We start from the raw sequence: 72,089 nt of genomic DNA on the forward strand, positions 1-72,089 counted from the left end.
TCAGTCAAGCGGGTCAAAGTTACAAAGCACTTCACATCTTATTAACCGGCCTAATTTTACCTTACCAGTGCAGTAATAAAGTAATCTGTAGAAAAGCATCGTATTTAAGTTAGCCTTCATAGTAAGTCTACATTAAATGTTATAATATTCATTGTGTCCTTTCTACTGACATATATTCCTGTCTATTGCTTTCATTTGTATTTAATGTTATTGTGTTTATACTTGTTTCCACACATTTCACAATTTGGGATGAATGAAGTATCTATATGATATCCATCTATCTATCTGTCTATCTATCTATCTGTCTGTCTGTCTGTCTGTCTGTCTGTCTGTATGTATGTCTGTCTGTCTGTCTGTTTGACTGTCTAATTGCCTGCCTGCCTGCCTACCTACCTACCTACTAGTTGTTTTGTTTGGAAAGGTTTTGTCATTGTATTGCTCTTTACCGGCACATTACATTGCATTTAGCTGACGCTTTTATCCAAAGCGACTTACAATAAGTGCGTTCGACCAACAAAATACAAACTTGAAGAAAACAGAATCATATAAGTACATCAGGTTTCATAGAGCAAAAGCATTTCAAGTGCTACTCAACTGGCTTTATATAAGCCAGTGCTTTATTAGTATATAAGTGCTTTGTTAATAGTTCTATTGCTCGAAGTGGAGTCGAAAGAGATGAGTTTTCAGTCTGCGCCGGAAGGTGTGTAAGCTATCTGCTGTCCTGATGTCAATGGGGAGCTCATTCCACCATTTTGGAGCCAGGATAGCAAACCCACGTGTTTTTGCAGATGGGAACTTGGGTCCCCTTCGCAGTGAGGGTGCAGCGAGCCGTTTGGTTGATGCAGAGCGGAGTGCACGTGCTGGGGTGTACGGTTTAACCATGTCCTGGATGTAGGAAGGGCCAGATCCATTCGCAGCATGGTACGCAAGTACCATTGTCTTGAAGTGGATTCTAGCAATTACCGGAAGCCAGTGAAGGCAGTGAAGGCAGCGGAGGAGCGGCGTGGTGTGGGAGAATTTAGGAAGGTTGAAGACCAGACGAGCCGCTGCATTCTGGATGAGCTGCAAAGGTCGGATGGCACATGCAGGTAGACCAGCCAGGAGGGAGTTGCAGTAGTCTAGGCGTGAGATGACGAGAGCCTGGACCAGAAGCTGCGTCGCTTTCTGGGTCAGCTGGGGACGTATCCTCCTGATGTTGTAAAGCGTGTATCTGCAGCAGCGGGTTGTAGCAGCTATGTTTGCAGTGAAGGACAGTTTGTTATCTAGGGTCACACCCAGATTCCTTGCAGTCTGAGTCGGGGAAACAACAGAGGTGCCGATGTTGATTGTTAGGTCAAGAGTGGGACAATCTTTTCCCGGAAGGAAAAGCAGTTCAGTCTTGTCAAGGTTGAGCTTGAGGTGATGAGCAGACATCCACTGAGAGATGTTAGCTAGACAAGCAGAGATGCGTGCGACGACCTGGGTCTCTGAGCGGAGAAAGGACAGGATTAATTGGGTGTCGTCAGCATAGCAGTGGTATGAAAAACCATGCGGGCAAATGACAGATCCGAGCGAGTTTGTGTACAAGGAGAAGAGGAGGGGACCAAGAACAGAGCCCTGAGGGACCCCTGTAGTTTATTGACAAGGGTCGGACTCCGACCCTCTCCAAGTAACCCTGTAGGTGCGGTCTTTGAGGTATGAGGTGAAGAGGGAAACTGCACCTGCAGAGCACAGGACTTTACATTGTACTTACAATTTTACATTGTAACTTTGACCCGCTTGACTGAATACACAACAAACAATTAAGAAAGAGTTTTATCTGGGCTGCTTCGCTGCCAGCTGCTCCCCCCGGGATCCGAAAGCGGCGTATAGCCTGTAGGCTACTTCAACATCAACGAAAGTGCTCGATATATGCTGTATTGAACCAATAAACTAACACAAACTAACTGTATCACTATAACATGATGATGATGATGATGATGATGATGATGATGATGATGATGATGATGGTGATGATGATGATGATGATGATGATGGTGATGATGATGATGATGATGATGATGATGATGATGATGATGATGATGATGATGATGATGATGATGATGATGATGATGATGATGATGATGATGGTGGTGATAAAGAATGTATCTAACGTTCCGCTGTTCATTATAATAACAAAACAGAGCATTAAACAAACCATCATGCTCTTACTTTGAAATCATGCGGAAATGTCTTCATCAGCAGGCCATCACGTGGTTTCCGAAAATAACCGAGTGACACGAGTATATTTTAGCCGAGACCGGCGGAAAATGTGTCTCAAAATTCCGTGTGTGTTAAAAGACGATCCACAAGCAGAAATGTGAGATCCATGTGCAGAGATTTGAGATCCGCAAGCGCATTTTTGGTCGACAAATACAAAATGGGTTCACAAATGCCTGATCGAAAGTTGTAAATGTTAAAGAGATATTCACAGAACTTTTTTTTATTTGTGAAAATATTTTGCGTATTTGCAGATCCGTTTTACACTTGCACATTTATTTGTGAGTTTGAAAATCTTTTAAATACATTTGTGGATGGTGTTTTACATTTACAAATCACATATTTACACACAAATTATGTTTATGTCCACCCAAAAAATTACGAGACATATCTATGCCCATACTGGTGGTAGTTGGAAAGTATTGGAACATAACAGTATTGGGAGTGATCATTTTCCGATTATAATCAAATTTGATGTAAGTAATGTGGTTGAGCTAGATGGTAATGAGATGGAATTGTTCTAAAACAAATTGGGAGATGTTTGTTAAATTGTGTGATAATGAAATTGATAAGATTGATATGGCAGGAAGTATTGATGAAGTGTATGTAATATAATAGAATATGATATTTACAAGAACAGAATATGAAATTAAATAATGCAAATTAAGAACAAAATTCAATATGGTGTATTGCGTGGATTATAGACCCAATCACAGTGAATGTTCCAAACTACATTTGATACATTTTTCTTTTTCATCTCACAGTGCACATATTTTTTTTAAGTGGACCTATCATGCTATATTTGAATAATATATTGTAGGGCCATACCTATATAAGGTATATTTATACGTTTTATTTTTCAAAATACCAAACAGATCATGCATTTTATCCATTCCTCATTTCGCTCAATTTAACACTGCCTCTCATGCTCGGATTCAGTGAGAACATGTACTACAGCGCTTTCGAACGGCAATGTCCGTGGCTGTCTCCTCCTGATTGGTGGAGTTGGCCCAATAGCCGTAGCACCACCGTCCTGACGTCAGAAAAATGTTCAAATCTGGATCAGTATGTTTCAGATCCGTTGCAGCCCCTTTTTAAGAGATTTGGGTATGGAGGAAAAGAGAGAGGATTGTGTTTTCTGACTCTTGGTGAGTTCCCTGACACACCGGTGACACATATGCATGTATAAAAAACGTACAAAGGTGCATTTTGCATGATAGGTCCCCTTTAAGTAATCATAACACAAAGCTAAAAGTTCATCTGTTTTTCCTTTCTCTTTTCAAGAGTGCTTCAGAGGATGGCTGGATTCACAAAACGTGGAGAAGACCGAGAGGGGGAAGTTAGCCGGTTACTACATTTCACAAAAAATACAGGACCTTGTGAAAAGCGGAAAGAAACAGTTGAAGGAAATTACATAAAAATATGAAGCAATGGGCCTTTTGAAAATGTTTTCAAATGTGTGTTAATGTTCATCGTGTGTTATAAATTATTTTCCTGCTTCTAATCATTTGATGTATAAGTATGTATTTACAGACAATACATTCTATACATTCTGGTACCTTTCTGGTAAGGTGGTGCTCTGATCTGAAATGATATATGTTCATTGAGCTACTGCAATTGGGTGAGAGTGTTTCATCATATGACCAGCTTAACCATCAAGTAATCCCAGATAAAGTTCTACTCAAGATCATACCAGTCTGACTAGCTAATGGTGACCAGCTAGACCAATGTGACCACCAGCTTTTACCAGCTAAACCATCTATCCCGACCAGAGCTGGTGACCATGAGACCACTGTGACCAAACCAGCTATCCTGGCCAGCTAGACCACTGTGACCACCAGCTTTTACCAGCTAAACCAGCTGTCCCGACCAGCTAATGGTGACCAGCTAGACCACTGTGACCAAACCAGCTATCCTGACCAGCTAAAGTGTCCAAAACCCCTCTAACACAAGTGTTCTTAATGCACAAGAGAAACAAGGTGTTCAGACAAACAAACTAAAATATAGTATAAAATAGCAGAAAATATTCATGATACCCTAGAATTCTGTTTACTGTAAGTACAGTAAAAGTACTTAGTTATAATTCAGTACACAAATGACATCACCCATCTCGTAAGAGAGCTAAAGGTGACCTGTGCAGCAACACATTTCAAGAAGTATCTGTATCTGTCAATACTAAGAGCCGCTAGATTGTGCTGCTATATTGGAATATGTATGCAAGGAGAATAAAAACATACCATGTGGTCCAGCTGGAGTTTCATCTGCCTCCTGATCCCTGCCTCTGTCCCTCTTTCTGACACTACAAAACAAAGTTTCTATATTCTATATTCTCTTCAAAAGATTTTCCCAAACTCCCACAGGCAAAGAAAAGCTCCACAATATGTTCACATAAATGTGTCATAGGAGATGATGCATTGATTGTTAATAAACACCATTTTGTGGCCTTCATTGGAAAAGTGGTGAATGTTGCTTTGCAGCAAGCAAAAAAGAGGTCAAGACTGAAAACAATAGTGGAAGCAGCAGGTGCATTTTTTGGGGTAAAGGATATAAATGTTGAAATGCTACATGATATGCTAGCCCCCAACAATGACGATTCACAGATTAGTGAGTAGATAAATGTTTTTTTCTTATTCTGCAGTGGAATAAGCCTTATTGCGAATTCAAGACCTATATCAGTTAAACGAGAAACCAGACGTTATTTGCATTCAAGAAACATGGCTTAAGACTTATTTGGACTTCATTATTAGGGGATACAGTGCAATAAGACGAGATCGAAATGATGGTCAGGGAGGGGGATGTGCAATCTTTATCAGAGAAGTAATATCTTATAGTAGGTTAACATTTAAGAACAGTCTTGATTTAAAAATAGTGGGTGTAGAACTTTGGGTTAATAAAAGGAAAATGAGTGTCCTGAATTTTTACAATTCATGTAATAAACTCATAATAGAGGAATTAGACAGATTTGTCAAGGAAATTAAATAATATGGTGTGCTCATAATACAATGTGGGGAGGGAGATCAACAGATTACAACGGACAGGTAGTGGGGGACTTAATGGAGGCAAAGGAATTAGTTTGTTTAAATAATGGGCAAGGTACAAGACTCAATTTTAGAGATGGAAGAGAGTCTGCGATAGATCTAACTCTGGTATCAAGTGAATTTGCTTCAGGTGGTAGTTGGGAAGTATTGGCAAATAACAGTATTGGGAGTGATCATTTTCCGATTATAATCAAATGTGATGTAAGTAATGTGGTTGAGCTAGATGGTAATGAGATGGAATTTTTCTAAAACAAATTGGGAGATGTTTGTTAAATTGTGTGATAATGAAATTGATAAGATTGATATGGCAGGAAGTATTGATGAAATAAATGAGCAATTTCCTTCAAATGTAATTAAAAGCGCAAATCAAACTATTGGGTGTGAGGGAAACTTCTGAAGCATTTGGAAACAGGACTCAGAGAGACACGAGGAGAACTGGAACATTTTTGATGGCAAACACTGACGGTTTATTTGGAGCTTCGGCCGGAGAATTCACAAGACATGTCATGAGCCTCGAGTTGACACAGGTTGAGATGCCAAGTAAATTCTGAAGAACTCTTCTGTAGTTCGAGGTTTTAACTAGTTCGGAGTGTAATAATCAACATTCTTCATCATCGAGACTAAACAAATATGGACCCTGAATCTAACTAGAGCTGTCGTCCATATAAAAGAATGTGCGCCAGGGAACCTACGTTCCAGAAAAAAAGGGCCTCTAGATGTCCCTGAACAATAAACTATCTCATGTCAGCTTGTCATAAGATGGCAACAACAACATGGCCGTGGTAAGTAGGGGTGCTGAGGGTGCTGCAGCACCCCCTGATGGAGGACAGGGAATCTGCACGTCCACAAGATTAAATGGAAATATAATACAAATATAATACAAAAAAAACTAATTTCCGGCCTTGATGTTCACATTCATAATTAAGTAAAGATAACACCCTTTTCATCCCGGTTACATTTTCCATTTGCCCTGAGAGGCTCAGTGAGGTAAAGGACTCTGAGTGTTTAGATAGTTCACTTTAGTATAAGTTATCTCAGTGTGTCTCAAACGGTTTTATCACAATTTATGTAAACAAATATTTCCAAGGCACACCTTTAAAATTATTAGGATAAATAAAAACAGGTTTGAAATCATTTCAATGTATACTATAGGACAGTAACCCAACAATATCCTTTAAAACGGGAGAGATTAAAAAATATGGATAAATAAATAAATGTTAACTGGTCAAATAAGATGTAAATGAACCAGCAAAAATCTTGCCTAAGGCAGCAAATTGGTCACAACCGGCCCTGGTGTCATCCCCAGAGCACCCCCCATTTGAAACATGTTCCCACGGCTATGAACAACAATACGCCCAAGCTGCCCTCTTTATTAATCCTAGTAGATTTTGAGTCATCACTAGGCAAGGCGAGGCAAGTTTATTTATATAGCATATTTCAACACAAGGCAATTCAAAGTGATGCCTGATCATACAAGATTTAAAAAGGTTGACTGTGAAACACACCCACACACACACCCACACCCACACCCACACACACACACACACCCACACACACACACACACACACACACACACACACACACACACACACACACACACACACACACACACACACACACACACACACACACACACACACACACACACACACACACACACACACACACACACACACACACACACCAACCAGATGGGTCAACAACATATGTCCTGAAAAGTCTTGTATCCACAAGTGATATCAATGAAAAACTGAAATATTAAACCCTTATTTATACATACCTCATTGAAATCAAATTGGGCTCTTGCCACAATGTAAAATGCGTACTGTAAATAAAGAAATAGTATATTATGTTAGGTTGTTGTGATGCTATGGTGTTCATTGACAAATAATATTCCTCCGTGAATGTTGTTTTGGATATAAATCACAGCATGTCTCAAACTATGAGCAATAATGGAGTGCATAGCATGCTGAAAGCATTATACATTTGTATACATTATTATAAACAGAAAAATAGGACTACTATATGTATACTGTATATCCAGTATCTTACCATCAAAACAAACACCCCACAGTTGTTCGAAAACCCTGAAGTGTGAAAAAGTCAAAAGTGTCAAAAATGACAATTACATCATACTTTTCAGTAGAATAATTTTAACAAATCTAACCTGGACATCATCCACACCAAGACTTGCCCAAGGCCCAGGGCACAAGATCTGAGCAAGGTTTCTGTGAACACAATGCATGTGAAAGTTAAGAATAAGTACAATTTAATTCAACTTTATAAGTACTCGAAAGTCATGCAGAAAATCTTTGAACACTGTTGGAACAGGAACAAACTTGAACTTCTAAAAAAAAGTCATTAAGGGGTCAAACAGAACAGCCCCGCTGTCAAGTAGCATCTATGGTTCTGTTCAATGCCTTTTATTTAATACAATGTATCCCATGTTAGTTCAAATAAAACAGAGCCATAGATTAAAAAAAGATAGACAAGTGGTCTAAAACAGAACTACCACTGTCCGGATCTGATGTAACTGTGCGCCAAAAAACCTGAATGGTTTGGTGCGACTATCATCTCTCCAGCCAGTGCCACGGAGGGGATCTAGAAAGAAAATCTCCCTAGCTTGTGGCCTCAGTATCTGTTAATATCACACGTTCCATATCAACAGGTATACTTTGACATACAAACGTTATATTATAAAGTTGTAGGATCTGTATTATACAACTCAATTAAGCGTTGAATTTAAAGATAGAAACACTATTTTCGGCATGGCAAACTTCATTGTACAGTAAACAAACAATAGCAAAGACTGTACATGTACATACACAGAGTGTCCAGTGTCCAGGTTCCCACACTGGAAGGAGAAGCCATTGGAGATTTGCTGCATTTTCCTGAAAAAGCAAAACAACAGTTGTGTTGATGTGACTATAGTAATGAGTTGGTACAAGAATATGGAGCAGCAACATGGATAATCATGATAAAAATACCGGCAGGTGTTGCATCGGATTCAGCGAAGATGGTGGAAACCAGGCAGCTATAACATGGCTGTTGGCAGCAAACACGTCATCTACTCTCTGTAACAGATGTAGTTTCATACTGTAATGTAATATCTTATAATTGTTTGGTATAATATAGTATGTTTTATACATATATTTACATATTTTAGAACAGCTTCAATACCTTCTCAATAACTGTAAGACAGCTGTTCAGGATCAGGCAGAATACAAACACACAGTCAGTAAAATACAGAGTACATGAAACATGCCAACAAAAACAAAATCAGTTAGAAAAAGTACAAGAAACAAAGAGCGTGATCACTCTGATTACCATCCTATCCATGTCCAGTGGCGACTGGTCATTAGGGGCACAGCCCCACCTAGTGTCAGCAGAAAGTATTACAAATAATGATTACCAAAAAATGCAAAAAATAAATTTAAATATATATAAAATATATTTTAAGATCATGTTTAATCATCTGATTCGTCTGTACATTGCTGTTTTAGTCTGTGCTCTTCTAATTAGTGTCTACAGTGTGTGCCTATTGAGCTGTTTAGAGCCATGTGGGACAAAACCCGATCCTGCCCCTCCCTCTCCCTGTTTAAGTCAATGGTGACTGTAAAAACTACACTGCGCATGCTCAGAGTATTGTCCTATTTAATGTGTGTAGCAAAAAAATAATGACCATAGTGCCATAGTGCTGCCATCCCCACCATACGTCATCTCACATAATTCAGAGCTGATTGGCTGTAAGTACGTGTGTCGCGAAAAGTGTGGTGTGTGAAGAGGAGACGAGAGAGCTGCAGTGACGCGTCCTAAAACCCAGAAGTAAACTGCGCATGGCTTCCCTCGACAAAAAAGCAATGAGTTCTCATTCATAACACTCCGTTCGATGTCTCACTATGGGATGCGCCTCATCGCGGAGCAAACAGAAGTATCAATCTCATTACGCCAATCCTGATTGGCTGGTGATCTTGACGTCAACGTCAGGGGAAATCACCCCCTATAAGTAGCCTGCGCCACGACGCATGCGTCATTCAAACACCTCTTCTCGCTTCAGAGCACATCTCTAACGGTAGCCGGGCTAGCTCAACAGTCCACAGACTGAACCAAAAGCTAATTTCGGTCGACGGGCGTTAGCCGGCTACCCTATTCTCTCACAGAGGAGTATTATAGTCAACCTCGCCGTTCTTCCTCTGGAGTAAGGTAAGGTTTTGACTTCAAGTTAGCAACACACCAGTCGCTAACTTGTGTTTTTTCCCCTCACTGCCGACACCACGGTAGCGAGGACACTTTTTTCTTCTCTCTTCCACGGAGGAGAAAAGGATTACAGGAATATTACCATACCAGGTAATATCCTTGAGAGAAAAAGACCCACGCTGTCCTTTTTTCCCCCGGATTAAAGACAGATCGGTAAACACTTTTTTCTCGAACGTACCTGTCATGAGCGGACCCTCTCCACGCCTCACGGCGAACGAGATGGATTCCTCTCTCCCTCACACCAGAGGAGTCAGGAACTCGGAGGCTCGGCGCTGCGGTTGCGGGTTGAAAGTGTCAGGCACAGACTCACACCAGATCTGTTCGTCCTGCCTCGGGCTGGAACACGCCCAGGAGGCCATCGACAACCCCGGCTCGTGCGGACATTGTGCCCGCCTCACCGTGAAGAGCCTCCACCGAAGGTTAGCGCAACAAGCTAGCCTGTCGGGACAGGATCCCCTCATGTCCACTGATTGGCCGGCTGGCAATCAAGACACGGGGGCGTCCGCCGCAGAGACTGAGTCCCTCACCTTCACGGCCTGGGGCTCATCAACTGCGGGAATGGGACCCCACGCTATACCAAGCTGGGGCTCCCGGCTGGACCTCACCATGGTTTCACCCGCGGAGGATGTCCTAGAATTGGATTACATGGAGGACGAAGAGGATGCCTCTGAGTTCCTCCTGTCTGATTCGGACGAGCAAGAAGACGACGTCTTCGTGTCACCAGCTCAGGCTGCAAAGCCGGGAGCGATGGCTGCTCTCTCAGCGATAGCACACCAGCTTCGCCCTGTCTCAGTATGGACCTACAAGCCGTGTGTCAGCGCGCTGCGGCCAGACTAGACAAGTTGGCCGGTTCCGGCTGCAGCTCAGGCTCAGCCAACCCAGAATTTCGGCCAGCAGTCGAGGAAGAAGAAGCGAGCGGCGTGACAGCCCCTCCTTCTCCCCTCCGTGAATGTGTTCCCGCCGCCTCGAGAGATGCCTCAACGTCATCCTCAAGTCCGCATAAAACACATGTCACATCTTTCTTGTCTGAATAAACCATTTTCCGCTGACGCATCCAGGCTCCGGCCAAGGGCGCAGCTCAAATAAATGAAAAGAAAGACAATAAACAGTCCGTTAACTATAAATCCCCTTCTGAGAGCAGCTACGGCTGTGAAGGCACCACCGCCACGCGCATGTGCAGTGCTGGTTGGGGCTTTAAGGGCACTACCGTCACGCACATGCGCAGTGCCGGCCAGAGCTGTAATGGACAGCCCGCCAATTCTTCCCCTTTTGAGAGCAGCTACGGCACCTCTCAAAGGACGGATTATTGACGGGTCCGTGAAGCCACCGCCACACACATGCGCAGTGCCGGCCAGGGCTTTAAGGGCACCACCGGCACGCGCAGGCGCAGTGCCGACTGGAGCCGTGAGGGCACCACCGGCACACCGAGCGGAGTCAGATTACGGAGGAAAATGTCCTCGTAAAGCACCCGCTCAACATGGGCCTCATAATAAAACTAAACCCCGAACGCCACGGCTTACGGAGAGTTTTGGTGATTATGAAATGCGTAGTGGCACTACACCCGACTTTTCCAGTGCGGGACGCGCCTACGGGTGCAGTCCTTTCACGGAAGGTGGTCACCACGGACGCAGGTCAGACGGGCTGACAGGGGACTTACGAAGGTCGCCCGGTGAGAGGTCTCTAGAACAGAGACTTCCAGCGGGCACGCGTAAACTACCCGGAGCTTTTAGCGGTGTTCCCCACCCAAAAATGCTTCCTGCCTTCTCTCAGAGGACTTCATGTCCCCGTGAGGACAGACAACACGATATCGTGTATGAACCGCCAGGGGAGATTGCGTTGTCTCCAGTCACACACACTGGCACACAAACTGATCCCTTGGAGCGGCAGACGTCTCCTCTCTCTGAGAACGACACAAGTACCGGGTGTTATGCACCTAGGGACAGAATTACTGTCCAGAGGTGCACCACTCTATGCAGACTGGACTCCTCATCCAAGGATCGGGAGTCCGCTGTGGGTGCGTTACGGTGGAGCCGCGTTAAGTCTGTTCGCAAAGGGAGAAAATGCTCAATGACAGCTGTTCTCTTTAATGCACGATTTAAACGCACCGTTAGGCGGGGACACACTCGTACACGATTGACCTCCGGGTCTTCTGTACACGTTCCCACCCCTGGTTCTGTTACCCTTAACTCCGGCCAGAGTGAAAGAGCAACGCCACACACTTACTCTGATGTTTCCACCCTAGCCCGCAATGTACGGGCTGGCGGGGATATATCAGCTGTTGTGCGGGCAGCCATGGCAGCCCCCACCACGCAGGGACAGATTGTCTCAGGCGGGGAGGGCGATCCTTCACCCACGCTCAGAGCGCGGGGCACTATGGGCCTGACCCGTGAGTGGTACAATCTGAATACAGTGGGACTCCCTCAGAAGGTGATAAACACTATTCAGAGTGCGAGAGCTTCCTCCACCAGGTCTCTTTATGACTGTAAGTGGAGGGTGTTTGAGGAGTGGTGCCTTCAAGAAGGACACATCTCTTTTCAATGTCCTGTCGGGGTGATTTTATCATTCCTACAGGACTTGATCGATAAACACAGAGCTCTCTCCACGATCAAGGTGTACCTGGCTGCTATTGCTGCATGCCATGTGGGCTTTGAGGGTAAGACGGCTAGCCAACATCCTTTGGTTTGCCGTTTTATGAAGGGAGCGCGCAGGCTCCTCCCTGTCTCCAGGTCGCTGGTGCCCTTATGGGACCTGGCAGTGGTTTTAAATGGGCTAAAAATGACCCCATTTGAACCCCTGGAAGGAGCTGACATGAAACATCTGTCACTCAAGACAGTGCTGTTACTGGCCCTGGCATCCGCTAAACGGGTCAGTGATATCCATGCACTGTCTGTACATCCCTCATGCACTCAGTTCGCCCCAGGGCAAACGAGAGTGTTGTTGGAACCCAACCCTGCCTTTACACCAAAGGTGATTGGTTCGTGTACCCCGATTGACATTGAGGCATTTCCTCCGCAGCTGGTTTCCTCCGGGGAGCAGCAGCAGGATCTGTTGTGTCCAGTCCGGGCTTTACACATATATATGGACAGATCAAAAGAGCTTCGTCTTAATGACCAACTCTTTGTGTCCTGGGCTAAACCTCACAAGGGTAAGCCTGTTACTAAGCAACGACTATCCCACTGGATCGTGGAGGCGATTGCTTTGGCCTATACGAGTCAGAATCTGCAAGCACCTTCGGGTCTGCGGGCTCACTCGACTCGGGGCCTGGCTACATCCTGGGCTTTGTTCAAGGGTGTTTCCATCCAGGATATCTGTGCAGCGGCAAGCTGGTCTTCGCCGCTCACTTTTGTCCGCTTTTACAGGCTAGACGTCTCCGCTCCAAGCGTGGCCCGAGCAGTGCTGGGCACTTTGTTGAGTCGGGACTCCACCTGTTAAATTCTGGTTGATCGGTGATCTTCGAGATAAGCTCGTCTGGCAATACGGGAGCTACAATATCCCATAGTGAGACATCGAACGGAGTGTTATGAATGAGAACTATAGGTTACTTATGTAACCCCAGTCCTCAGAGTAACATGAAGTGAGATGTCTCACCAGACGGCCCTCCTTGCTATGGTGAAGCGAGAAGAGGTGCTTATTTTGAATGACGCATGCGTCGTGGCGCAGGCTACTTATAGGGGGTGATTTCCCCTGACGTTGACGTCAAGATCACCAGCCAATTGGCGTAATGAGATTGATGCTTCTGTTTGCTCCGCGATGAGGCGCATCCCATAGTGAGACATCTCACTTCATGTTACTCTGAAAACTGGGGTTACGTAAGTAACCTATAGATTTCTCCATAGGATTTTAGAAAATAGCTCAAAATAAGATCTGTGGGAAACAAACCTGTTAGATAAATGCACGTTTTGATCAGCCGGATAATATCCACATGTCTACCCTACTTTTATAATTTTCGAATCATAAATCTATTGATTAGATTAGATTTATGATAGACTTTTGAAACTACAAGAAGATAAGGAGGACTTTTACAAAAAAGTAATAGAGATTTTTGTCCAGAAGGATAGGCAAATGGACTTCATCTTCAAGTCAAGGTAAGACTGCAATTTTATTGAAAATGGGATCTTACTAAGAGAGAACAATTCAATATTTAAATGATAAAATAAAAAAATGTGGGTATCCTTTTGTTGAACTGTCTGTTTAAAATTAATTGAAGCATCAGACCAAAAAAGCTTTTGAAAATAATATTATATTTTGATTTAGGTCAAAATATAATATTTGTAAACCTGAAGAGTCAGTGCCAGTGCCTCACTAGCCATGAACCTCACTGCACGTCACTGCAGAAGCTTATATATAGACATCTAAGTTTTTTGTGCCCCACCACTTTTGTACATATAAAAACGCCACTGTCCATGTCATTAGCCAAACCCAAACTCCAAAAATCTGACCGCGTGAGAACCATCTTGCTCACAAAGGCTAGATGTGTGTTTGGACGTTGGGTCTTGTCCAGAACCTGTGCCAGCTAAAGGAAGAAAAAATAAAATGAAAACCGGCATTTTAAGTAATATTTAGCATACATACAATATGTTGAACTGCTGACTAGTTCACTTTACTTTTTTTTTTTAACCTCCTGAAGCTCCTGTCCCCAGCTACCTTTGCTTGCCATAATTGTGTTGATAAAGTCTCCCTGGTCCTTGGCATCATTCACTTGATAAAAGATTAACAACACAAAATGTATGTCTTTATACAGTATGACTTGTATGAATACAAGTTGTCAATATCAAGCAGATAACTTACACTCCTGTTGCTCCTGACCATCTCTGTGGTGTTCTGAAAATGCAGTGTCCATCCCAACTTGTGAAGGAGGAGCTGTTGAAATTAAATAATATTAGTTTTTAGTAGATATCTCCAGATAACTACATAAAAGAACAAGAACATAATGATTCTAAGAAATGCTTCACCTAATGATATCCTCCCATTGACATCAAGCTGTATTTCCATATCTGCTGGGATGATTTTTCTGTATTTCTCTTTAGCTTTGTTGTTTTTTGTCACATTGTAGTGGTGTAGTATATTTCTTTGCAGAAATATGTGTGTTAAGGCCGTTGTCATGTTCAAAAAGTAATTGTTTTTCCTCATTCCTGAGAACAGTTGTTCCGCACATTGACTGTTTATGCGCCCCGCCAGCTCTGGTACAAGCTCTATCCTTCTGAGAACATCCCTTTCATCAGTGTGTGATGTGTTTCTGGTCAAAGAAAATAAACACAAACAAAATAGTTAGGCAATAGGCAGGAATAAAATAAGCTGCATATACATTTAGTTTGTAAAAATCGAATTGAAATATAGGTTATGCATAGTATAATTATTAGTATTTCTCAAGTAGTGCAACAATAATATAAAGACTTTCCTAAAGTTTTCAGGACTTTGCTTATACAGCAATCCTACTATTTTGAAGCAACACAAATGTAGTTTGTAGTTATAAATAATAGTTATTAAATGTAGTTAGTTTCTGCATCACTAGGACATGCACATCCTAGTAGCGACAGCGCACATTTGACAGCAAATAAGTGAGACTTAAAATCAACACATTTTAAACCGCAGCAAAAACAAATAGTTAATTTATTCAGGGATTACTTATCTCCATCTTACTCTAACACTATGATTAACAGAACAGAACTGCTACCCCGGAAACAGGATGCAACGTCTGTGAAGCTCGTCACGTGCCTCAAAGGTTGAGAAGGAGGGGCCGTCCCGTCACGTGCCTCAAAGGTTGAGAAGGAGGGGCGTTGAGGCTCCGCCCATGTTGAGCTCCGCCCGTCTTGAGGTCCCATGGACCGGAAGTAGATGGGCGTGACTTCGCCACTCTATAGAGTCACACGAAGTCACGCCCATCTACTTCCGGTCCATGGGACCTTATTTCGGAAAAATAATGTATTGAAGTCAATGGAGAGAGAAAACTTATCTTTCGATCCCGTTTGAATTGTGCCATGAATTACACATATGTGACCTGCTCTATCGAAATCAGTCGCATTGACCTGAAGACACATTTTGAGTTGTATACACTGCTGAAAAGAGGATATTCCTAGCTTTCTGATGATATCCGGATTGTTTTTGTACTCCAAATATTAAGCGAAATATGTCACATTATATAATGACTGTCACCGAGTCATCATTTTGAGAAAAAGGCCTTCAAAGTTTCCTCTTCTCTGGAATCCATCGATCTGATTGATTATTAGCGGAGCAAATTATCAAAATACTACGGAGGGAAGATATTTTCGTTTGGATTACTGGTCTGGGGGAAGCTCGCGAGTGTAATTGTGAGTGTCTGTGTATACGTGTGTGTGTTTGTGTAATTTTCCGTTTGTGTGTATTGCGTTTGTTTCCCGGGGAAAACACTCACGAGAAACACCGGCTGTTGTTATGCCTGTAGTGACGTTAGGTTACTCCGTTCTCCGCTTGTAATTATGCCGTTAAAAGCTTCAAAGCTGTATTTATCATCTGAATTTGCCGAAAAAAGTTTAATATTCTGAAAGCCAAGACTTTGTTTAATTGAAATCAGATGAAAACAAACTGTAACGGACCCTGCTGTGTTATTTATGATTACTCTACGCTTACATTCATAATGTCAGCCGGAGGGAGGGGGCGCGGCGCTACGGAAGAGCAGATTGAGATTGACAGGCGAATGAGAGGTGCCTGTCATCTTCCCTTTACAAGCTTAAAGAATGTATTTATCGTGTGAGTTTGGAAATAAAAGTTTCATATTCTGAAAGCCAAGACTTTGTTTGTTTAAAATCAAACAAAACACCCAAACCCCGAAAAAATAGTTTTTTTTATTTTTAAATGAGCCGTTGCGACCTCCGACTGATTTCGATAGAGCGGGTCACATATGATGTTTGTCAATCTTAAAAAATAATTTCCATGTCAAAAAAGTCACAGTTTGTCGTAAAACTGTTGAAATATAAGACTATGAAAAATACGCAACTAGAAAGACTACAAATCCCAGAGTCGCGTAAGTGATGTCATAATTGTTTTCCTCCACTAAGAGATAGCTAAGATCAGCGCCATAGATAGAATATATCTATATGGCGCTGGTTAAGATAAGATAACTTTAACAAGATGCCTGTGTGCTTAGTACCAGGTTGTTATCATACCAGCAATGGGTCTTGCTCGTTCTTTCGTTTCCCGTCTGATGAAAGGACCAGGAGTGGCTGGGTCAAGTTAGCTACCTAGCTAGTAGCTAGCATGTTAGTTAGCATTACATCCTTGTCATTTTTATTAGCCTTAATATGAAGTAACATTAAGTAACCCAAAATGTTAAACAGTAAGAGTAGTAGTCATATTTCGTGAACCATTTGAAGAGTACTGTCACCGGTGTGATCATTCTATAATACACAATTTAAGCCCGGGGGAGAAATGCTAACGCTAGCATCGGCGATCGCCGATCTTTTCTACTTCATGCTATCAGCACAAATGGTTGACATTAAACATTAGAAAGACCAGACAGTTCAGAGAGAATCAAAGGAAGGCAGGCAGGCAGCTTTGCATGACATTCTTCAGGACGTGTTTCATTCAATCAATCAATCAATGTTTATTTATATAGCCCAATATCACAAATGTTACATTTGTCTCAGTGGTCTTCACAGTGTGTACAGAATATCAGTATGACAATACGACACCCTCTGTCCTTAGACCCTCACATCGTACAAGGAAAAACTTCCAAAGAAAACCCAGTTTAAAGGGAAAAATGGGAGAAACCTCAGGGAGAGCAACAGAGGAGGGATCCCTCTCCCAGGACGGACAGACGTGCAATAGATGCCGTGTGTAAATTGAAAAGATAATACATTTGCAACATAGGTAGTCCAAATGTTTGGAAATGCATGTGTGTATAATAGGAAGATGAATCCACGAGGATATCCATCCAGGACCTATGATCCAGGACCACAGCCACGACTCAAGATCCAGCGCTCGCGATCCAGGACACAGGACCGCAGGATCATCCATGACTCCGGATCCCAGCGTATATAGACACCAAAAAGAAAGACATTTGGGGAAGCTGGGTTAATCGGAACATGAGTGTACACGGGTATAGACAGAGAGAAGGAAGAAGTAAGATGTCCCCCGACAAACTAAGCCTATATCAGCAAAACTAGGGGCTGAATCTAATCAGCCCTAACTATAAGCTTTATCAAAAAGGAAGGTCTTAAGCGCACTCTTAAAAACGGATAGGGTGTCTGCCGCCCGAACACAAACTGGAAGCTGATTCCACAAATGTGGAGCTTGATAAGAAAAGGCTCTGGCTCCCATTGTACTTTTAAAGATTCTAGGAACAACCAACAACCCTGCATTCTTGGAACGCAATGCCCTAGTAGGACAGTAGGGTATAATGAGTTCTTTAAGGTAAGATGGCGCCTGCCCATTAAGGGCTTTGTAGGCGAGAAGAAGAATTTTAAATTCTATCCTGTGTTCTATAGGGAGCCAGTGTAAGGCAGCCAGAACAGGAGTAATGTGGTCCCTTTTCCTAACTCTGGTTAGTACACGAGCCGCAGCATTTTGAATCAGCTGAAGCGACTTGATTGACTTCTTGGTACTCCCTGATAATAAAGAGTTACAATAATCCAGCCTAGAAGTAACAAATGCATGGACTAGTTTCTCTGCATCGTTTTGAGGCAAGATATGCCTGATTTTTGCAATGTTACGTAGATGGAAGTAGGCGGTCCTTGAAATTGATTTTATGTGGGCGTTAAAGGATAAATCCTGATCAAATATAACACCAAGATTCCTTACAGTCTCACTGGAGGCCAAATTAATGCCATCCATAGTTAGTATGTCTTTAGATAATTTGTTTCGTAGATTCTTCGGGCCAAGTACAATAACTTCAGTTTTGGTCGTGTTTAACATCAAAAAGTTTAAGGTCATCCACGTTTTTAAGTCCTTAAGGCAGTCTTGAATTTTATTTAGATGATTAATTTCATCAGGCTTGATTGATAAATATAGTTGAGTATCATCCGCATAACAATGAAAGTTTACAGAATGATTCCTTATAATATTGCCTAACGGAAGCATATATAATGTGAACAAAATAGGTCCGAGCACTGAGCCCTGTGGCACTCCATGGCTAACTTTGGTTTGCGTGGAAGATTCATCGTTAACACGTACAAACTGAGAGCGTTCAGATAGATAGGACCTAAACCAGCCTAAAGCAGTTCCCTGTATGCCAACTAAGTGCTCTAGTCTTTGCAATAGGATATCATGGTCGATAGTATCAAATGCAGCACTAAGATCGAGCAAAACAAGAATAGAGACAAGTCCCTTGTCTGAGGCTATTAGAATATCATTTGTGACTTTAACCAGAGCTGTCTCTGTGCTATGATGTGTTCTAAAGCCAGACTGAAAATCTTCAAATAAATCATTGTTTTTTAAGTAATCACACAACTGTTTTGCGACCGCTTTCTCAAGAATTTTTGAGAGGAACGGAAGATTAGAAATAGGTCTATAGTTGGCTAAAACCTCTGGATCGAGGTTGTGCTTTTTAAGAAGCGGTTTTATCACTGCTACTTTGAATGATTGTGGAACATAGCCTGATAATAAAGACATATTCATAATATTTAATAAAGAAGTGCTAATTAATGGAAAAACTTCCTTCAACAGCTTAGTTGGAATTGGGTCTAACATACACGTTGATGGTTTAGAAGAGAGAATCATTGAATGTAATTGTTCAAGGTTAATGGCTGAAAAGCATTCTAGTTTACTATCTAGTGTAATATTAGAACGTACGATTTCGGGAGCTGTTGATAACACTATACTGGTCGAAGGCAAGAGGTCATTAATTTTGTTTCTAAGAGTAACAATTTTATCGTTAAAAAAGCACATAAAATCATTACTACTGAGTGCTAAGGGAATAGAAGGCTCAATCGAGCTGTGGCTCTCTGTCAGCCTGGCTTACAGTGCTGAAAAGAAATCTTGCATTATTCTTATTCTCATCTATTAATGAAGAGTAGTAGGCTGCTCTCGCTTTACGCAGTGCTTTCTTATATTCATTGAGAGTAATATGCCAAATTAAACGAGATTCTTCAAGTTTAGTGGAACGCCATATCCTTTCAAGTTGTCTAGACTTTTGCTTTATTTTGCGGGTTTCGGCATTATGCCATGGAGCTAATCTATGTTGTTTTTATTTTCTTCTTTTTCAAGGAGCAACATAATCTAATTTTATTCGCAGCGCATCTATAGCACTATCAACAACATGATCAATTTGGGGTGGTGTACATTTTGTATAAGTTTCCTCCCCTACATGCAGACATGCTATCGAGTTAAGTATTGGTTGAATCTCTTCCTTAAATGTGGCTATAGCACTAACAGATAGGTTTCTGCTGCAAGAGCTTTTGACTAATGCTTTGTAGTCTAGTAACAGTACTTCAAAAGTTACTAAGAAATGGTCGGATATAAAGCAGGATTATGCGGTTCGACTAATAGTTGCTCAATTTCAATACCATAAATCAGAACAAGGTCGAGAGTGTGATTATAACAGTGGGTTGGTTTATTTACACTCTGACAGAAACCAACAGAATCTAATATAGAGTTAAATGCAACAGTAAGGCTATTTTTATCATCGTCAACATGAATATTAAAGTCACCTACGATAATTACTTTGTCTGTTTTAAGAACCAAAGTTGATAAAAACTCAGAGAATTCTGATAAGAATTCTGAATAAGGACCTGGTGCACGATACACTGTAACAAATAAGATTGGCTGCAAAGTTTTCCAGGTCGGATGCGTAAGACTAAAAACGAGGCTTTCAAAAGAGGTATAATTACATTTTGGTTTAGTATTGATAAGTAAATTTGAGTCAAAGATTGCTGCAACTCCACCTCCTCGGCCCGTGCCTCGAGCAATATGAGTATTGATATGGCTGGGTGGAGTGGCCTCATTTATGCTGACATATTCTTCATGTCTCAACCAAGTTTCAGTGAGACAGCATACATATCAATATTATAATCTGATATTAAATCATTTACCAATATGCTTTAGATGCTAGAGATCTTATGTTTAAGAGACCACATTTAATCTTCCTGTTTTGTTGCACTGTAGTAGTTGTTACATTTACTTTTATTAGGTTATTAGGTATGACACCTCTATTAGGTTTTACATTAAATTGTCCTTGGGCAGACACACACACCGCTAATATTGGGTATTTTATTGGGTTCGGGATTCCTATGGTGACTGCCTAGGAGAGAGCGCAGAGAAGCGTGTAAGACTGCGACTCTGCCTCCTGGTCTCAACTCCAGTTTTGTCATGGATTACGTCCACAAAGCCCTGAAATGTTTGCCGAAATGAGATCTGCACCTTTCAAAGTAGGGTGAATGCCGTCTCTCTTAATCAGACCAGGTTTTCCCCAGAAGGCTGTCCAATTATTTACGAAGCCCACATTGTTTGCTGGGCACCACCAAGACAACCAGCGCTGAAATGATGACATGCGGCTATACATGTCATCATTGATCAGATTGGGGAGGGGACCAGAGAAGATTACGGTGTCCGACATTGTTTAGCATAACTACACACCGACTCCACATTAAGTTTTGTGCATTCTGATTGGCGTTGTGGTGATAGTGAGGGTAATCAATCGTTTTGTTGACAAGACAGTAGTGACGGCCATCTTTGTGACGTGTGTTGTTCTGCAAGACCAGAGTTGTAGTTCATTGAGCGTTTCACACAAACAAATGTGTTGCTTCACAGTTTTACGACACATTTTTTTTTTTTTTGGCTTGCAAATTATCTTTTAAATTGACAAACATCATATGTGTAATTCGTGGCACAAGTCAAACGGGATCGAAGATAATCTTTCTCTCTCCATTGACTTCAATACATAATTTTTTCGAAATAAGGTCCCATGGAGCTCCCCCGGAAGGGACTTTTCTTGCCAACCTTTGCTGGTGATTGAGAATTACACTATATGTTTGCCTTATTTGCAAAGGTTTAGCATTAGCAAAAGCGGTGCAGTCTTCTTTTGAATTTGTCCCTGATTATTCCAAAAGTAAAGTTTGTTAAAACAGAGCTGAATGCTACTATTGTAGTTGAAGCACATGCTTGTTTCTGTTGTCTATATCGCTTTACATTGCCTCTTCAGTATTGTACTATTCTATAAGATACAATTCCTAGAATTTTGTTTAGAGTGAGTGCCAAGGACCTCATGTCTGTCATTAATGTTACATCACCCATTATAACAGTTTTCTTTCCTTTTTCTCTTCTCTTAACTGAATAGTCCTGTCATTTTTCGATTACAAGCCTAAAGGCCAATATCCGCTCGACAGCACGAAGACATTGAAAAATGAAATAAGAAGAAAGGCTTCCACTTATGTCCTGGATGGTGAGTTTTGGATTGATTGTATAAGTAATCATAGACACCCCCCAGTCAATATGCGGATTGTATAAGTTTCGTTTATTTGATGTCAACGAATATTACAATTTATGTTAAAGATGGAGCACTGTATTACATGAAGGGTCCTGGTGATGCCACCAAGACCAAAGTGGTCAGAGGTGTGGAGGAGGCAAACACAATCTTTAAAGATTTCCACGATAGCGCCACAGGTGCTCATACAGGCCAACTAAGGAACAGAGACGCCGTCTCGAAAATATTTTTTTGGCCGGGATGTCTTCTGACATACATAAATGGGTAAGCACTGCAACTGCTGAAAAGTAAGCTCTTCACTTTTTATAGCTTCAGCTCATCGCAGATAGTTAAATACCCTACTTGCATTTAAGTTTTATGTATTATTTCCTTAAATTACAGAAATGTAAGAACCTGTTCTACTTGGTCGGGTCCTGTGTGAACTGACAGAAAAAGGTGTTCAGATAGTTAACCTGTGTATGTGTTTTGAACAGGTGTCAGAATGTGCAGTGTGCCAGGCAGCTGCTCATTCTATCAAACAGGAGGTGGAATATACCCCAATAAAGGTAATAGTTTGAACTACATTCACAAAATCAATGTATGTTGTTGTATCACAAAACACTTTTACGTCACAGATATCACATCCATCTCAGCAGAGAATGTAGAAAGGAAGAAAGCTCTGACTGATTTAAGCAGAATTAAAATGTATAATTATTTGTCCTTTTTTTCAAGGTTGAACATCCATTTGAGCTCATTGGCATGGACTTGATTGTAAAATTAAAAACTACCAATAGTGGGCATGTTATATAGTGTTATGGTAGACTACCTCACCAAATGGCCACAAGCCTATCCTCTGAAAACAAAGACAGCAACTGAGGAGACATAATGTATTGTCAAGTTTTTCCATTAGTTTGAGGTGCCACAAAGAATACTGACTGACCAAGGAAGAGAATTTGTCAATGCGGTAATTTTGAAAATGGTTTAAACAATTTTTGCAAAAATATTGCACTTGTGTTTTCATCTATATAAAAACGTTATACAATGTTCTTTATGTTTACAGATCAACAAGAATGTATGTGCCAAGCTGGGGATTCAGAGAAGTCTCTGTTCGCCCTATCACCTCAAACCAATGGGCTGATAGAGATGATGAACGGCACCATACATGGCAAATGCCAGTCGGACTATATATATATATATAATAATACAGTATAATGCCTATTATCAGTTGTTTTTTTTAGAGCTCTCAGGAAGCTGGTGACAAACAAACCAGTCATGTTTGGTTGAGGACAAAAAAGCAGATGACAACAAAGTTCTCACCATATTATCTGATTTTGGCCGAGAGGCTCGGTATCCAACCGAGGTGCCAGAAAACTTCATGGTTGGTAAACACGTCTCAATATAACTTAAGGTATATCAAGTTAATGTTGAAAACATTTACTGAAGGAATATAAAACATGTATTCACAGGTAGACAGCAGTGTTGCGGATGTTGTGACTGAAGAAAATGTTTCCCAGGACATTAAAAACTTTGAGGAAATCAAGGAAATTCTCCATGGCAATATTGCCAAGCAGGAAAAAAAGCACCAGGGAGCGCTTGAGACAGGGCATTCCTAAATGTCACTTCAGAGTAGGTGACCAGGTGTGGCGACAGAATGTGAGGAGCCAACAGAGAAAAGGTGGCAAACTTGAGGCAAACTTCCTTGGCCCTTTCAAAATGATAGCAGAGGGGAAAAGTGCTGATCTGCAGTCGGATGATGGTAAAGTTTTTTAAAAAATCAATGTGGATCACTTAACAATATCCAAAGCAGAGCTGCCCCGAATCCCTCACCAAATAAAAAAAAACAATAGCAGTATCACCCTCCACATCACCAGCCTACATGGAAGCTCCATCAGCGCCAGCCTCACCTGCTGCCCCATCAGCTCCAGTTTCACCTGCTGCCCCATCAGCGCCAGCCTCACCTGCTGCCCCATCAGCTCAATCAGCGCCAGCCTCACCTGCTGCCCCATCAGCTCCAGCCTCACCTGCTACCCCATCAGCTCAATCAGCGCCAGCCTCACCTGCTGCCCCATCAGCTCCAGCCTCACCTGCTACCCCATCAGCTCAATCAGCGCCAGCCTCACCTGCTGCCCCATCAGCTCAATCAGCGCCAGCCTCACCTGCTGCCCCATCAGCTCAATCAGCGCCAGCCTCACCTGCTGCCTGCCCCATCAACTACCAGCCTCACCTGCTGCCCCATCAGCTCAATCAGCGCCAGCCTCACCTGCTGCTCCATCAGCTCAATCAGCGCCAGCCTCACCTGCTGCCCCATCAGCTCCAGTTTCACCTGCTGCCCCATCAGCGCCAGCCTCACCTGCTGGCCCCATAGCTCAATCAGCGCCAGCCTCACCTGCTGCCCCATCAGCTCCAGCCTCACCTGCCTCCCCATCAGCTCAATCAGCGCCAGCCCTCACCTGCTGCCCCATCAGCTCCGCCTCACCTGCTACCCCATCAGCTCAATCAGCGCAGCCTCCACCTGCTGCCCCATCAGCTCAATCAGTGCCAGCCTCACCTGCTTCCCCATCAGCTCATCAGCGCCAGCCTCACCTGCTGCCCCATCAGCTCAATTCAGCGCCAGCCTCACCTGCTTGCCCCATCAACTCCAGCCTCACCTGCTGCCCCATCAGCTCAATCAGCGCCAGCCTCACCCTGCTGCCCCATCAGCTCAATCAGCGCCAGCCTCACCTGCTGCCCCATCAGCTCCATCAGCGCCAGCCTCACCTGCTGCCCCATCAGCTCAATCAGCGCGAGCCTCACCTGCTGCCCCATCAGCTCAATCAGCGCCAGCCTCACCTTGCTGCCCCATCAACTCCAGCCTCACCTGCTGCCCCATCAGCTCAATCAGCGCCAGCCTCACCTGCTGCCCCATCAGCTCAATCAGCGCCAGCCTCACCTGCTGCCCCATCAGCTCCATCAGTGGCAGCCTCACCTGCTGCCCCATCAGCGCTAGCCTCACCTGCTGCCCCATCAGCGCCAGCCTCACCTGCTGCCCCATCAGCTCCATCAGTGGAAGCCTCACCTGCTGCTCCATCAGTGGCAGCCTCACCTGCTGCCCCATCAGCGCCAGCCTTACCTGCTGCCCCATCAGCTCCATCAGCGCCAGTTTCACCTGCTACCCCATCAGCTCCAGCCTCATCTGCTACCCTATCAGCTCCATCAGCGCCAGTTTTACCTGCTACCCCATCAGCTCCAGCCTCATCTGCTACCCTATCAGCTCCATCAGCGCCAGTTTTACCTGCTACCCCATCAACTCCATCAGCGCCAGCTTCATCTGCCTCCAATAATACTCTCACTCTAACTGACAAATGTAGGTGTTTTAATATTGAATGTTACATTTGATTAGTAATTATGTAAACATGAACTAAATCTTTAACTTATCATGGTTGGTAAGTAAATGAATTTCTTGTATTTTTGCAGATGTGCAGGAGTCATGGGCTGGGAAGGATGTGCACGTCCTCCTTTCAAAAATAGGGCCATACAAACTGGTCCAAACAAGGAGCTGGAGAGTGAGGTATTGCTTTGTCACATTATAATTTATATTTTTATATTTGATATAATTCCGTTCCCTAATATTGTTTTTAATGAAGTCACAAAACATTGTATTACAGTTGTATTGACTTAAATCATAAAAGGAAATTCAGTGTTACAACAATGTAGTTGTCGACATTGCTACTTCTCTCCTCAGAGAATCTGGTTAGTTTCCTTTTTTCTCAACATTGTCAATGACTTCATGTAGTTAGTTTTATGAATTGTATCTCATAAGTATGCATCTATAACCTAGTATATTAATAATGTGTCATGCAAATTGTTGTATTATATCACTGCTTGGACCATACTGTTGGGTTAATATTGACCAGGGACATTATCAGGGTTTTAAAAGCAACACAGAAGTAAACATTCACATAAAAGCAGCCTTAACATACAGTGTTGGAGCCATAGTCCATGTGTCTTTGTTCATATTTTATCTGCACGTTTAATGAATGTTGCAGTTCCAATATTGAACACAAGATGGAGTATTCACTTGTAAGTGTGTATAAATATAACTGGGTGATCAGATGCAGGTGTGTGGGACGGTACTGTAGCAAACAGTTTTCGACAGTGTCTCTGAAGCTGTGTCGAGTTGAAGCTACATATGTCTTTCGTTGTATTTAGCGTGAGTGTTGTAATGCAATGGAGGAAATACAATAAAGGATATTCAAGGATATACGACTCATATGGACATGGTTTTATAGTCTGGAACAAGCGTCCGAACCAAGTTCTCCCGGGCCGTTCTCATCCCTTAGTGCAGGGGTGCCTACACTTTTTTGGCTGGTGAGCTACTTTTGAAATGACCAGCTCACCGAGGTCTACCAAACCAAAAATAAAATCCCAAATTGCAAGGGTTGCTGAATAACACGTTTTAATTGGGGATAACTACAATAGGGCTGCAACAAACGACTAATTTGATAATCGATTAATCTATCGATTAATGAAACGATTAATTGACTATTCTGACTATTACTGTATGCCTTGCACAATTTCTCAAACGCTCTTATTTAGCCATCAACCTTTTTAGATTTAGCTTGAGGTTGTTTTAGGCATGTGGAAACTAACAATGAAGACAATAAAGATGAATACTTGATTCAAAAATACATATATTATTAAATTAACTTAACAAATTGTGAACAAAATTAGCATTGCTTTTATTTAAATTAATTAAATAATATTTCACATCAAAAGAAACAACAATGTTTTAACAAATCGTATTAAATAATCTGATGACAGAACTGTAAACAGAATACGCTGAAACTTTAACAAAATAAATAACTCAGTTCCTCTAATCATTAACCCATGTTTGTATAATTGAGTTAACTCCGTGTGTTGCTGCTAGCATACATAACACCTGACATGGAAACGTTACCAGATATCACACATGTGGACCAGCTGACATTCATCCTGCGGTACGGATCACCAGAGGGCTGTATAGAGGAGCGTTTTGTCAAATTCCTCCCATTTCCAGCCACACCGGAGAAAGCGCTGTTAAATTCAGTAATTGGTGTTTTAGGAGACATGGGCATTGACATCAATAACTGTAGAGGACAGTGTTATGACAATGCTAGCAATATGTCAGGCATATACAAGGGCGTGCAGGCCCGCATCAAACAGATTATACCCACTGGCAGAGTGGGTTCCCTGCGCAGCGCACACCTTAAATCTGGTGGGGATTAACAACGTTAACTGTTGTGGAGAGACTGAACAGTTTTTCAGTTTTGTGCAAGCGTTGTTTAACTTTGCATCAAAGAGCACTTCACGGTGGCAGAGGATCAAGGCGGGTTTGCAGCCTAATGAAAATCACAGAATTGAAACTTTAAAAACGCTATCCGATACAAGATGGTCAGCGCATGCTGTTGCAACCAAGCCCTGTGTCTGAATTATGCCTGTATCCAGCAATCTCTGCTCAACATTGTGGATGATGAGCACCATAATCTGAGCACAAGAGAGGAGGCTAGGGTATTGCATAAAAATATGAATAAACTGGAAAATTGCACTAATGTGCAACATGTGGAATGCCATTCTCCAACGTTTCCAGGGCGAGAGCGCTGCACTATAGGCAGTGGAATTGGACCTCTGCAATGCTGTGGATCTAGTCAGGTCATTACGTGAATATGTAGCAGGCCTACGGGATCAGTTTGACAACTTTGAGACAGCAGCAAAGAATGTCCCCCACCGTGTCCGATGAGTACAGAGCAGACACTCAACGAAAGAGAAAAAGAAAGAGCCAGGCTGATGATTCATCTGAGCCTGAGTGCGAGCTGTCAGGCCGCAGTCGCTTCCGTACATCAGTCTTTATCCGTGTGATTGACCGGCTAGTGTCAGAGCTGGACCGAAGATACCAGTCATGACGTGTGTGAAAACTTTGGGTTTTTAAACAGATTTCACTCGATTTCCCCCCAAGACCTGCGCTCAGCAGCGCGGAGCCTGCAACAAAAATACTCCAGTGACTTGGAAGAGGAATTTGTGGAGGAAGCTGTACACTTCAGGGTTGGTACGAAATGAGAAGTTGAGCAGCACGTCTGCAGTGGAGTTACAGAAAATGTTAAGAAGGAGAAAACTCCATACAGTGTTTCCCAACACAGACATAGCTCTACGGCTCTTCCTTACTTTGCCAGTGACCAACGTGAGCGGAGAGCGTTCATTCTCAAAACTGGCCTTGGTGAAAAACAGACTGCACTCAAGCATGCAGCAAGACAGAGTCAGTAACCTCACACTGATGTCAATTGAGCATGACATTCTTCGTGAGATGGATTTTAAGAACATCATAAAAGCTTTTCTTCAAAGAAAACCAGACGGAAGCACTTCTAAAGGGGTAAGGCAATGCTGCACTATTCATTGATTCCCAGTAGCCTGCAGGTTTAAATGTGTTGTGCATTGTTTTACATACTAGGTTTGTGTAATCTGATACCTGGGATTGAGGCCATATGTTGCTGTTCATGGTGCTGAATTAGTGGTGTGTGTGTGTGTGTGTGTGTGTGTGTGTGTGTGTGTGTTTGTGTGTGTGTGTGTGTGTGTGTGTGTGTGGTGTGTGTGTGTGTGTGTGTGTGTGTGGTGTGTGTGTGTGTGTGTGTGTGTGTGTGTGTGTGGTGTGTGTGTGTGTTGGTGTGTCTGTTGTGTGTGTGTGTGGTGTGTGTGTGTGTGTGTGTGTGTGTGTGTGTGTGTGTGTGTGGTGTGTGTGTGGTGTGGGTGTTGTGTGTGGTGTGTGTGTTCAATGGCATATTCAGCAGCTAATCCCTGTTTCCTTTCCTATCAGCACCACAGAACAAACAGCTGCACATAAAACAGTCCAGTCCCTGCAAATACTTTTGAATGTTTGTTGCTACAATATGTTGTAGATTTTGTTTTCAGACAGCACCAGATACAAAAAAAATGTTAAACTAGAGTGTATGGCTTTATGTAGATTAAGAACTTAAACGTTGTATTTAAACCTTAGTAACTCAATAACTTAATAAAAACAATAGGAGATTATCAATGTTTTACTTATTATTTGGGTGTGCAAGAAAACTACTTCCAATGTTATATCGTTCAAGTAATATTTTGAGCAGTAATCCTCATAAGCAAACCCAATATGGAAACGTTTTTTGTTATAATAGGATTTGGTATTAGCCCAAAAAAATAAAGACTATTTTTGATATGATGAGTCATGAATTATTGCTGTGATGCAGGCCTTTCTTCTGCTTTTTTGGCCTCTCCAAGTACTGTGGGTAAAACATGAATAGTGCAATGTGTGTGTGTGTGTGTGTGTGTGTGTGTGTGTGTTGTGGTGTGTGTGTGTGTGTGTGTGTGTGTGTGTGTGTGTGTGGTGTGTGTGTGTGTGTGTGTGTGTGTGTGTGTGTGTGTGTGTGGTGTGTGTGTGTGTGTGTGTGTGTGTGTGTGTGTGTGTGTGTGGTGTGTTTCACAGTCAACCTTTTTACATCTTGTATGATCAGGCATCACTTTGAATTGCCTTGTGTTGAAATATGCTATATAAATGTGTGTGTGTGTGTGTGTGTGTGTGTGGGTGTGTGTGTGTGTGTGTGTGTGTGTGTGTGTGTGTGTGTGTGTGTGTGTGTGTGGTGTGTGTTGTGTGTGTGGTGTGTGTGTGTTGTGTGTGTGTGTGTGTGTGTGTGTGTGTGTGTGTGTGTGTGTGTGTGTTGTGTGTGTGTGTGTGTGTGTGTGTGTGTGTTGTGCGATCACTGAGCCTGCCGAGGCTATAAATGACTTTGATTTGTTGTTTAAATACATTAATCAAAAATAGGGGGCCTACAAAACCTATCAGCCCCAGGGCCTGAGGGCAGGTTAAGGTGGGCCTGGATACAGGTCGAAAATACACTGACCATAGACGAATTGTTGTGTCTTTTTGCAATGTTAGAAACTAGGTTGGCGACACTAGACTGCGAGATAATGTTTGTGTAGCAATAATACATGACCTTTCTCTTTCTTCAACTCGCTACTCAGAGGGAAGTCGCTGTCATATGCCTTGTGAACACTCCGATAATGCCTCTCCACAGGCCCGGACTGGCCATCGGGAGACCGGGAGGTTTCCCCGATGGCCTGGCCTGTTAAGTGGCCTGCTGGCCTGAGGAATTTCTCTTTTTGTATGTATGTATTGTTGAACGCAACGCTGCGCAAATGTGGGTCTGGACTCTGCCTCACAGAGGGTGACTGGCTGTCTACATGATGTGGCCTGCCGACATGGCCACTTTCATACAGATCATACATACACTAATGCCCTCGATTGGTCTCTGTGTGTCATTCAGCTCGGGAGGGGTGTGTGTAATGTTGGCGCGAGCGAGTGAGATAAAGCGCGCACACCGGTTACGTGTATTGTTGTTGTTAGCATCTGGTGCTAGCTAGCTGCGCTAACGGATATAAGCAGCTTTTTCAACAACAAGGGTGGAGGAGAGTCCTCTCCTGTCAGACTGAGAGAACTGATAACTACAGGCTCAGGTGAGGTAAAGGACTCTGAGTGTTTAGATAGTTTAACTTAGTCTAAGTTATCTCTGTGGGTCTCAAAGGGTTTGGTCACCATTTATGTAAACACATATTTCCATTTGAGGGGGGAGTGATTAGTAAAATATGCATGAATAATAAAAAATAAAATGTTAACTAGGTGAAAAAAGGTAAGGATAAACTTGTTGAGACCTAAAACTAGTCTTTGCTGCTGCCTCAAAGAGGAGCAGGAGGGAGAAGGAGTGAGACAGGTGAGGCTGGTTCAGGAGCACAGAACCACTCCGCAACTATAAATGAACCAAAAACAAAATAAATAACAAGTTTCAATGTTTTTTTCATATTGTATATGGTATGTTATTGATTATGGACCATGATTTTATGATTATTTAAATGTAGGCCTATACAGTTCTGTTTCATATGGTGGTAGTCCTCTTTATTTCCCCCTCAAAATGCACCAGATGGATGCATTTAAGTCCAACATGTAAAGGTCCCATGTCATGCTTTTCCGGTTATTGCCCGTCCCCTTGTGTGTTATGAAGCTTTTTATGCATGTAAACCAGAGGTGCCCAGTACGTCAACCAGCGGGCGGCAATGCTGGTAGACCGCAAGTCATTCATTAAAAAAAAAATCAAGCTCCGTTAAAATAGACAAAACAGGTTTTGATCCCTCCTCCCTTGTCCTCCCTGCCACTTAATTCAGGAGTTTTACTTGATTGACAGAAAAAGCGACCTATCGCTTTCCAGTCTGTTAACCCAGAATGCAAAGCGATATAACATCAGTCAAGTGCCGGGTAGTGATGGGAATTCCGGCTCTTCTTGGTGAGCCGGCTCATTTGGCTCGGCTCACCAAGAAGAGCCGGCTCTTTCGGCTCCCAAAGGGCTCTTCAGTTTACAACATATTATACCTTTTATAATTAAATCAAATGCCATGCCTCATTTCGCTCCATTTGCTCTTTCCAGCGCTGTTTTTGCAGGGGGCTGATTCTGTGAGCTGCAGCTGACCACGCCCCCTGCAGGAGAGGGGAGCGTGCTCTGAGATCAGCTGCTAGGCTGCAGCAAGCTACTTTGTGCACATTGTGCAAGCAACGATGTTTTCAAATCTGTAATCAAAAAGCTCCTCAAAAACACTATCGAAGCAGTTCCTGCCTTTGTTACGTTAGTTCAAACAGTAACAACGGACTACTTTTCTTAGCGGATGCATGTCAATTTAAATCAATACAAAAACTATTTTTTAAATCAATAAAATCATTTTCTAAATCCATAAAAGCATTTCAATTAATATTGGGAGTCATGTCGTTACTTTGTTGAGAATGTGGCCATGTGTAATAAGCGGGATAATGTGCACATTGCAGATTGCATAATGTGCCTTCATGCCGATCTAGATCCCTCCGCAAACAAAACAAAAAAGAGCCGGCTCCCGTCGTTCACGAGAGAGAGAGAGAGAGAGAGAGAGAGACGAGAGAGAGAGAGAGAGAGAGAGAGAGAGAGAGAGAGAGAGAGAGGAGAGAGAGAGAGAGAGAGAGAGAGAGAGAGAGAGAGGAGAGAGAGGAGAGAGAGAGAGAGAGAGAGAGAGAGAGAGAGAGGAGAGAGAGGAGAGAGAGAGAGAGAATTGCCTATTTCATTATAACTTTGAGAGACTGTTCATAGGACCCATTTGAGTCTGGTGTCTAAGTTGACTGTCTACTCGTTATTGTATTCCTTGTACTTATATTTGTGTTTTATGTTATGTGTTTCTTAACAGAGAGAGAGAGAAATAGAGAGAGGTTAACATGCCATTTAGTTTTATGTATTCATGTATTTGTTTCTGTTCAAGAACCCAAATAGAGTTGTTGTAGTTATCCCATGTATACACATAACACGTGTTATTCAGCTCCTTGCAATTTGGGATTTTATTTTTGGTTGGTAGACCTCGGTGAGCTGGTCATTTCAAAAGTAGCCCACTGGCCCAAAAAGTGTGGGCACCCCTGATGTAAACGGTGTGCAGAGTCAAAACCCTCAAAGTACACCCTGTAGCGAGTAAACTCTAACACAGAAAATACCTCCCCCAAAAGCCTCGTTGCAGATTTCTCAGTTTCCATTGTTTACTTCCTGCCCCGTGTGACGTCACTTCTTCTGCTGATTGGTCCAAATTGACCAATCCACGGACTTCCTCACACACTCAGTGCTGCAGGCAGCTCAGCTGATTTCTCCTCCCTGCTGCAGGCTGATAACAGACCGTTGGGATCGCGTCAAAATTCTCTCTGCAGACCCATTCTCACAGCGTTTATCAACCTTTTTCTTACTCAATATCAAGCCACACTTATTGTGTTTACTTCGGCTGTGACTTTGTGTGTGCTCAGGGTGAGTTTGGCTGTGTTTGGCTGTGTATCGCTAAACAAGGAAACAACACCTCCACGGAACTTAGCGCGATTCACAACGTGAAACAATCGGACGTTGTGAATCGCGCTGAGCTCCGTGGAGGTGTGATTTCCTTGTTTAGCGAACAATAAGTGTGGCTTGATATTGAGTAAGAAAAAGGTTGATAAACGCTGTGAGAATGGGTCTGCAGAGAGAATTTAGCCGCGATCCCAACTGTTATCAGCCTGCAGCAGGGAGGAGAAATCAGCTGAGCTGCCTGCATAGAGTGTGTGTGTGAGGAAGTCCGTGGATTGGTCAATCGGAGCACACTGGGCTCACAGGGAGGGGGGGGGCAAGAGCTGCAACGAGCCGTTTAGTGGAGAGAGTGAATACACGTAGTTTACAGAGATGCTGTATGCCAAACAATGTGAGTTTGGAAAATTGCACAGTATAAATCTATTCTAGTAGACCTCAACAATGGAATTATGATCAGTGGAAATGGCCATGACATGTGACCTTTAAAACAAATCTTACCGGGGGAGCATGCCCCCGGACCCCCCTATAGGATTTGAGGTCCACCTCCTCTTAAAATATGTTCACATAGGTTCCTAAATAGATTTGCAATTTTTTTTAAATAGTAACCCATGTCCATATGTTTATTTTTGGGTAGTAGATTTAGACGGCTATCACTATGGGCAGCAATGCTGTAAAAATTTACAAATAAATCCAGCAAAATGGCACAAAAAACTAGTAGTGGCCTGGCTGGGGTATAATTCCCGGCCTGACTTATTGTCCCAGTCCGGCCCTGCCTCTCCACGTTACCTTTCTTTGGCAGAGCGACGCTTGCTTTACAAATAAGGCAAATAACCTTTGAATGTGACATCACAAAAGAATATTCTTCCTCCCATTCTGGGTGGAAGTGGTTTAGCTTCTTGCTCGGTCCCGCACTCATTTTGTTGCTTGTCTCTTTAACTTAATTTGAGTTTTCCCGGCACTTGACTGATTTTGTATCGCTTTGCATTCTGGGTTAACAGATTGGAAAGCGATAGGTCGCTTTTTCTGTCAATCAAGTAAACTCCTGAATTAAGTGGCAGGGAGGCCAAGGGAGGAGGGATCAAAACCTGTTTTGTCTATTTTAACGGAGCTGGATTTTTTTTTTTATGAATGACTCGCGATCTACCAGCATTGCCCCCGCGGTCGGTCGACGTACTGGGCACCTCTGTTTTAGTGGCTTAAGTATAGATTAGGGTACATAGTCACTACATACAGTATATTGTATCTCAATTCCAAACTATACAGATAATATATGAAGCATCGCAGGCAGGCATATTGAACTGCAATTTCATATACACACGTCACACTCTACAAATACACCCTTTCAATTCGGCGGTTTATTTAAGATGTGAGGTTTCCCCATCTTCCTCCTTTCAATGTGCTATGTGTTGTGTGTGTGTTTTGCCTTTTCTTCCGACAAAATAATAAAAGACCACCCTGCACAAAAAAATGTGTCCTTATTAATTTACCTTTTAGTCAAACATTTGAATGGATCAACTTGACCCCAAATCTGCTATGTGGTTTATCTGAAGATATTGATACATTTTTGTCTCAACATATGATCTAAGCAGGCTTTGCTTTTACTGCGGGATGGAGGAGCAGGATGAAGAACATTGGGTAATTTCCTATTGCAGTTGCAAATAAAAAATGAGCATATTTAACATAACATTTGCGTTGGTAATTGCTACTATATTTGGCATCTTCAGCATTAACTGATAAAGGATTAATGTTGTGCTTGTTTTTCCATTTTTGTTGAAAATATGTTTCTTTCTCACAACACAACATTTATGTTTTTCAAAGATTTCGATAATTGAAGGATTGGTTAGAATGTTAGTGGTAAATACATTGAGATATTCTATTATCATGAAAACCCCATAATGCATACCTTACATAACAAGTATTTATTGTTTTCTCAGGTTTGCTGTGACATTTGTCGGCGGAGGTACCACCACCAATGTGTACAAAGGCCTCCAGTGGATCAACAGTACTTGTGACCTGGATGCACATAATGCCCGAAGGAACCATCATTAACTGTCCACTGTCATTTCAACCCATGCAATTGATTGTTAAACTCGTTTTAAAAGCTCAGTCTTCATATCCACACATCGTTTCTTCATTTATTCAATGAATCTGTGTTTTATGTATGGATTCAACCATCTTCATTATATTCAACAATTTATGAAGGTACTGAGTGCACTTTTAGTTTTGAAAGTATTTATTTGTTTACTTGTTTTCTTGTTTGTGGATGTTCAATATGTTATGGTGTTTTAATTAGTAGAAATTATATAAATGTTCCCAATAAGTGACTTTTTGTATGCATTTCTCAAATTAAGTGTTGAAGATTAAGGCATAACGGTTTTATTCAAATTAGATTATCCTATTAGGTGAAATGTGTTTCTGTTACTCCCAGCGTGCATATCGGGTGCAACGTGGCCTGCCGTAAAAAGCACCCCCCCCCCCCCCCCAAAAAAAGATGCTTTTATTAATCCCACCATTTTTTAGGGTATGGTTGTAAGGCAAGGCAAGTTTATTTATATAGCACCTTTCAACACAAGGCAATTCAAGGTGCTTTACAAAAATGAAAGACATTCAGACAAAGGCATTTAAAAACAGTGAAAGATAAAAAAAAGAAACATAAAAAGTTACTGTGCAGTTTAAGATATGAATAGTTCACACAGAAGTTCCACTTTACTGATGAACACAACGGCTCAGTTTCAATTAAAAGCAGTGACACAAAGAAAAGTCTTCAGCCTGGATTTAAAATAGTAAGAGTTGCAGCGGACCTGCAGGTTTCTGGGAGTTTGTTCCAGATATTGGAGCATAATAACTGAACGCTGCTTTACCATGTTTAGTTCTGACTCTGGGGACAGAAAGCTGACCAGTCCCTGAAGACCTGAGAGATCTGGATGGTTCATAATTTAGCAGGAGGTCAGAAATGTATTTTGGGCCTAAACCATTCAGTGCTTTATAAACCAGCAACAGTATTTTGAAATATATTCTTTGACACACAGGAAGCCAGTGTAAAGACTTCAGAACAGGAGTGATGTGATCCACTTTCTTAGTGTTGGTGAGAACTCGAGCAGCGGCGTTCTGAATCAGCTGCAGCTTTCTAATAGATTTTTTAGTGAGACCTGTAAAGACACCATTACAGTAGTCCATTCTACTGAAGATAAAAGCGGATGGCGGATAGCTGGGCTCCGTAGCGTCCCACTAGCTTAGCCGCTAGCTAAAGGTAAACATAGATGGGTACATACTATAGAATATGAATAAATCGTCACCGATGTAGAGGATATATTTTGTATTCACTTTGAACTCGGCCAAATGGAGTTTAATGCTTTGGGATTTAAGCACATAGTCCATGCATGGGTTTGAAAGTATAACGTGCTAGCCTGCTGTAATACATCGTATAGTCAGGCACAAATTTATGAAAGATTTAACAATGGCCAATTATATTTCTTAAATAATATGTAGCCTATTCCCAGAGCATAATTCATGGGGCAACAAGGTGAGGTGTAAAATGTGTTTTAATATCATAAATGTTACGCCAGCAAACTTCTTGTACGGACTTCGGCAGTAGTGAAGACTCACTGAACGAATTAAGTACAAAGACGAATCGTTCGCGAACGTGCAAATCACCAGAAGTCGTTCGCGAACCGGTGAACGAATCAGTGAACGAATCTTTCAAGTGAACTGAATCAAAAGATTCGTGTCCCCGAAGGGAATCGGAATTCCCATCACTAGTAGCAGTCAGTTTATAATTTTGGCAGCACTGTTGAGCATTTTGAAAATCTATTGTCATGCCTCTGTGCAAGGCTGAGTCTTTCTATCTTTATGGCATCCGGTGTAAAGTAATTAAATTCATAAACTCAAGTACTATACTTTGGTACAATTTTGAGATACTTGTACTTTATTTAAGTATTTCAATGTTTTGCTACTTTGTTCTTCTTCTCCTCTACAGTTCATAGGTAAATGGTGTACTTTGACTCCACTACATGTATTAATACCTTTAGTTACTTTACAGATGTGGATGAATGATGTGAAATCTAATCAAGTGTTGAATCAGACTTTAGTTCCACCTGGAGTAAATCCACCAGCTACCCTGCAGTATACAAAGTCATTCAAACTAGCTGCAGCTTTACCAGCTTTGAGAACACTTTGATGATCAATCATTATAAAACATCATATATTATTCTGAAATTGACCAATCTGCACAACGACTACTTTTACTGTCGCTACTTTCACTATATTTTGATGAGAGAATACTTTTCTACTTTTACTTGAGGAACATTTTGAATGCAGTACTTTTACAACAGAGTATTCCTATTCCTACACTCTGGTACTTCTACTTTTACTCAAGTACAAGACCTGAGTACTTCTACTTTTACTCAAGTACAAGATCTGAGTATTTCTGCTTTTAATCAAGTACAAGATCTGAGTACTTCTACTTTTAATCAAGTACAAGATCTGAGTACTTCTACTTTTACTCTAGTACAAGATCTATACTTATACCACCTCCGTTTATAGCCTATGAAAAAAAACTATTAGAAAATAAGGCTAAAGCTAACGTTAGCAGATAGTGACAATGTATGCTAGCTAGCTAGCTCAACGATAATATTGCGACAGAAAAACTTTCAGTGCACATCACGCTCTGCGCTCCGACAGGGAGCTCTGCTCTGAACACCCCGTTCTAACAGCTGTTACCAGCGGTCCAGTCTGTACCACAGTGACTCGGACCGCACAGTTAATATTAACGAACGCACCCGTAGGTAATGTGGCTGACAGCCCGCTCCTGCCGCCCGCTTGTGGCAGACCACACTTCAACGCTCACCGGCAGGCACCGTCTGGCATTGGGAGGACCGGGAGGGTGTGTGTGTGGGGTGGTGTGTGTGTGTGTGTGTGTGTGTGTGTGTGGTGTGTGGGGTGTGTGTGTGTGTGTGTGTGGTGTGTGTGTGTGGTGTGGTTGTGTGTGTGTGTGTGTGTGTTGTGTGGTTGTGTGTGTGTTGTGTGTGGGTGTGTGTGTGTGTGTGTGGTGTGTGTGTGTGTGTGTGTGTTGGTGTGTGTGGTGTGTGTGTTGTAGACCTTACGTGCATTGTTGTTGTTAGCATCTGGTGCTAGCTAGCTGCGCTAACGGATATAAGGAGCTGTTTCAATGAAAACAGAGGAGCGACATTTCGCCACAACTGCGCCGAGCACTTGACTTTATGCAGGAAGCCAGACAGTGGGACATTGTACGAAAAGTCACACTCAGCACGGATAGTGCGCAAAATGATTGCAGCGTCCAGGCAGCTCCCGTTCGAGCATATGCCTTGAGTTGCACATAGCTCCAACACACGCACACACACACACACACACACGCACACACACACACAATTTGTATTGTATGAGAGAGGGTCCAGGTTGAATTGAGGCGAATATTTGTAATATTTGTAATGTTCAGAGGTTGTTGTGGTTGTTGAGAATATTTGTCATTGTTCAAATGATAATAAACATTAGCATAAAGCATATTTGTCCACTCATATGTTGATAAGAGTATTAAAAAACTAGAAAAATATTCCTCATAAGGTACATTTAGAACAGATCAAAAAATGTGCGATTAATCGCGATTAACTATGGACAATCATGCGATTAATCGCGATTAAATATTTTAATCGACTGACAGCCCTAATTATATATAGAAAAAAGAAAACACATGCGTGTCATGATGGCAGATAACAGCTCGGGCCGCAGATTACTCCGGGTCCCAGACCCCCCCCCATAACCCAAAAATATTTTTATTGCAGATCTACATGAATCACACAACGACCTATTTTGGGATTCAAAACGGCGAATTTCGCCGAAAGGTGAGTGATTTTCATGCCTGGTGTGTGTGTGTGTGTGTGTGTGTGTTGTGTGGGTGTGTGTGTGTGTGTGTGTGTTGTGGTGTGTGTGTGTGTGTGTGTGTGTGGTGTGTGTGTGTGGTGTGTGTGTGTGTGTGTGTGTGTGTGTGTGTGGTGTGTGTGTGTGTGTGTGTGTGTGTGTGTGTGTGTGTGTGTGTGTGTGTGTGTGTGTGTGTGTGTGTGTGGTGTGTCTGTCTGTGTGTCTGTCTGTGTGTATGTGTGTGTATGTATATTTATAAGATAAACTATATTTTTTGATGATCTGTCACATACATTCAAAACAGTTATATGCTGACTTACATGCCACAAGCCTCAGAAACCTGGAGTCATCCTCATGCAGAAATCCAGGCAGGGAGGAGAGCAGCACGTCAACCTTGATCCTTGAGTGCGAAACACATATCTTTGTTTACTTGGATGCTTTACAGCATAGCCACTGTTAGAGATTAAAATCAATGTTTTATGGCATAATGTACCTTAAACATAACCGTCATTTAAATCATAGACTGTATATATAAATGGACGTAGGGTCCGTGACGTCACCCATAGGATTCTGCAGAGTTGCCGTGAAGCCCTTAGTAGACGGAGTCGGCCACTAACGGCTCAACAGTGACGTCAGAATTCAACTCCCGCCTTCTCCAGCCTGCTCCAAATAAGGGCAAATAGGCGGAGCCAAGGCGGGACCTGCTGCCACCCAGCTGGAAGTTCCAGAGCTGGCTGAAGCTACCAAGCTAAGCTAACATGCTAACATTTTACATTTCTAAGGTAAGCGGCCATGAAACTATTCAGCAAAACTATAAATAATAATCTAAGTTATTGAGTTTTTAGCATAATACTTCAGAATCTTAAAACCCCTTAACGTTTGTATGCAATTGTGCTAAATTCAACACTGGAATCAAGCACATATTAATATGTTTGCATGACATTAGTTATTTATATTTTGATATCACTTAACCATACGTTTAATACATTTAAGTCAAGCTAAGGTACATGTGATGGTAGCTAGTTAGTGCTCTTACCTGTGAGGCCAACAGCATAATAACCAGACTGTATCATTAAAAATAAGTACCAGTTCTAGATCCTTGACTTTAGACAAACAATTCAAAAGACAAAATGTATTTAAAGACCAATCTTTACTTGAAGGTGCCTCTTAACCTGAGATATTAGTTATACAGTAATAGTATTGACAATCTAAAAAAACTGAGCAACTCAACAGTCAACTTTATGTTTCTTATTGTCTAAAGCATTTATTATTTTCATTTTCCACCTCTCATATTCAGTGTGGACGGCTTGAGACAGCGTGGTGTCCAGAGGGCTGCAGAGACTTCAGGGAGAAACCTCCGTGTGATGGAAGTCCTGTCTGTTGGTGTGGAGAGGACTGAGAGTCTTTCCTCAGCGAGGCAGACCAGGCCTGATGAAGGAGCCCATGCTGGGCAAAGCTGATACCAACTGCACAGGCCTAGTCTGTCACGTTATTTGACTAAATGTGTTTACTTATACATTTAATAGGTTTACACCTTCTGTCCATATGTGCTTTTTATTTAAAACATTTGATTAACTTTTGGTTCACATTTCAATAAATTGTATTTGCACTCCTTTTGTCCATTATTCTTAATGAAAATGTTAGATTACACATTCACATCTGACTGAAGATTGGCCCCATTTATTTGTGACTTTGCAAAACAAGGTACATGTTGTGAAGCTCATAAAGTGAGGCAAATAGAAATAATCAGCGGATGGAGTGTAGATGTGGAAATAGCTGCATTCGATCAGCTGACTGTTTTTACAATAAAAGTAGTTTCTTAGTGAATGTCCTGTACTGGTCTTAAAATCTCATAACATCAGCTTTTAATGTTCCTCTTGGATGTTCTTCTTGACCCTCAGAGAAGGAGAACATGTCGTGTCTTTCAGGCATGTCCTTTCCTAACAAAAATGACAGGAAACATAAAACATATTATTGCAGAACAAGTGTGTTATTTATGAAAGCGGTGTGTTTGTGTGTTTCGGGGCTGTAGATATAATTATTTTGTAATTGTAATGTTTTATTTTAACAGTGAGCAATCAGATTATGAATGAACAGTATGAAGTTCATCAACATTGAAATATATGTTATTATCAAAATAATATTTAACTGTTCTCAAAACGTAGTGCAACTGTAGAAGCTTGCTCTGTTGTCTCACTGAAAGAATAACTTTTGCCACGTTTTTTACAGACAATATTGAGAGATAAATAGCAGCAGTTCTCACTATGTGTTGAATATCTTTGCCTTCAATACATTAAATTAGAAAGCTGACAAAGTCATATTGCTAAATATCTAAATGTGACTTTTTGCATGGAAAAAACCCTCAACTTAACTGATGTGTAGGTGATCGAGTATTTAGTATTGTTTAATGGAATACATATCAGTGTATTAAAGTCAATACTTCATTTATTTAAACCAATATCTTTCTTGATTCTTTGTACAGTATGAAAAAAAGAGTCTTTGTACCTGTGCTGAAGTTCACTGCTGTGAGGAGTCCAGTTCTGTCTCTCACTCTCTGGTCCAGCCTGTCTGCATCACCTGGACACCTTAAACAAACAGATATATATATGTAAAGTACCATGTGTACAAACAATATAACTGATTCTCTTCTGTTGGACATGTTGGATTGTCCGAGTCAGGGTCCTTTTTATTTTACTGTAACTTTGGAAGTTGTGTTACCAATTCTTACTGTTTATTTGATACCCATTTGGTAATGCAATTAATAAAAACAACAAGGTTTGGGTTCGTTCTTCAGATGACTGTGACGTTAACGTGTAAGCTCGATAATGAACTCCAGCTCAACCAACCATATTGTAATATCTAAGTAATCATCTTGAAATATGACATTAATAATTGTAATATACACACTTATTGTGAGGTTGATTTCACATAACTACTTCGACATTAACTTGTCTACATACTTGAGCATAGCCAATTTAAATTAACCTTAGATGCATACAGTTCTACCTACATAATAAAATATCTCTAAGTTACAAGGATGTAACCTTATTTTATCAACCTCAAACAGAAGCCGTTTGCTCTACAGTATTATCCCACTTAACGCTTGTCTATTTCGTTTTAACCTTTATATATACAGTCTATGATTTTAACTTGGAGGGTACGATTACAATCGTTAGCACCGATGTAGCTACCACTAGCTTACATGCTAACCCAAGCCTTACCATTCATTACGTAGCTGATTAAAATCATTAACACATAAATAAAGCACTCGAATTTCACTTACCGCATTCATGCACCGTCTGTTTTAACCGCAGAGCGAGTCACTATAGTCCGATATATAAGCATGAAGAACAAAAACAACCACAGCCGGCTACAAGTTGTGTTTCCTGGATGAGCTGAGCAGGCAGAGTCCCTGTAGCTAGCTTCACGGAGCAGGTAGCAGAGAGACAAGAAGCTAACAGCGGCAGGCACTTGACAGAGCCGTCACTCAATGTGACCACGCCCTAATTTATGCACACACTTTAAGACCTAATATAAATAAAAGGATTGCGTTAGAAAACAATTCACTCTCAGATCCATAATCATGAAGGTGGAATCTAACTATATCGATAATAAAAATGTATGGAGCCAGGGACAGAAACATGATTTTTTCTGCTGTAAAGTTGGGCATTTTAACATGGGGGTCTATGGAAATTGCTCCTTTCTGCAGCCATCGCCTATCGGCCAATATATGAACTGCAGTGTGTGACACTTCCGTATTGGCTTCACGGCTCTACCCCACAGTTTGCCGCTTGGTTTAAATGCTATTTTATTCTGGAAAAACCCAGAAGTTCTCAATACCAAGCTTTTATTCTGAAAATCCGTCATGACGACATCCGGGACTACTGCCCATTAGTATCATTAAAGTGGCTATTGACGCCGTTAACATGTATTACATATAAAGTTATGAAAGAGATAAGGAGGAGAAAAGGCATGTGGAAGTAAGCAATGAATATAAAATGTCGAAATCCTCTGTTTAACGCGATATCGGACACGAACGAGGGGGGAAGTCCCCTACGTCACTACAGCTCCCAGAGAGGAGGAGCGAACAGCCAGAAGCGGGAAAGACGAATGCTTGGAAGCTCTCTTCTGCACGGCCACCAGCCCCTTTCACACCAGCGCCTTTTCAGCTCCGGCTCGGAGCTAGAGCCTGAAAAGCGCCGGGTTTTCCAGTTCACACCGGAGCTGCGCCGGCTCTTAGCTCCGGAATCCGCTTCATTTCCAGCTCCAAAGAATTGTCGGTCCAGAGGCAAGAGCTTTGGAGCTAAGAGGTGATGTCGCTTACGTCTCTCTTACGTCGAGGCGTGCAGGAAACTAAACCCACCTCCCATGGGTCGACTGTTATGCCTGCCTACAAGCAGTAGTGCCTATAAACAACACACTCTCACTCCCTAAGCGTCCAATAGCGACGTTTGGTCAGTGTCCGTGGCGTCCAATTGTGACGCTCCTAGGCTCCTTAAGCGTCATAAAGGGACGCAAATAGCTTTCAACTGATTGCAATGTATTCCCATCTGCGTCGGGATTTGACGCTCATGGAAGCACGGCATTCGTTTATGCCGGCTGCCCTTAAAGGCAATGTGAGCATCCATTCCCATTGGATAACGGAGAATTTTACACCCGGAAGTAAGTACTCCTCTTACTGTCGATTGATTTTACAGTGATATCTGCACTACTCATCGACTAAAAAACACCAGATTATCCTTGTTAATTACACAACAATGATTGGTTTAAATTGTGTACAATGCTTTTGTATTTTTCCCCTTCGATTCGGAGAAACAAATATGTTTTCTGAGTAAAGGATGGCAGAAGACACTACACTACCCAGAATCCCCAGCTATCGTTTGGCCTACACCATGTGCTCTGTTTGACAAGATGGCTGGCGTCTATGTCACGTGATCTTCAAATGTCTCCCTGCAGAAAAAGAAAACATGGCCGAACCTCGTTTTATTCTAGGTGTAAAATGCCTATTTTAAAGTTAGTTTGGCCATTAAAATGCGTTTTGATGTCATTTGATGCGAGAAATATGAGTTGTTATTTCAGATTATGTGTGCAGTGGATGTACATGATCTTTAGTTTGCTAGTTATTACGAAGATTACTTCAGGAAATCGCGACGTTTTCATTGTTACCAAGGTGGTTGCTAGGGACGCTGCTATCGATATTATTTCTGTTATGTTGTGTAACTGTTTAATGGTGTTATCTTTATTGCTACCCCCTTCCCCGTCAATGTATAGTGTTGGTCCACAGCCTAAACATATTAGTTTAACAAAATCCGCATCTAAAGATAGCCTACGTTATTTCCCCCCTGTGCAATTCCAGTCTCACATCTCAGAGCACACCGTCATTAACAAATACCGGAAACAGACCGAAATAATAATAATACCTTATTCCGAGTGTGCTTGCTTTTCTCTTTGAAAGTCATCACATAACGGCATTGTAATACACGGTTCGGCTGCATTACATATTACATATCTGCCGTAGTTCTGTATTTATAGAGCCCTGATGAGAAGACAAACATGAGGAACTGAAAACGTGACGTGGATCATAAATATATCAGCCATTAAACAACATCTTACATTTCTTTTCACACAATGCGTCTCCTTGCAGTATCAACACTAATTCGGCTCACTTTTATATTTGATCCAATTGGTAGATAGGCTGTATTTACACCATAAAGGTGCACAGTTGATATAAAGGGACACCTGGTGGTTAAAGCATGTTATTGAATTTCAATATTTTTATTATTAGATGTTAATACGATCCCTATAAAGTATATTCATTACTCGTTATTCTCTACTAATTGTTAATTAAAGACTGTATGTAATGACTATTTTGCACATCCCTTTCAAGATTTCAAGATTTTCTAAGGTTTATTGACATATCATATAGGCCTACACAACTGTGGTGTAGTTCTGCACTGAATGAAAAACTTGGGTTGCAGGTTCCTCAATAGTGCATTACAAGACATCTATCAATATTTGTGCATACCTCCAGCAATGTTAACTATGTTGAAGCACTTATTTTAACTGATATTATACATAATGTATTATACTCTTATAGATGTATGTAGATATTTCATCTCCGGCCTTGTCAGGTATTGAACAATCAATAAATAAAGAACACAGAATTGTTGAATATAAAACACAGAATTTATGTGATTATACTAAATGATTTTCAAATAAACACAACTGCATATTTAACTGTTACACATGCTGATGTAACGCAAATGTTCCAACTTGGGATCAATAAAGTATATCTTATCTTAAGCTGATCGATGGCTACTGCCATATTTGCACAATGTGCCTCTGAACCTTGACAAGTGCATGTTTCAGGCTTATCAATTAATGTAATGTAATGTTATCACAGGGGTCACACACATAAGACCAGCTGTTAAATAAAGCTCTTCTGACCTTAGCTGGCATGTGGGTATATATAGTAATACTGCCCATAATGGGCACAAGCAATTTTCACCCATTTATTAATTATATGTTTTAAATGTGAGTGTTTCCTTTCCCCTAAACCTCCAGGGATGTACACAGTTTAATACTGGCAACTTCTTATTATGGGAAATACGAAAACGTCTTTTAAAACTACAACTCCCAGTAGAGACGTGCCATAGAGAACATGTTGCGAAACAGAATAGCCAGCATGTGTAGTTCTGGGGACGGGGTGGGGGAGGGGGGACGCGGTGGACCCGTTCAAATCCAGTTTTGGACAGTCTGCCGTGGTTCCATCCCATTTCAAGTGCTGTTCGAGAATCGGCTTAACCCTCGGAGCACACTCTCCAATCACAGAGCTTGAGGACTATCACGGGGTTTGTCAAGAGCACATGGTGTAGTCCAAACGATAGCTGGGGATTCTGGGTAGTGTAGTGTCTTCTGCCATCCTTTACTCCTGGGAATGGACGCTCACATTACCTTTAAGGGCAGCCGACATAAACGAATGCCGTGCTTCCATGAGCGTCAAATCCCGACGCAGATGGGAATACATTGCAATCAGTTGAAAGCTATTTGCGTCTCTTTATGACGCTGAAGGAGCCTAGGAGCGTCACAATTGGACGCCACGGACACTGACCAAACGTCGCTATTGGACGCTTAGGGAGTGAGAGTGTGTTGCTATAAACACACTTTATAAAGTCAGGCAACACTAACCAGGCTTCGTGTGATTCTGTTTATTTGTGCCTTACTTTGACCATCCGTTCACTGTTATCGATCATTGTGGAGAGAGGCAGACGTGTTGTTTTGTATTATTGCAGCTATCGGATGCAAGTAGTCAGGTTAGCTTCGGTTGCTATGCTAACATCACCCGTTTTATACCAGAGAAACTTTCATAACAGCGTTGTGATACCAAACAGTGTCAATTCAGACTGACACACATTCACTTAGGCTAAGGGGAACTGGGGATATGCATCAGCTGCTTGTGTGAGTCGGACAGTGAATTCTTTAGAGCGGCCGCTGCAGTGTGAGCTAACCGGGAGCTAACGGGAGAATAAACTCCCGTGGAAGAGCAGCCAATACTGCAGCGGTCGGTAAATGCTGCAGAAATACATTAATAAACAATGAACCACGGCACTCTGGAGAAAAGTATAAGGTTGGAGAAGTCGTTATTCAATTTATTCTGGCTTCGTGTGATTAAAAGCAACACGATCATCGACCCGACGCAGTTGTTGTTGTTGTGAGCTGCCGTTGGGGGGCAAATCAGCGATGTAAACGGTGACGTCATGACGCAGCAGGGGCAGCTCTGGGGCGCCAGTGGGCGGTGTGCACAGTGCGGGAGCTGAAAAGGGAAACCGGAGCTGAACCAGAAAAGCTCCCGCTCGGAGCTAGAAACTGAAAAGCGCTGGTGTGAAAGCCGCACAAGGGAGAGGGAGCTGCAGACTTTCTCTCCTGACTGAACAATATCCTGCTTGTAACATTACCGCGCTTTTTATTAATTAAAGTACCAATTTTGAACCTTCTCAGAGACTCCATTTAGTCTCCTTTTTAAGCTTCTTACCTGGACGCGAGAATAACGAACACAGCATAACATTTGGTGTTACCCCGACGTGATCTCGTTTCGCACAGGGAGAGCAGTTGCAGTTTTCAAAGGAGTTTGAACAATGCTAGCAGATATACACTCGGGCCCAATAAAGAAAGGTAAAAGAAGTACCCTGTTTATTCAAAATCTTCAATAGATTACATAGTGAACAATAGGAGTATGGTCTGTCTTGGTAAGTTGGACTCCTGAGGGACGCCTAAATTAATGTTAAAACAACCAAATGTATAACAATAACAATTATATACCTTGGGGCGTTGCTTTGTCACAAGCAGGGTAGTTCATATTTCTTCTTTTTCTTACATTTAACCCTGCATGTTACTAATTTGTGTGTGTTAGTATTTTAACTATAAATGTGTGTGGTCATTAGGGAGGCGCATTCACACTGCGGTACTTTTCCCACAAAGGTTCATGCGAACTTAGTTCATGATCGCGTTCACACCAAAGCAGGGACTTTCGAGCGGCTCTTTTGTGAGAAAAGAGCTATATTTCTGATTGGCTGGGCGGATTGCAACCACGCCCCGTAAAACTACCCAAAGAATTTTGTGAAGCCGCCATTTTATTATCCTCGCATTAGCATTATTAGCATTAGCCCCCTCGCAAAAACGCAGAGAGACTAACTTATGGCAACACAAAAAATAAACATGGGAGCGGTGGAGGTGAGGAGGGTGTCGGCGTTCTGGCGATTTACTCGGAAGGCTTCAGTAGAAGCTGCTGGGAGTCCCAGCAGCGTTTCTACTGAAGCCAGTCCCCAACTCCGGGGACTTCCGGCCGGGGACTTTGGGCGGCAGTATACGCCGTGAAGCGGTTTGCGGCCTGCCAGTAAACCCAAAGCAGAAGAAGAAGAAGTGACGTCCGCGGCTTCATTTGCCTAATCCACCCCCAGGGACTTTTTCCGGTGTGAACGCGATCTGTACTTAGTTCATGCGAACTAAAGAGTTCGCATGAACTAAGTTCGCATGAACCTTTATGGGAAAGTACCGCAGTGTGAATGCGCCTATTGTACTTTGGATAGGTGTCTTGTTGCGTTTTCATGTAGGTGTCTCTTGTTACGTTAGTAGTTAGTTTAGGCCTATGACGTAAGGATATATATGTCCATTTAAACGATTATTGTTAAGATCTATGAGACAATAGCGAGTTGGTTACGGGCCAAGTAATTGAAAACCAACAGGCATAGCGAGTCAACTATCGGGTTGAGTAACTGAAGACAGTGCTAGTCGAAAACAGTTGAGAACTGTTTTAAAAAAGTCCTTTTTTGAGGAAAAGGCTTGATTTAAGGTGTAAGCCTTTATCAGTGGTCATAACTGTTCTATTTTCAACCAAGATATTGCGGGTGGAATTAGTGCTGCGTACCTGGACTCACATTCAGGTTCAGGTCCGGACTCAAGTCCAGAGGTTCAGGTTCAGGTCCGGACTTATAAGTCCGGACCTGAACCCATGTCTTGTGTCAAGTTGTGTGAGTAACTAAAGTGAACTTATTGTGAGCTAATTATCAATTGAAAATAAACTCATCAACTCAAATTAAAACTCGTCAGGTTTATTGTGCTCCCTTCCAACTTGTGTCTACATTTCTCTACAAAGTACAAATGTAAAAAAACACTTTTTGCCACTTAGTCTATAAATGACTTATGACAGCAACTACAGTGAACTACTACAAAGTTCAAACATGTATTTCATTTACCAAACTAAAGTAACCAAACAGTCCCTGAGCTGACTGAGCCTAAATCCCTAAAACGTTGCTGAAAGGTAGAGTGTAGAGTGACTATACGCATTACACTGTTACACACCTACTATACAGTATACACTGTAGTGGCTGTACAGTCAGAGTGTACTGTACTGTCTGTACACCATGTCTTTTCTACAACTCTACATGTGTACATTATACAGTACATACTACAAACATAGTGATGTACATACATACTGTTAGAAATTAAAATCAATGTTGATATGGCGTAATTTTGAATTAAATACACTATTTAATTTAAATCAATTTTATTCTGAAAAAAACGGAAGTTCACACTATTAACTTAATACTTTTATTCTGAAAATTATTCACTTCCGGTTAGCATTAGCATGTGGCGAAATGCTACGTTTTCAAACCGTGAATCGAAGGTGAAATGACATGTGATGGTGTACACTGAGCACACTGGGATTAGCACTCATTTATTGTCGCTGAATAACGTTTATCAGGGAATGTTTAAATAACCACAGACACCAGAATATACATAAATGCTAGTTTTTTTGCGAGTCCAAGTACCGGTTCCCGACGTTCCGGTTTTAACCGGACTTGAACCGAAACTTTTTACAAGTCCAGTACCGGTTCGGCTTGCCGGTACGCAGCACTAGGTGGAATACAGTATTTGGGGTTACGACAGCATTACGTTAAATTGACAACGGTCATTTAATAGTCGCTGATTGGTTCCCATACTACATCCACCTAGCGTGTCTAAATGGCAGCAGTTGACTGTAGTGGACTATAAAGTCAAATATTACGCAGATAAGTTTATGGCTTAAGCGTAAAGGGTTCCTAACTTTAAGTGATGATATCAATAAGTTATTACATGGCTTAGTTGAATACTCGATTCTGATTGGTCAATTCAGAACACGTGACACGTTGTTAATACCGAACAGACAGACCGCTGTCAAGGACTTATTGACCGTTGTTAAAGGAATGGTATGCTCATGACACTCATTTTTTAAAAATTATCATCCGATAAAACAGACCAGTCTCTGCCAGTCTCTCTTTTTTTTTTTTAATCCGATGACATTATCAGTGATTTTAAACTGATTATATACCGAAATAACATCAACACTGTGGGCGCCGCCATTTCCCGGACGTGACGTAATCCATGCGTTTGGTTTTCGAAGACACGTTGATCTCCATGTTATTTACTGTAGTTTCTCTCTTCAAATATGCCTCACTGTATCGCAAAATATTGCCATAATTCGGATAGGAACAATCCACGGAATGCTCGGTTCCATCTGTTGCCAAAAGGTAAGCATAAGAAGTACATTCGGAGGCAGTGGCTAGCGAAATGTGGCCGGCCCGAACCGAGAGATTTACAGGCTCATGTATGCAGCGAACATTTCACATTTCCGGACGACTACTCTGAGAGTATGATCAAACATAACATGGGATTTAAAGAACAACCATTACTCAATGAAGATGCAGTACCATCGGTCTTTCTGGTGTCATCACCGACCAGGACACCAGTTCGGCCAGTTGAGAAATCGCCCTCTGCAAGTGTGAAGCGACGGAGGAGCAGAAGTAGTGCTCGGAGTAAGAATAAGGTATGTTATAGCGCATTTCCATTGCAGCGGCTAGCCCCGTTTTAACGTCCAGGCCAGGACAGTTTTTGGTGGCCTTTCCATATAGCGTAGTACCGGCTAGTGTGTATTTCCCCCCAGTTTTTCCGGCCCCATAAAATCGTGATTCTATGGCCAGGGACAACGAAGCTGAGTATGCTAAACTAGAGAGGGAATCGCTAGCAAGGGTGGTACTACATGCATACATATAGTATCTTATATCATCTTCCCATTATACACACATGCATTTCCAAACATCTGGACTACCTATGTTGCAAATGTATTATCTTTTCAATTTACACACGGCATCTATTGCACGTCTGTCCGTCCTGGGAGAGGGATCCCTCCTCTGCTGCTCTCCCTGAGGTTTCTCCCATGTTCCCTTTAAACTGTGGGTTTTCTTCGGAAGTTTTTCCTTGTACGATGTGAGGGTCTTAGGACAGAGGGTGTCGTATTGTCATACTGATATGTATGGATGAATTCCCCCATCCAATCTCTTCACATTGGTCAAAACTTGTTCCTCTGCTGACGAGTCCGAACTGAAATACTCCACCATTTTTCCGTGTGTTGACAAAGTGAACGCATGGATGACGTCACGACCATCACGTGACTACTGAAAATGGCAAACATGGCGGCGGCCAGACGGAATATACAGGTCTTGATAAAAAAGAGCTATAAAATCATTATTTACCGGGGAATATCGCTGATTTCTTCAGGGTATGGTTTAAACATAACGTTTCACTAAATACTGAAGTTTTGATTAATTATCTAATGAGTGGACCATTCCTTTAAGGACGCTCACATCTTCAGAAAGAAGTCCGGTCGATTTAACTGTATACAGATGGGAGTTTGCTTTTCGAACTGGGACAAGAAAAACAGCGGAGAAGTAACGGGGCAGAAACCCTCCTTTTTACGCAGCGGTCCAGACATAGACATCAAACAGTTACTTTGGCATTAGGGCAGACCCGGCGCCAGAACAAATCTAAAGGGAGGGCCTATGATTTTCATGGGAGGGCCCACAAAACCGTCAAGTGCTGCTTGCCTGCGGCACAATATATATCAAACAGCGAGGCCAACAGCATTGCGTAAAGACGCACACTTATCGCAAATACATACACAAATAAAGGGCAACATAGAAACCACTTTTGAAACATTGTGTGCGTGGCAGCACAGACACTGGTAAATCACGAGCAAGGCACACTGGTTAAGGATGGCAGCTTCCTCATCGTTGCACTCAGAGAGACGGAGACGATGAACTGTAGAATACACTGCATCCCCCATCTCTTCGACAATATGCTCAGTCACTAAGGTGCTCATTATTTCTATTATGGCATTTTGCATGTCGTGAGAGGTGTATGTTGCTGTGTGGGGAATGCTTTCCATTATTTTGGCCAACTCTGCATCTTTGTACTGCAGCGTATACTCAAACAGCGATAGGAAGAAGCCCACTGCCTGACTCGGACATGCTGTGGATTGCATCGTGGTCACCTCTGAGAGGGAGTTGGTTGACAGCTAAAAAAGCTATCATATCAACGACAGCTGACACGTAATAACGGTTCCATGCCAGCTGATCTGTGTGCACCAAAGTACTAATTTCCTTATTTGTTTCCTCGCGTATCTGTCTCTCTCTCTCCACAAACTCTCACATGAAATGTGTTCTTTTGATGCGGCATGCCTTTGCAGTCTTTTATCAGTCTGTAATGCGTGTTCCAGTCGCAAACACCTTTGACAGTAAAAGCCGCATCAGATGAAGACGTAGGCCTATTCACTTTAAACTGTCTACACGGGAAACAAAAGGCTGCGTCTGCTTTTAAAGAATATTCAAGCCATGGTCTGTTGTTGTACCATGCAGTGGCAAAAGTGCGCTTCTTCCCTGAAAACAATCTCTCTGGATAACGATCCAGTTTCACCTGGCTGGGTTTATTAACCCCAAGATCATCTGGGGCTGTTGGTCTTTGAGCGGTTGCTGGCCCAATAGTACCTGTTGATGTGCTGCGAGGTAGCGTCTGTCGTGGAGGCACCGGCACGGAGCAGGAGGAGGAGGATGCTGCCGCTGCTGCTGCTGGCGGGTGTGGTACAGGGTGTGGCAACGCAGGTGCTGATGGTAGGGGCACAAGGAGCTGTGCCTCGGAGGACAGCGTTGGTGGCGGCCGCCTTGATGAGTCAAGGATTGGGTTCGCTAACTCAGCCCCGGGGTTTGCCGAGGTCAAGCTTGTGAGATTAAGGCGTGCTGCTGCAGCGGCAGGTGCAGGGTCGCCAGCAGCACCATCGGCTGCAGTTATTTCATCGCTATTTCGTTTGAATACATTCTTAGATCTTTTAAGCCAATTTCTGATGTCCATTTTGTAATTCAAACAGAAATGGGAGTCTACAGAATGCACAATAAACAATAAACAAATCCAGAATTGGCGGCAGATTTTGACGCTGTGATTGGTCTAAATGTGGACGAATCACAAATCACAACAGACACATGAATTTATTTGACGTAGCCTGCGATTTTTTTTGTAGTTACTATCTGACATCACATACATCGTAGCATAAAAGTTCACAGTTTATTTATAATTTAAAAAATGTAAAAATTAAAATGTTTTAAAAAAAATTAAATGTTATAAATAATCTTTTAAAAACGTGTTTATTGGGGGAGGGCAGGAATGTCAAATGGGAGGGCCTGGCCTAACAGTTTGAAAAGCAAGCAAACTGTCTGATTGTCTTTAGTTTTCCGCTGTCGTGTGATAGCAACATGGAGGATTTTAACATTAATTTTAATATATTTGGAGAGCACAGTAATTTGGAGGAATGGTTAGTGGCTGATGAGTCCCCAGTGAAGAAAAGAAAAAGACAAGAGCGAGAAGAAAAAAGTGGAGAAGTAAGAGAGTAAGAGAGAGGACAGAAACGTCGATCTGAATATCCCTAAAGATTTCCCATTCACCATGTCACATTGTACCATTATGTTAATTACAGCTAAGGCTCAAATGCTAACATGAACAGAGTTAGTTGCTATCGAAGCAGTTCCTGCCGTTGCAACAGCCTAGTTCAAACATCAACACCGGACAATTTTTCGTAGCGGATGAATGTCATTTTAAATCAGTTAAACTATGTTTTTAATCATTAAAAACATTTTATAAATCAATAAAAGCATTTCAATTAATATTGGGACTCATGTCGTTACTTTGTTGAGAATGTGGCCATGTAATAAGTGGGATAATGTGCTGCGACGTGGTCATTATGGGGAAAATAACACCGACAGGCTGATCAGGAGCCCGACGCGAAGCGGAGGGATCTAGATCGGCATGAAGGTGTTCTTTTCCCCATAATGACCACGTTGCAGCACATTATCCCTTACATAAAGCCCATTTGTTCATAGTAAACTAGATAGAAATGTTATTTTAAACTGCAGTGTTGTTTTGTGTTGAATTTTCTTGACAAGATTGCCCCGCCATTATTTAAACCACCCCTGTGAGAGACAGGAGGTGTGTTATAAAATCCCTTTGTTCTTCAGGTTAAAGGTTGGAAAATCAGTTGCCATCTTGTTTTGCCCTCATGCTGAAAATAAGACACACGGAAGTCGCCATTTCGTGAAATGCTAATTGAAAGTACTCTGTTTGTTTTTACACACTCAGTCACACTCACATGATGCTAGGCACTCCATATTGAGAAGGACAAATCATATCTCTTGGCAGAGTTGGAACCATAAAATAGACAGGTTATCTTACCGTGGGAAGTTTGGTATTTGTAAGAGTCTGGTTTTGGAAGTATTTCTGCTTCGGTTTATTTGAGATATTCTTGTTTACAAGTGTGCATTGGCGTTTTTCATTTGAATATTCTTGTTTGCAAATGTGTTTTGGCGGTTGTGGGCTGTGTTGTTTAACCATATTCTAATTTTCTTCCCATTTTTAAGGAAATAAGCTACTTCTTGTTAAAAAGATGTCAGTTTTGCAACAGCTATCCCTAGTGGATTGAGCTGGAAATTACAACCGCGCACTCTGTTGGTAATACAGAATTATTCTTGATTTTAAGTGTTATGAATGAACACATGCGCCAATCGCCAGGATAGAATTACAAAGTGGTTTCTAATTATAAGAAACTTTACATAATAGACTTTCAAACTACACTGTAGAATATTCAAACACCAATTGATTGACTGTACACAGGATTTAGATTAGCATATCTCAAAGTCAAAACGATACACTGTACAATTTTTGTTCAACATTTCAGATTTAAACAATTTGCATAATTTGTACCTTTTAATTTATTTTATAAAAAAAAAAAACATAAAAAAAAAAAAAAACACTCAGATTTAAAGTTAAGTTCGGGTGACATAGGATATTATTTATCAGGAACGAAGGTGCTAGTCAGATGATTAGTGTTTCAATGTTTGCTAACTTAATAATATTCATTCGAATAGGAAGAGAGCATGTCACCGAAAGAAACTAAGTTGAGACCAGAAGCAGAGTCAGGCTCAACTGCAGATATTAAGGAAAGGGTAAAAATCAGATCAGATGCTTTAACATTTTCAATTAAAAGACAGAAGACATGGAACCAAATAGAGAAACTGTTGGAACGGTGGCAAACAAGAGGACTGATTCCAGCAGATGATCAACCTGGACCAACCAAAGCCCATAGAAGAGCAGTGCTCGACTATGAGTATGAACAATGCCTACAAAAGCTAACTATATGGAGGGAAGCTGAAGAAAGATTTATAAGAGTTACAAGTCTGATACTCCATCTGGAATATGCCAGCCTATTGGCACACAGCATAAATGAGGTCCGAGTAGCAGACCTGCCAGTGAGGGAAGACATAGCAGAAAAAACAAAAGACACCGTAGCTTGTAGGAACAAGACAAGGAGAAGGGAGGGGAAACTTCCAGAGATTCAGGTGCAGAATAAAAAATTCCGAGGAAGACAAAGTGGCAGAGGAGGAGAGCCACGATCAAGACGAAGAACAGATGAAGGCTGCTACAAATGTGGTCAGCTGACACATTGGTCCAGAGAGTGTCCGCAGAACATTGCACCAAACAACGGCCCACCATGCAGATACCCCGGGGAGGTTTCCATGATGACGACGGAGGCAGGGGGTCCCAGAGATGTCAAAGACGAACAGGGGTGCCAACCATGACCCAAATGCCACTGACACCCTGGTATCAACCACAACAATGAGGAAGCTCAGAGGACCAGACCACCAGGTGATGCATCTTCAGCACAAGGGTATTTTGAAATCCAGCTACATTGAGCCATATCTGTCACCACAGAAGGGAGAGGTTTAATGTAAAACAAGATAGTGAGTAGCATATTGCATTTACACATAAAGCATAAAACATAGTAGAACATTTAGCAGACTATTTTTGTAACTATGAGAAGGAAAGAGATTACGAGTGATGTTGTTCCCCTACACAGAAAACTATTGTGTCCACACAGCTAGTGAGGTCAAGACGATGGGGTTCCACCCAAAATATGAAGACGGAAACCTAGTACTCGCCCATGACGGAGGATCCTTACCAAGTCCTTCTGTTTACACCGACTGCAGTTCAAGGGGCGGCGATACACCAGACGTGGAACTGTTGAGACCTAAAAACAGAAACTCGATTCTGCTGTGGTGAAGTCTGGCTACAAAGGGAGGTGTCACCAGTGAAGAAGTCAACAAGAACCCAGCAGAACTAGAGAGTGACTGTTGGCGGGAGAACAGTGACAGAGCGACAGAGACTGGCTGTCACAGTCTTAAGGAGAACCCAAATGCAGCACTCGAGAAACCAAGGAGAATTGGTAATATCCTTTATTGGAGATTCCACTGGATCGGAGGAATACCAACCGGGCAGTATAACGCACCGGAGGACAGCGGGCAGAAGGTGAGTCAGGGACAGGCAGAGGGTCAGGGAATAAGCGAGGCGGTCAGCGTGGATACAGGCAGGGTCGGATAACAGGCCAGGCAGGATAGTCGAGGGACAGGCAGGATCAGGAACCGGGTAGGCAATCTAGTTTTGAACGCGGGAGAGACAAGCATGAGGCAAAGTACAATCTGGCAAAGAGTGTGTGTCAGGTGCGAGTTTAAATACTGGCAGAAGCTAATGGGTGCAGAAGAGAAAGAGAGTGAGTTAACGAGTGGGTGTGGAAAACAGGTGAGACAGGTGAATGGAAAACTACTGGTGAATGATGGAGCAGACTATGACAGAACCCCCCCCTTAATGGACGGCTCCTGACGTCCCTAAATGCTAATCTACAGATGAAGGTGGGAGGTGGGATTAGTACTCATCTGAAAAAGTTCTTTCCGCCTCCCTCTCCTGCCCCCTGTGGGAATCTGCATCCTCATCAGAAGCCTGCCCCTCGCTGTCCTCCTCTGACGAGCTGGCGGTAAGAGGAGAGACTCTCCCTGTGTCTCTGCCCGTCAACGTGACGGTCTTAGATGGTTGCTCGGGATTACGCCGATGGAACTCCCTGATGAGCCGGGGGTCCAACACATGACGAGCTGAAACCCAACACCTCTCCTCAGGGCCGTAACCCTTCCAGTCCACCAGGTACTGGACTCCTCTTCCTCTGCGACGGGAACGAAGAAGTCGTCGGAGAGTGTACGTAGGCCCGCCGTCAATCATCCGGGGGGGGGGTGGGGGAGGGATCGCAGGAACCAAGGCACTCTCTCGGACAGGTTTGATCCTGGAAACGTGGAAGGTGGGATGGATCCGCAGAGTCCGAGGCAGTCTTAGCCTTACTGCTGCGGGATTGATTATTCTGACAATCTCAAACGGTCCAATGAATTTAGGTGCAAGTTTCTTTGAATCCACCCGTAAAGGAATATCCCGGGAGGAAAGCCATACCTTTTGGCCCACCTGGTAGACAGGTGCTTCAGAACGTCGGCGGTTGGCAGAGGAGGCGTACCGGTTGGCCGAACAGACGAGAGTTCTCCGGGCTTGATTCCAGGTCTGTCGACAACGACGGATGAAAGCCTGGACGGACGGACAGGTAACCTCCCTCTCCAGGGCCGGAAACAGAGGGGGTTGAAGCCCGTAAGCACACTGAAATGGGGACAGCTTGGTGGCCGAACTGACCAGAGTGTTGTGGGCGTACTCGACCCAGAGCAGCTGTTTAGCCCAGGCCGCTGGGTTCTTGGAGACTATACATCGTAAGGTTGTCTCCATCTCCTGGTTCTTTCTTTTTGTCTGACCGTTGGACTGCGGATGGAAACCGGATGACAGACTGACCGTGGCCCCAAGGAGCGTGCAGAATTCCCTCCAGAACACCGAGGTAAATTGAGGACCACGATCGGAAACCACATCAGTAGGCAGCCCATGCAGCCGGAACACATGGAGCAGGACCAGCTCTGCCGTCTCTTTAGCTGAGGGGAGCTTGGGTATCGGCACAAAATGAGCCATCTTACTGAATCGGTCTACCACCGTCAAGATGGCAGTGTGTCCGTTGGACGGTGGCAGACCAGTAACAAAGTCCAAAGAAATGTGAGACCAGGGGCGATGAGGGATAGGCAGAGGTCGTAGGAGACCAGCAGGCGCTTGGTGAGAAGACTTGTTCTGATTGCAAACGGGGCAGGCATTAACAAATTCCCTGGTGTCCTCCTTAAGTGTTGCCCACCAGAACCTTTGCTGGACTACCTCCCATGTGCGTTGGATCCCAGGATGGCAGGTGAGTCTGGAGTTATGAGCCAACTGGAGAACATCAGACCTCAACGTCTGCGGAACGAACAGGCGGTTCGGAGGACAGGCACTGGGTCCCGGCTGGTCCTGCTGGGCAGCCTTGACCCTCTCCTCCACCTCCCAGATGAGGGCGGCGACGAGCTGAGAAGTCGGAAGGATGGTGTCCAAGCCCCTGGGAATGTTACCTCCCTCTCCAAACTGACGAGAAAGAGCATCAGCCTTAATGTTCCGAGAACCAGGGCGGTAGGAGAGGGAGAAATTGAACCGAGTGAAGAAAAGGGCCCATCTAGCCTGTCGGGAATTCAGTCTGTGGGCCGACCGGATGTACTCCAAATTCTTGTGGTCGGTCCACACCAGGAAAGGTTGACTGGTCCCCTCGAGCCAGTGACGCCACTCCTCCAGAGCCAACTTCACTGCTAGCAGCTCCCGGTTTCCCACATCATAATTCCTTTCCGCTGGAGTCAAACGCTTTGAAAAGAAAGCACAGGGATGGAGTTTTTGGCTGTCCATTGCTCGCTGAGACAGGATGGCTCCCACCCCCATATCAGAAGCATCCACCTCCAAAACAAACTGTCTTACAGGATCGGGTACTCGGAGGATGGGGCCGGAGGTGAACCTCGCCTTAAGGTTCTGGAATGCCTCCTCAGCCGAGGAGGACCACTGGAACATGACCTTAGAGGAGGTCAGGGCTGTGAGAGGAGCGGCCAAGGTACTGTATCCACGAATGAACCTCCGGTAGAAGTTGGCGAACCCGAGGAACTGTTGTAGCCGCTTCCGGGAATCTGGAACCGGCCAGGAAGTGACTGCATCAACCTTGGAAGGATCCATCTCGATGCTCCCTTGTCCCACGATGTATCCCAGAAAAGAGACAGAGGATGTGTGAAACTCGCACTTCTCCGTTTTAACAAACAGCGAGTTCTCGAGTAATCTCCTGAGAACCGCCTGGACGTGGTGCACGTGTTCTTTCAGTGTCTTGGAAAAGATCAGGATGTCATCCAAGTAAACAAAGACGTGTCGGTCCAACATGTCTCGGAGCACATCATTTACCAACGCCTGGAATACTGCAGGGGCGTTGGTAAGCCCAAAAGGCATGACTAGGTACTCGTAGTGCCCCGAGGTGGTGTTGAAGGCTGTCTTCCACTCATCCCCCTCGCGAATACGTACCAAGTGGTACGCGTTACGCAAGTCCAGCTTCGTGAATATGGTTGCTCCCTGCAACAACTCAAATGCAGAAGAGATAAGAGGCAGTGGGTATCGATTCTTGATTGTAATGTCATTAAGACCCCGAAAGTCGATACAGGGCCTTAGGGTCTTGTCTTTCTTCTCTACAAAGAAGAACCCTGCGCCAGCAGGTGATGAGGACGGGCGAATAATCCCAGCCGCCAGAGCGTCATTGATATAAGTCTCCATGGAAACTCTTTCCGGAGCAGACAGGGAGTACAATCGACCCCTGGGAGGGCTGGTGCCGGGATGCAGGTCGATGACACAGTCGTAGGGCCGGTGTGGTGGTAGGGAAGTAGCCCTCGACTTGCTGAATACTTCCTTGAAGTCCAGATATTCCGGTGGAACTCCTGTAACATCCAGAACTTGGCTGGGGTTCCCCGAGCGTTGAGGCGCGGCAGCCTGTTTCAGACAGATCTGATGACAAGAGGGGCTCCATCCCAAAATGGCTCCCGTCTCCCAGTCAATGTTAGGGTTGTGGCGGCGGAGCCATGGGTAACCCAGGATAAGCGGGATATGTGGAGACCGGAGAACATGAAACTGAATAGTCTCGTGATGGTTCCCAGACAGGAGCATGTGAACGGGTACAGTCTGATGAGTCACTGTCCCCAGCAGGTGACCGTCTAAGGCGTTGGCTGGAACTGGGCGAGATAAGGGAACCCGGTCTATACCCAACTGCAGCATAAGCTCTTCATCCATAATACTCGCGTCCGAACCAGAGTCAATAAAAACTGCAAGAGCCTGAGAGCTATCCGGCAATAGCAACCTGGCGTGGCTCAATGGTCTCTGAGTGGGAACAAATCCAGGGGTTTGGCTCACCAGTATGTTCCCCATTACTGCTGAGCCTTGCCTTTTACCGGGCAGTGAGAAACGAAATGGCCGGCCCGGCCGCAGTAGAGACACAGGTTACGACGTCTGCGATGCTCACGTTCCTCCAAAGTGAGGTTGGTGCGACCCACCTGCATGGGCTCATCCCCCCCTGGTTGCGGCTCTGGAGTGAGGTGAGGAGTCGCAGCCAAACTCGGACGTCGGGGCGCCCAGGCATGTTGAACTTCCGCCGATCGTCGCTCCCGTCTCCGTGTCTGGATGCGCCGATCCATGCGGGAAGTCAGTTCAATCAACCCATCCAGTGAATTGGGCAAATCAAACGACACAAGCTCATCTTTAATGTAATCCGCCAACCCACGCAGATAGGCGTCACACTGGGCTGCAGAATTCCAGTTGCTGAGGCGGCTCCGGGTGCGAAACTCAATGGCATAATCCACTATAGATCCATTACCCTGGCTCAATAGTCCTCCTGCAGCGTCTGGACCCACAGACACGGGTCCAAACACCTTGCGCAGCTCCGCAGAAAAAGCGGGGAACGAAGAGCAGGCGGGTGTTTGTTGCTCCCATTCCGCTGTGCCCCACAGTCGGGCTTTCCCAGTCAAATGATTGACCGTGAACGCCACACGAGCAGCTTCAGAAGCGAAAGTGTGTGGCTGCAGTGCAAACAGGATAGAACAGTTCGTAAGAAACGGGCTGCAGCCCTCCGGTTCCCCGGCGTAGCGCTCCGGAGTTCCCACCCGAGGCTCCGGGGTAAATCCCATCAGAGGTGATGCAGAAGCGGGTGTCGACGGCATAGGAAGAGGCGCTGGAGCGGCCACTCCTGCCACTAGCTGCTGCACAGTAGCCGTTAGCTGCTGTAGCTGCGCAGCTAAATAGGTTAGCGTCTGGTCATGTGAAGATGTAGCATGATGAGCCTCGGTGGCCAGGGCGGCTATCGAGGCTTCCTGCCTCTGGAGAGCGTCCTCAACTCTCTCGAAACGGTCTCTTGGTGAAGAGGAGTGCGCTGGGTCCATGTTCTGGCCAGATTGTTCTGTCACAGTCTTAAGGAGAACCCAAATGCAGCACTCGAGAAACCAAGGAGAATTGGTAATATCCTTTATTGGAGATTCCACTGGATCGGAGGAATACCAACCGGGCAGTATAACGCACCAGAGGACAGCGGGCAGAAGGTGAGTCAGGGACAGGCAGAGGGTCAGGGAATAAGCGAGGCGGTCAGCGTGGATACAGGCAGGGTCGGATAACAGGCCAGGCAGGATAGTCGAGGGACAGGCAGGATCAGGAACCGGGTAGGCAATCTAGTTTTGAACGCGGGAGAGACAAGCATGAGGCAAAGTACAATCTGGCAAAGAGTGTGTGTCAGGTGCGAGTTTAAATACTGGCAGAAGCTAATGGGTGCAGAAGAGAAAGAGAGTGAGTTAACGAGTGGGTGTGGAAAACAGGTGAGACAGGTGAATGGAAAACTACTGGTGAATGATGGAGCAGACTATGACACTGGCCCAACATTCTCCAGCCAGTACATAGATGGACCCCGTCAGAAGACCGGGGCTGTGTTAGTGGAAGTGTAGTTATTTAGTAAAAAATTATGTGATTTTTAGACTCAGATTACATTATTCTCATAAACAAAATTTTATAATCGGTTAGAAGTATCTGTTTTAAGGCAATGAGCTGCAAACTAAATAACATAACACTGATTGAGAGCTTGGATGAAGAAGTTGTAGGGTTTTTACAACAGTTTCAAGAATCAGTTTTTATTTATTTATTCTTGAGTGACTTTACTGATTTATAGTGTAGTGCGTAAGGCAATATCTCATTTTGAGTGAGGGGCACCAGCCCTCCATGCATGTCACCCTCTGTGAGAATAGTTCGTATTTTCCCTCTAGTTTGGAGAAATATTATTTTATCATATGTTTGTTCAGCAGTATCAAACAATCCTCTAATCCTAGAGTTATTGAGACGCATTAGCGACACCAGGGGTATTGTTTTTCTCAGACAAAAGCCATTCCTGAAACAAGTAAACACATTTTTGTGCTAATGGCAGATTTTAGTGAATATGTTTGTATACCATCAGAAAGCCATAGATCATATGATATATTTTGTACACCTTATGGCTACACGGAGAAGTTATATTTATTTTGTGCAACGTTATGGGTTTTACGTGTCCTGTGCAGAATAGGGTAATCATTGCAATATTGATTGAGCATGTTATGCTCAAAAGAGGGAGTGTCATGATTATACAGATATATTGATTTCAGTGACGTTGTAGTTAATGAATAATAACATGTATTTAATAATAGGTCACATAACGACAAAAGGTATGCTGAAGCTTGGGCCTCCTCCAAGGAGGGAGTATTCCAGTTTTAGATATTAGACGAATAGAAGTGATGAATATGTCAGAACTCTGAGTAATATTATCCAAGTTTTGTCTACACAGGCTGGGAAAGCTACAGAGATACCAGACGAGACTCCAGAAGAGACTCCTGTTCGGCCAGGTGATTGGGTGAGGGTGAAAGTTCACAAAGTGAGCTGATCCCGGTGGACAGAACAGTGAGAAGTTGTAATGAACTTCACACGAGCTCCGGTTTAAAGGTAAAGAAAAAGGAGCAAATTGACACCACCTCACACATGGTCAACTTCCAGAACATTATTGGGAGTTAGGACTGATTTGGCAGAGCTGGAACAAAACAATAAATAAAAATAAGATAAAGATAAAAACAGCTCAAAAGACGAATTGTCTATATATTTTTATAGATTGTACACTAAAGTGAAAACCTATTTTTTTTGTTTTACATCTGAAAAAGAGTCCAATTTTTGTATACGTTATTATAGTACTCATTATTTAAATTCTGTAACTGACACAACCATGGAGAAAATAGAGATGATGTCAAGAACAAAGCCAAACCAATTGTGGGGTCCCCTAGGGATAAGAGTTAGAATAGCATTGTTGATTGTGCTCATTACACTTGGCACCTTTTTGGTTGGATGGGGAGTACAATAAGTAAGACATGATCCATTAGTTCACTCATAGATAATGCCCACATCACTAACAAAACTCCAGCTGTGTTGAGAGTTTCACTTATCCCCAGAGCCAAAAGATCAGCTGAGCCACAAGAGGAGGAGTTAGAAATACTCGGTCCCAAAGGTGAGGCGGTTACAATCAAGATGATTCACCCCCCATATATGCAGTTCTTGTATCAAATGATGAGATGGGTTTAAGTGATCGGGATATGTAAGTGATGGGGATTTACAGATTAGGGGAATCTCCAAATACACTGGATCCATGTTTTAGTCTGTACCAGAAACACTCCCTGTTAAGTTTATGGACAACCGACCGGTGACCTGAGCACAATTATTGAAAATGATTACAGTAGAAACTGGCTACTAGCCCACAAGTACAGCTTTGTACTTACAAACTCCCCAGCTGCAGATTGTGGCGACATTGCAGATATGTCCAGTCACAAAACTTACTTATGTTCTAAATAACAGTGAGATTTAAAGTAATGGAGAAAATATGGGGACGTTCTTTTATAGTGTGTGAAATATGTGGTGCTTGAAACATGTAGATATTTTTAATTTATAGAAGAAAATGGTTTCCTGAAAGAGTTATTTGGAGTAGCCATGTTACAGTGGGTGAAAGCAATGTTTAGGGATATGGCACAACCATTAGTAGACATTAATTGGGTTTAGATGACATGTAACATCTAAGACAGATAGTAAGATTATGAAAATGGAGTAGAAAGGATTGGATATATTTTTCCTCAGTGTGTTGGAATTAGCTATCGGTAATGCGTCCCGAGATCTCTCTCTCTCTCTCTGCCTGTCAGACTGCTACGACCCCATCTTCAGACAAATGACCTCACCGCAGGAGACTCCTCCTCCATCGAACAGACACAGAACCCGAGCTGAACCAACAACAACCTGAGGCATCCAGAACCAGCTCCACCTGAGGCATCCAGAACCAAACCAGCATGCTGACAAAGAGGCAAACTCTCATCGGTCCCTCAATCAGGACCAAACTGAGCCACGAGATTTGGCACAAGAGCAGAGTGTGGGACATGAGAGCGGAATACGCCCTCCATGCAACAGCGTAGAGACTGAAAAGGAGGAGATGAAATGCAAAGCAGTTGGGCCACTGAAAAGAGTTACAGCGGGAGGATCCAAGAGCGGATGGACTAAGGAGAAGGCAGGACAGAGGAGAGGACAGGACGGAGGAGTTGGCACGGGCCAGCAGAACGTGAGAGGGTCGTGGCTTGACGACCAGAGGGGGAGAGAAGGAACACGGGAGTGAGTGAGTTTACACATAAACACACTTATTAGAAAATAATCCTAAAAACACACTGAGGGTAGAACATATTATTCAATCTTTTCATCATATAAACAAATTATTCTTATAGAGATTCTTATTCATGTGAGAATTTGGGGAAGATTTAATTTGTTACAATATAGCAGGGGTGGGGAACCTCCGGCCCCCGGGCCGTATACGGCCCGCGAGACCATTTGGTATGGCCCTCGAGGTAATTTATAAACACACGCAAAAAAGAAAAAAATTAAAGAAATCTAGACCGCAAAATAATTAAACAAGCGAGTGCCTGTTTTTCCTGGCAACGGTCATGGTCCTTGAACACAACACGAGCCTAACGTGTCATCACGTGGTATATGTCTCGTCTGACAGGGGTGCAATTCTGACGGAGAGGAGAGCACCAGAACGCCGCTCCAGGACTTCAAAAAATTGCAGTACCCATAAGTCCGTACACATGCTGCAGTTTTTGCGTGGCTTTGTCTTTAGTTGAAAGCCCAGTGGCGATCTGTTCATCTGTCATACTGATCATACAGACAATAACTTTGTTGTTATTAGCATCTGGTTAGCTAGCTATGCTAACGAATATAAGAAGCTTTTTCTCCAACCAGTGAGGTCAAGGCACATCTTTATATGATCATTATAGTTATCAAAAAACAAGAGAATAAAGTAAACAGGTATAAAATACTATATGACAGTACAAAAAGTTGTTATTAATAAACAAGAATACAGATTGAAAGGAGAGTGATTTGTAAAATATCCATAAAGAAAAAGTAAATCTGCTTACAGTTCTGTTTCATATGGGTGTTGAGAGATGTATCCATACTGTAGATATCCTAATGTTGCTCTCAAAGTGCACCAGATTGATGCTTTCAACTTCAATATTTAAGTGTGGGGGGGGGGACCTAACCTCCTCTGGGAGGTTAGGTCCCCCCCCCACACTTAAATCATGTCCACATGGATAGGAAACTAAAGACATTTGCACACATCTTGTGTCCATATCTTTCTGTTTGGTGGTCATGCCACACCGTGCACGTGCATGCATGCTTGAGTCATGGTGAGATATCTGGATTAAGAGGTTGCTTTTTCTTTGCACAGCATGAAAGAAAGGCCAAATGAATGGGCTGTGATTTTTAAGCATTTGTGCGGCCCTCGGAGGATGTTGAAAACATTGAAATGGCCCTTGAGAGGAAAAAGGTTCCCCACCCCTGCAATATAGAAAGCAGACAAATCTTTATTTGAATGGAAAATGTTAAAGGTCGAGCTAGAACCAAGCCAAAGAAAGTATTCCAATCTAGAGTATTGATGTCTCCATTGTAGCATGGATATTACCTCAGGAGAACTGTTAAGGTGGAAACAACATGTGTTTGTCGAACCAGATGTAGAGTTTTAAAAAGACACTAGGCAAAGAGCGATTGCAAATTTAAATTTTGAAAAACTAGTATAATTGGGAGTAATACATGCGGGGCCTTGGATCACTCATTTTAATGGTGCATATTTTCAACAACAAATATCGTTCAGGGAGAAGGGGTTGCTCAACCCACCCTGCAGATGTTTTAAATCTTACTTGCCCCTTCAGAGGGAGCGCACGGCACCAGAGTATGAGTTTTAAAAGACAAGTGCCACCACCTCCTAATGCTCATCCATTAATCAGTGATGACCTGACATTTAGAGACGTTATTTAAAAGGAGAAACATATCTGCCATGAGTGAACATTCCTGAATTGAACTACAAACCATTAAATAAACCACTTCTGTTTTTAAAGTCCTTGTTAAAGGAGGGAGTAATTATCACATGCTCGGGCACCCAAGGTTCCACACACTGTTAAAGGGGTTAGCATGGTTCTTCAAGTAGACCAGAATTGAAGATAAATTAGTATAATGAGTTGGTGATATTCCACTGGTTTTCACACCATTTCAGGGATTTTATCACATCATTAGAACAGACCACCCAAAGCTACTGAAGTGGGAACTTTCAAGTGATGAAACTCTACAACTGTTGTAACTGACCAAAATCTTCTCCCAGAAATAACTGTCTATAATGCCGTACCCCAGAGTAGATGTTTGGTGGTATCATGGAACTAAAACCTTGTACTTAGTCTTGCCACAGGATTGGACTGGGACCTGTGCACTAGCACAGCCAGTGATGTTTTTTATGCAGTTAATCAACATGGCGAAACCCCCAAAGCCAGTAGGGCTAAGAGACCAGTCCCAGGGGGAGTTTAGGCTCCACAGTGCACAAGGATAGCATAGGGGGCCCAGGGGAGGCCTAGTTGTTGCATTTCCATGTCCTAACGTACCGATTGATCACAACGGCCTCTTCTAGAAAACATATTACTTTCATACCTTAAATGGTATGAAAGGAGGGAGGGTACATTTCTCATGAGGAGACGGTTACAAATGCTAGCAGAACAAGACGACCCATATACAGATATTGATGAGATTGTTCAATGAATGTCCAGCTGATGTGATACTTTAAATTATGAAATCATGTGAAGAAGTGAGCAAACTAAAATGCTAAAATGGAGTGAATCCATTTATTCCAAGATAGTTTATTTATTCTTTATTATTTTTTCACTATTCTAATATGGTAGATCTCATGTTTTATAAATCATTGCTATTTTAAAATGGTTTGTTTCTTTTCACTTTGTAAAAACAAGTGCCTTAACACTGAGCGTGGTATGAGAAAGGTTTCTGTGAAAGGAGGGAGGAAGAAATGTTCTAATACCAAGCCATTGCTGCCATTTTGAAGAATGATATTGAATGTTAACACTAGAAGTTATGCACAAGAGAAAACTTTTATGTTTAAGCACAGTCAAAGTATTTTTTGTATTTTTGTAAAGTTGAGGCTATTGAACCATTCCATTTTGATTGTATGTTTTTAATATGAGTTATGTACTATGCAGAGTTCAGATGAAGAACTCATTGATTTCAGTATTATACACACCTTTTAGGTGTGTAAGGAGGGACTGTTAGAAATTAAAATCAATGTTTTATGGCATAATGTACCTTAAACATACCGTCAGTTTAAATGCTATTTTATTCTGGAAAAACCCGGAAGTTCTCAATACCAAGCTTTTATTCTGAAAATCCATCATGACGACATCCGGGACTACTGCCCATTAGTATCATTAAAGTGGCTATTGACGCCGTTAACATGTATTACATATAAAGTTATGAAAGAGATAAGGAGGAGAAAAGGCATGTGGAAGTAAGCAATAAATATAAAATGTCGAAATCCTCTGTTTAACGCGATATCGGACACAAACGAGGGGGGAAGTCCCCTACGTACTCACCTGGAGGTCATAGGCGGTGAAGAGCTGAACTTCAGACACTTCGCCTTTGCGTGCCGCCTTCTTCCTGAACAAGCTCAACAGCATGCCGATCCAACTCCGCGTAAAAGTGGTTCTTCAGGTTGAGGTTCGTTATCCTGTGAAACTCTGCACAAATCTGCCAACATATAAAATGACTATTTAATTCAGAGTACAATGTATATGTGGACTGAAGGCAGCAGAGAACAGAAACATAACATGCTAAATCTGAGTAAACATGCCAAGTTATCAGTGACAAGGCACACAAAATAATTATATAGTTGTAATATCTAAAATATTTTCACCTGTGACTCCATTGTCTAGACAGGCCAGCGTTCCAGGTCTCTCCAACAGGTAGCTCATCATTGATGATCTCATTGCGCTGCAGGGCAAAGGTAGTCTGCATTAACTTTGCAATCAAGGGATGGTTTTTATCTCTCATCTTAACACACCAACTTTTGATGCCTCACGATGCTTGCAAAGCCATGCTCCGCTCCCCACAATGCAGTTCGGCGAAGATTCAAATCTTCTACGTCACCCCATTCAAGTGAATGGGCGAAGCTTTGAAAGATTTTGTTCATGCCTGTGTGTGGACGGGCCGTAACCCCCTAAACGCACCAGGGAGCGTCTGCGCTGCGTTACGGCCCGGTGTTCGCAAAGATCGCGGCCACTCTCAATGGGTGCTATTCCACCAGACGTGCCGCGCCGCGGCTCGAAGCGTCCGAGAAGCTCCTCGCCGCAAGGAATTTCTAAAATATAGGATGAATCCTATTTTTGACGCGGCGCAGGCAGGAAGTGATGAAAATCACCTTGTTGTCTGCTTTGCTGGTTGAGGGGGTGCACCCAAAACCGGCTCCTTCTCCTCCCCCCCACCACCGTCTTTCAAGTAGGAGAATACATGCCAGCGTTCTCCTCTGGTTTACAGGCACTGTCAATTATATATATATATACACAATAATTATGATGATCCCTCGGTCATCAGGGAGGGACTCGGAGTTGAGCCGCTCCTCCTTCGCGTCGAAAGAAGCCAGTTGAGGTGGTTCGGGCACCTAGTTAGGATGCCACCTGGGCGCCTCCCTAGGGAGGTGTTCCAGGCACGTCCAGCTGGGAAGAGACCAAGGGGTAGACCTAGGACCAGGTGGAGGGATTATATCTCTTGCTGGCCTGGGAGCGCCTTGGGATCCCCCAGTCAGAGCTGGTTGATGTCGCCAGGGAAAAGAAAGTTTGGGGCTCTCTGCTGAACTGCTACCCCCGCGACCCGACACGGATAAGCGGGAGAAGATGGATGGATGGATTATGATGATGAATGCATATTTTTTTTACCACTAAAATACAGCAACACTCTTTGATTCATGTCGTTTATACTGGAATATACAATTATTATTAAACTGTGTCTGTAGTCTACAAACACAACAAATCGGAAATAACAACAATAAACCCGATTTAAACAGACACAAACATAAACCATTTAACTACGTAGCCTACTACTTGTAGAAGTACAAATGTTCAGGAAATATTCCAAAATCAACATCAACTGCGAGGCTGCACACACGACGCTCCGCTTCCGCAACGTTTTGAAACGCGCCTGGTAGGTCGCAGGAGGAGGTCGCAGCGTTGGCGCAGCCGCAGCGTGGCATAGATGACATGTAACATCTAAGACAGATAGTAAGATTATGAAAAATGGAGTAGAAAGGATTGGATATATTTTTCCTCAGTGTGTTGGAATTAGCTATCGGTAATGCGTCCCGAGATCTCTCTCTCTCTCTCTGCCTGTCAGACTGCTACGACCCCATCTTCAGACAAATGACCTCACCGCAGGAGAACTCCTCCTCCATCGAACAGACACAGAACCCGAGCTGAACCAACAACAACCTGAGGCATCCAGAACCAGCTCCACCTGAGGCATCCAGAACCAAACCAGCATGCTGACAAAGAGGCAAACTCTCATCGGTCCCTCAATCAGGACCAAACTGAGCCACGAGATTTGGCACAAGAGCAGAGTGTGGGACATGAGAGCGGAATACGCCCTCCATGCAAACAGCGTAGAGACTGAAAAGGAGGAGATGAAATGCAAAGCAGTTGGGCCACTGAAAAGAGTTACAGCGGGAGGATCCAAGAGCGGATGGACTAAGGAGAAGGCCAGGACAGAGGAGAGGACAGGACGGAGGAGTTGGCACGGGCCAGCAGAACGTGGAGAGGGTCGTGGCTTGACGACCAGAGGGGGAGAGAAGGAACACGGGAGTGATGTGAGTTTACACATAAACAACTTATTAGAAAATAATCCTAAAAACACACTGAGGGTAGAAACATATTATTCAATCTTTCATCATATAAACAAATTATTCTTATAGAGATTCTTATTCATGTGAGAATTTGGGGAAGATTTAATTTGTTACAATATAGCAGGGGTGGGGAACCTCCGGCCCCCGGGCCGTATACGGCCCGCGAGACCATTTGGTATGGCCCTCGAGGTAATTTATAAACACACGCAAAAAAGAAAAAAATTAAAGAAATCTAGACCGCAAAATAATTAAACAAGCGAGTGCCTGTTTTTCCTGTCAACGGTCATGGTCCTTGAACACAACACGAGCCTAACGTGTCATCACGTGGTATATGTCTCGTCTGACAGGGGTGCAATTCTGACGGAGAGGAGAGCACCAGAACGCCGCTCCAGGACTTCAAAAAATTGCAGTACCCATAAGTCCGTACACATGCTGCAGTTTTTGCGTGGCTTTGTCTTTAGTTGAAAGCCCAGTGGCGATCTGTTCATCTGTCATACTGATCATACAGACAATAAATTTGTTGTTATTAGCATCTGGTTAGCTAGCTATGCTAACGAATATAAGAAGCTTTTTTCTCCAACCAGTGAGGTCAAGGCACATCTTTATATGATCATTATAGTTATCAAAAAACAAGAGAATAAGTAAACAGGTATAAAATACTATATGACAGTACAAAAAGTTGTTATTAATAAACAAGAATACAGATTGAAAGGAGAGTGATTTGTAAAATATCCCTAAAGAAAAAGTAAATCTGCTTACAGTTCTGTTTCATATGGGTGTTGAGAGATGTATCCATACTGTATGATCTCCTAATGTTGCTCTCCAAAAGTGCACCAGATTGATGCTTTCAACTTCAATATTTAAAAGTGGGGGGGGGGACCTAACCTCCCAGAGGAGGTTTAGGTCCCCCCCCCCACACTTAAATCATGTCCACATGGATAGGAAACTAAAGACAATTTGCACACATCTTGTGTCCATATCTTTTCTGTTTGGTGGTCATGCCACACCGTGCACGTGCATGCATGCTTGAGTCATGGTGAGAATCTGGATTAAGAGGTTGCTTTTTTCTTTTGCACAGCATGAAAGAAAGGCCAAATGAATGGGCTGTGATTTTTAAGCATTTGTGCGGCCCTCGGAGGATGTTGAAACATTGAAATGGCCCTTGAGGGAAAAAGGTTCCCCACCCCTGCAATATAGAAAGCAGACAAATCTTTATTGAATGGAAAATGTTAAAGGTCGAGCTAGAGAACCAAGCCAAAGAAAGTATTCCAATCTAGAGTATTGATTGTCTCCATTGTAGCATGGATATTACCTCAGGAGAACTGTTAAGGTGGGGAAAAACATGCGTTTGTCGAACCAGATGTAGAGTTTTAAAAAGGACACTAGGCAAAGAGCGATTGCAAATTTAAATTTTGAAAAACTAGTATAATTGGGAGTAATACATGCGGGGCCTTGGATCACTCATTTTAATGGTGCATATTTTCAACAACAAATATCGTTCAGGGAGAAGGGTGTGCTCAACCCACCCTGCAGATGTTTTAAATCTACTTGCCCCTTCAGAGGGAGCGCCACGGCACCAGAGTATGAGTTTTAAAAGACAAGTGCCACCACCTCCTAATGCTCATCCATTAATCAGTGATGGACTCTGACCTTTAGAGACGTTATTTAAAAGGAGAAACATATCTGCCATGAGTGAACATTCCTGAATTGAACTACAAACCATTAAATAAAACCACTTCTGTTTTTAAAGTCCTTGTTAAAGGAGGGAGTAATTATCACATGCTCGGGCACCCAAGGTTCCACACACTGTTAAAGGGGTTAGCATGGTTCTTCAAGTAGACCAGAATTGAAGATAAATTAGTATAATGAGTTGGTGATATTCCACTGGTTTTCACAACCATTTTCAGGGATTTTATCACATCATTAGAACAGACCACCCAAAGCTACTGAAGTGGGAACTTTCAAGTGATGAAACTCTACAAATGTTGTAACTGACCAAAATCTTCTCCCAGAAATAACTGTCTATAATGCCGTACCCCAGAGTAGATGTTTGGTGGTATCATGGAACTAAAACCTTGTACTTAGTCTTGCCACAGGATTGGACTGGGACCTGTGCACTAGCACAGCCAGTGATGTTTTTTATGCAGTTAATCAACATGGCGAAACCCCCCAAAGCCAGTAGGGCTAAGAGACCAGTCCCAGGGGGAGTTAGGCTCCACAGTGCACAAGGATAGCATAGGGGGCCCAGGGGAGGCCTAGTTGTTGCATTTCCATGTCCTAACGTACCGATTGATCACAACGGCCTCTTCTAGAAAACATATTACTTTCATACCTTAAATGGTATGAAAGGAGGGAGGGTACATTTCTCATGAGGAGACGGTTACAAATGCTAGCAGAACAAGACGACCCATATACAGATATTGATGAGATTGTTCAATGAATGTCCAGCTGATGTGATACTTAAATTATGAAATCATGTGAAGAG

The sequence above is a fragment of the Pseudochaenichthys georgianus genome, chromosome 7 (genome assembly GCF_902827115.2).
Source record: "Pseudochaenichthys georgianus chromosome 7, fPseGeo1.2, whole genome shotgun sequence".
In the NCBI taxonomy this organism is placed as follows: Eukaryota; Metazoa; Chordata; class Actinopteri; order Perciformes; family Channichthyidae; genus Pseudochaenichthys; species Pseudochaenichthys georgianus.